This window comes from Homarus americanus, unplaced genomic scaffold (genome assembly GCF_018991925.1).
Source record: "Homarus americanus isolate GMGI-L3 unplaced genomic scaffold, GMGI_Hamer_2.0 scaffold25013, whole genome shotgun sequence".
Taxonomy (NCBI): Eukaryota; Metazoa; Arthropoda; class Malacostraca; order Decapoda; family Nephropidae; genus Homarus; species Homarus americanus.
This window is the reverse complement of record NW_024722158.1, coordinates 4,320,721-4,392,809: the sequence shown is the minus strand read 5'-3', so window position 1 is coordinate 4,392,809 and position 72,089 is coordinate 4,320,721. Positions and strand designations below refer to the sequence as shown.

General features: G+C 44.1%; 1 protein-coding gene across 1 annotated transcript; it reads left to right on the top strand.

The window, feature by feature from the left end:
• Positions 1-19,703: 19,703 nt before the first annotated feature.
• LOC121862121 (protein roadkill-like) lies at positions 19,704-69,359 on the top strand. The gene is made up of 10 exons (XM_042360115.1): positions 19,704-20,627; positions 52,544-53,137; positions 53,866-54,014; positions 55,677-55,798; positions 59,803-59,954; positions 60,614-60,741; positions 62,538-62,715; positions 63,896-64,074; positions 65,194-65,336; positions 67,398-69,359. The coding sequence occupies exons 3-10, from the start codon at positions 53,937-53,939 to the stop codon at positions 67,543-67,545; spliced, it is 1,128 nt and encodes a 375-aa protein (XP_042216049.1). The 5' UTR covers positions 19,704-20,627; positions 52,544-53,137; positions 53,866-53,936; the 3' UTR covers positions 67,546-69,359.
• Positions 69,360-72,089: the final 2,730 nt, after the last annotated feature.

Genomic DNA, 72,089 nt, shown 5'->3' with positions numbered 1-72,089 from the left:
CCTCCTCTCACTCACCCCTTCACCTCCTCTCCCTCCCCACTCTCACTCTCACCTCACCTCCCTCCCCACTCTCCACTCACCTCACTCTCCCTCCCACGCTGGTAGGAGGGACACTTTGCTTGGCCAACTAATGGTAGTGGTATGTGGTGGTGTGGTGGTGTCTTATGTATGGTGGGGTAGTTGTTGTGTGTGTGTGTGGGGTGGGTGGAGGTGTTGGAGGGGAGGTGTGTGGGAGGGTGAGTGTGTGTTGGAGTGGGGGAGGTGGGGTGGTGGAGGTGTTGGAGGGGGGAGGGGAGTGGGGGGGTGGGTGGGAGGGGAGTGTGTGTGTGGGGTGGGTGTGTGTGTTGGAGTGTGTGTGTGGGGGTGGTGGAGTGTGTTGAGTGGGGAGTGTGTGGGGGTAGGGGAGAGAGAGAGAGAGAGGAGAGGAAAGATGGAAGAGGAGGAGGAGGAGGAAGAGACATGACTGTGAGTATATATAATTAACCTCACCCAAGCAAGGGGGTGGGGGCGGGGTGAGGCAATGGGCGTGGGGGGCAGTGTGGGTGGGTGAGGCATGTGGGCGTGGGTGAGGCAATGTGGGCGTGGGTGAGGCAGTGGGCGTGGGGAGGCAATGTGGGCGGGGTGAGGCAGTGTGGGCGTGGGTGAGGCAATGTGGGCGTGGGTAAGACAGTGGGGGTGGGTGGAGGCAGTGGGCGTAGGTGTGGGCGAGACAATAAGGCCATGGGTAAGACTACTGAATGGTTGTGGGTGGATAAAGGACACATAACACACGGGATCACACAAGGAGGACGGCCACTGCACTCTCTATGGGATTATCGAACTTCCTGTCGCTGTCCACGTCATAACTTGGGAACAGAAAGTGCTATACCGTTTGGACTTGACATTTACACTCATCAGGTCACAATCCTCAGTGCTCATTTGTTTTTAGAGGTCATCAGGTCTGGGTCAATGTAGGTCAGTGTAGCTCAGTGTAGGTCAATGTAGGTCAGTGTTGGTCAATGTTACAGTTATGTTTCTATTGCCGTATAACTCATGAATGGACCGTGTTACGGTGTTTAGAACTGACAGGTATATTGACCACAGTAAAAGAACTACAGTGAATTTGAGGTCAGGTCAAAGGTCAAGGTCATAAATTTGGAACAAGGATCTATATCACTCAGCGACTGTACACACACACACAACACACACACACACACACACACACACACACACACATATTTACCTTCATGCGCTCTCACCCTTCTATTAATCCGAGTGTTTGTCTGTCTGTCTGAACATTCTCTTGTGTGTCTGTCTGTCAATCTCTGTCAAGTAGCTACACTATTACAAAAGACTTGGTTCGTGTGTGTGTGTGTGTGTCCAGGCGTATACAGTGCTGTGTGGTTTTTGGTTATGTATGTACTTCATGGTGTGTACACAGGTGGCTTGTGTACGTGTAGTGTGTTGTACATATGTATGCATGTGCGGATGTGTTGACACAGAGGATATCGTGGATGATGTATATTGCACATGTGTACACGTCCGTGTGAATGATGGGTGAAGGGCAGTGTGTGTGTGTGTGGTGTGTGTGTGTGTGTGTGTGTGTGTGTGTGTGTGTGTGTGTGTGTGTGTGTGTGTGTGTGTGTGTGTGTGTGTGTGTGTGTGTGTGTGTGTGTGTGTGTGTACATGGATGGGAGGACATCGACCCGTACGTGAAAATGAAGTAAATTGAGAAGCGCAACACTTGTCTCTCCTCACCTCCTCTCACCCCCCCACCTCTCACTCCCCACCTCTCCCCCCTCCCCCCTCACCCCTCTCCGTCCCCCACCTCTCCTCCCCACCTCCCTCTCACCCCCCATCTCTCACTCCCCACCTCTCCCCCTCCCTCACCCTCCCCCTCTCACCCCCACCTCTCACCTCCTCTCACCCCCACCCTCACCCCCCACCTCCTCACCCCCACCTCCCTCCCCCACCTCCCTCCTCACTCCCCCACCTCCCCCTCCCCCACCTCTCCCTCTCCCCCATTCTCCCTCCCCACCTCTCCCTCTCACCCCCCCCACCTCCTCACTCCCCCCACCTCTCCCTCCCCTCACCTCTCCCCTCTCTCACTCCCCTCTCCCTCCCCTCCCCTCTCCCCTCTCCCCCCCCCCACCTCTCCCTCTCACTCCCCACTTCCTCCTCCCCCCACCTCTCCCTCTCCTCCCCACTTCTCTCCCCTCACCCTCTCCCTCTCACCCCCCCACCTCCTCACTCCCCTCTCCTCCCCCCACCTCTCCCTCTCCTCCCCCACTCTCCCCTCCCCCACCTCCTCCCTCTCCTCCCCCCCACTTCTCCCTCCCCCTCCCCTCTCCCTCCCCTCACCCCCACCTCCTCCCCACCCCTCTCCCTCCCCTCCCCCTCTCCCCTCTCCTCCCCCCACCCCTCTCCCTCACCTCCCTCTCCCCCCCCCCACCTCTCCCTCTCACCCCCCCCCACCTCTCCTCTACACCCCCACCTCTCCCTCCCCTCCCCCTCTCCCCTCTCCCACCCCTCTTTATTATATTACACTCCCCTCCTTCCTACTCCTTTATGTCCACCTCCTCTCCAGCTTCCTTTGAGTCACTCACTCCAGACCACCACACCACCACCACACACCACACCACACACCACACCACAGCTCTTCCTCACCACCTTCGTCGTCACTTCGTCAGGTAGCCCCAGCGTTGTTATCTTATCTCGAAGGTCACCGAGTAGAGTTTGTGATGATTTTCTGGGGTTGTTATTGGTTGATTTCCTTTGACTGTTTACCTATTGTTTACCTGTATTGTTTGTTTACATTGTTTGTATATATAACACCTGTATATATATCACAACATCTGTTTATATATCAAAACTGGGTCCATATATACTAAACTAGAAGTGAAGAGAGAGAGAGAGACTTCTCTGTAATTATATGACCGTACTTGTCCAGCTATTTCTGAAATCATAAAGTGCAATTATATAGATCCTGGTTTGCTCTCCCCCCTCACCCTCTCCCCCGTCACCCCCCTCCTTCACCCCCTCACCTGACCACCCCCTTACCTTCTCCCCCTTTACCTCCTCCCCACCCTCCTCCCTCACCCCCTCCCTCTCCCCGTCTCCTATTTTACTGTTATGATGCTGGCGTGTTAGTTCACTCTCTCTCTCTCTCTCTCTCTCTCTCTCTCTCTCTCTCTCTCTCTCTCTCCCCTCTCTCTCTCTCTCTCTAATGACATGACAGTGACATAACGCATCTAACTGCCTCCACTAACGACAGAGCGTACACCAGGAACTCCACCTTAACTCTGTACCGTAACATATAATGGAAATGAGTTAATATCATACATTAACTCATAAATGTAATGGAAAAATGGTCCTAACTGCCGCCATTTATAAGCAACAGGCGAAAGATGGAGACTTAAAATGGCGGAAAAGTTGCCTGAGACTCTACCGTAACTGGAGTGTGTGTGTGTGTGTGTGTGTGTGTGTGTGTGTGTGTGTGTGTGTGTGTGTGTGTGTGTGTGTGTGTGTGTGTGTGTGTGTGTGTAGGGCCGTTATAGTGCCGGCGTGTCTGTGTGTTTGTCGCGTCCCGTTTCGTGTAATTGTCATCGTCATTGTAGTGTGATACCTGTGAGTGCCAATGGGTGACACACACACACACACACACACACACACACACACACACACTCCTCACTGGTTGGGAGGGGGGGGATGCTGAGGAAAATAGGGAGAGAGAGAGAGAGGAGGAGGATGATGAGATGTCGCCCCCCCTTGCCTGCCTGCCTGCCTCACTGTGCCACCTGTCACCACCTACACCACCACCTACACCACCACCCACCACCCACACCACACCTACACAACACCTACACCACCTACACCACCCCTACACCACTGCACCACACCTACACCACACCACCCCACTACACCTACACCACCACCTACACCACACCCCTACACCCACACCTACACCACCACCTACACCACATCTACACCACACCCTACACCACACCTACACCCACACCTACACCACACCCTACACCACACCTACTTCTCCGATTAGTTTGAATGCATCGTGTTGTTCACAGTCCAGTGGGATAAAAATTGGTCATTCTTTTTGTGAGAGAGAGAGAGAGAGAGGTTAGGTTAGGTTAAGATGAGTCAGGTTAGTTTAAGTTAAGGTAGTTTAGGTTAGCGTAAACAGAAGGTCAGGTTATGGTTCGTTACAGTTATACGTTAGGTTTGATTAAGTTAAAGTTAGGTTAGGGTAGGTCACGTCAGGTCAGGTTAAGTTTCATTTGGTCAAAGTTAGGTCAGGTTAGGTTAAGATTAGGTTAGGTAAGGTTAGTTTAGGTTAGGTTAGGTTAAGATTAGGTTAGGTTAGGTAAGGTTAGTTTAGGTTAGGTTAGGTTAGGTTAGGTTAGGTTAGGTTAAGTTAGGTTAGGTTAAGTTAGGTTAGGTGAGGCAGTGAGGTGGGTGTAGGAGGCGGCCTTGTAGCAGCTGGTTGGCGGTCACTCCCACTCACCTTTAAGCTTGGCCTGGTACACTAACCTCCCAGATACGACTAGACGGTCACTGAGCAGAACAAGATGCTCAGAGTGCCATAATTCCCCCCTCTCTCAGTTTCCTTGTTTTGTGTGTGATAGTATTAGTTGTTGTAGTAGTAGTAGTAGTGCCATTAACCTTGTGGATAGTGTTATATATTTTGGGTTACAGTAGTTCATTGTGTTTTAATTCAGGTACAGTTACAGGCAATAGTACACAATTACACTAGGATATTGTACACTATTACGTTCATCTTGTCCACAAACATAAACGGGATTTATTATACACTCTGACGTCACATATATACAGTACATACACCCACACTACACAGAATACAATGTACTCTCACACGTCACATATGTATACATTGATGTCATAGTATCGCGTACACAGAGACTAAAACGTACATGATATAGGGCAGGATGACTAAACTAAGTACATTACTAGGTTATGTAAACACACACACACACACACACACACACACACATATCATGACCTTTTGTATCTTCACTACTTCCGGTGTTAAGAGTGGATTCGGGTCAGGAGTTGTCTGTTTATTTCACCTGTAGATTAGACACCCTAGCTTATTTCACCTGTAGATTAGACACTGCTTATTTCACCTGTAGATTAGACACCTAGCTTACACCAGATTAGACACCAGCTTATTTCACCTGTAGATTAGACACCTAGCTTATTTCTGTAGATTAGACACCTTAGCTTATTTCACCTGTGATTAGACACCTAGCTTATTTCACCGTAGATTAGACACCTTAGCTTATTTCTGTAGATTAGACACCTAGCTTATTTCACCTGTAGATTAGACACCTAGCTTATTTCACCTGTAGATTAGACACCTTAGCTTATTTCACCTGTAGATTAGACACCTTAGCTTATTTCACCTGAGTTAGACACTTAGCTTATTTCACCTGTAGATTAGACACCTAGCTTATTTCACCTGTAGATTAGACACCCTAGCTTATTTCACCTGTAGATTAGACACCCTAGCTTATTTCACCTGTAGATTAGACACCCTAGCTTATTTCACCTGTAGATTAGACACCCTAGCAGAATGTCTGAGAATCTGTTTTTGTATCGTATTTTGAGGAACCATTTACGATAGCTGTAACGATCCCCAATTAAGAAGGAAATTTGACTTTGGAATTTCTGAGAATCCATCTTTTGTGTGTGTGTGTGTGTGTGTGTGTGTGTGTGTGTGTGTGTGTGTTAAAGCTCTTCTGGGAACGACAGATACGAAATTATTGACCATACGATTTTTCTGAGAATTGAGACCAAAGCGGTAGGCTGATGAGGAGAGGGAGGGGGCAGTGAGGAAGATGAATGCGTAAAGTTAAGTGAGTCAGTTAGAAACATTGTTAATGAAACTTACGGTCGATTGAGAATGGTGGTGACGTGTTTGTGTTTATATGATTGGGTATATAAACTTGCCACACACACACACACACACACACACACACACACACACCACTATTCAACGGCAATGGGGGTCGACCATGCCCTGAGAAGAGAGAGAGAGAGAGAGCACCCAACTGCCACATTAACACCATCGCCATTAACTCTCACTAATTCAACTTCAAATAGTTTTTTAAATTTAATTATGATGTTAAATGAACAGGTTGATAAATGCGGGAGACAGTTGAACATAATAACTGACTCGTTTGTTTATTACGAGTTTGTTAAACACTTCCATGTGTGTGTGTGACCCTCCCGTCTGGTGAACCATGAGACGTTCAACCCGTCCGGTCGCCTCCTCCTCCTCCTCCGCCTCTCTCCTCCATCTCTTTCTGCTCTTTGATTTTTCTGTAGTCTTCTTCTCTCTATCCTCCCTTCCCTCCTTTCCTTCCTGCCCTTCCGTTCCTCCTCCCTCCCCTCCCAGATAGATTCAGTCCTTTCACACACTCATTTCTCTCCCCTGTCTCTACACCCTCTCCCCCCCTCTCCCACGCCCTCTCTCCCCACCACACCTCCTACCCCTCTCCCCTACACCCTCTCCCACACCCTCTCCCACCCTCTCCCACACCCTCTCTCCCACACCCTCTCCCACACCCTCTCTACACCCTCCCACACCTCTCCTACACCCTCCACCCTCTCTCCTACACCCCTTCCCCACCCTCTCCCTACCCTCCACCTCTCCCCTACACCCTCTCCCTACACCCTCTCCCACACCCTCTCCACACCCTCCCCTACACCCTCTCTCTCACACTATCCCCTACCTCTCCCCTACACCCTCTCCCTACACCCTCTCCCTACACCCTCTCCCCTACACCCTCTCCCCACACCCTCTCCCCTACACCCTCCGCCCCCTTCCATATAGTTAGGGGTAATGGGAGAGATATTAATGATTAAAACTGATGGTAGGAGGGAGGCCGAGAGTCTACCTGTGTTGTCGTCATCTAGGTTGATTAAGGCGCCACCATACTGTCACCACAGGGAGGAGGGGTAGGGTGTTGGAGAGGTGGAGGACAGACGGAGGGAGTGGAGGATGGCATATGGTTAAAAGTAGGGGAAGGAGATGAGGAGGGAGGGAGGGAAGGAGGGAGGGAGGGAGGAGGGAGGGAGGAAGGAGGAGATGAGGAGGAGGGAGGGAGGTAAAGGATTAACACATAGCGGGAGGCGTTGAATGTCGGTGACCGCTTATGTACACTCCTCCCTCCCTCCCCTCCCTCCCTCCCTCCCTCCTCCATCCATCCATCCATCCATCCATCCTCTTCCCTTATCTTCCCTTCCTCCCTTCCTTCCCTTTTACCCCTCCCTCCCTCCTCCTCCCTCCTCCCTCCCTCCCTCCCTCCCTCCCTCCTCCTTCCTTCCTTCCTTCCTTCCTTCCTTCCTTCCTTCCTTCCTTCCTTCCTTCCGCCAATTCATTCAACTCATTCAGTGTCTTTCAGTAAGCGCCCCACAGTAAGCTACAGTCACACGGGTTTGTTCATTCACTGTTGTTCAGCTACAGGGAGAGAGTGAATACTGTACCCAGATCTAGTACTTCTGATTAACTCTACAGGTGTGGGTACAGGTAGAGATGTTAATTTAGGAGGTACAGTATAGGTACAGGTGTGGGTATAGGTACAAAGGTGTTAATTTAGGAGATACAGTATAGGTACAGGTACAGAGATGTGTTAATTTAGGAGGTACAGGTAGGGTGGCGGTACATAAAATGGCTGCTGGTCCGTTCTTGATAGATGTGGCAGGGAGGGAGGCAGGCTAGCAGGTAGGCAGAGACAGGCTAGTAGTCAGGCAGAGACAGGCTAGCAGGCAGGCAGAAACAAGCAAGCAGGCAAGCAGAGACAGGCTAGCAGGCAGGCAGGGACAGGCTAGCAGGTAGGCAGAGACAGGCTAGCAGGCAGGCAGAGACAGGCTGAGGCAAGCAGAGACAGGCTAGCAGGCGAGCCAGGAACAGGCTAGCAGGCAGGCAGAGGCAGGTTAGCAGGCAGGCAGGCAGAGGAGGAGGTAGGGAGCGGCAGGACGGTAGCTGCTGAGAGTCGATGAGTCTCACTTTACCAGTCCGACCTTCACGTTAAAGCTGCCCTCTGTGTGTGTGTGTGTGTGTGTGTGTGTGTGTGTGTGTGTAGGTCGATGTGCTAGTGGATTAGGTTAGGTTGATCAAAGGGCGGCGTGTGTCGACCTTTTTTAACCTTCCCTCCCTCCTTCCTTCCCTCCTCCCTTCCTCTTCTACATCACTGTCTCCTGCCTTCCTTCTATACACCAATCTCCCTCCCTCCCTCCCTCCCTCCTTCCCTCCCGTAAAAACAGATAGAATAGACGAATGAATAAATAAACACAGACAGACAGACAGACAGACAGAGACAGACAGACAGACAGACAGACAGACAGACAGACAGGTAAACAGGTAGATACACAAAATATCATCAATATTACTTTATTAATAATCTACATATAAAGGTAATTAAATTGTTGATGTGATATTGGGCAATGATGTATATATGGTCGACTCAGGTAAGGCAGGTGAGAGTCTAATTAAGGTAACCCCATTGGTAGTAATGTTTCGTGTGTGTGTGTGTGTGTGTGTGTGTGTGTGTGTGTGTGTGTGTGTGTGTGTGTATTGGGGATATATATATATGTCTCCAACACACCTGAAAAGGGGGGGGGGGTTAGGGGACGTTAAATTAAGGTCACACCTGTCAATATTTACCTGAACGAGAGATGAGATTAGTCCATGATGCACACTTACCTGAGATTATATTACCTTCCTTCCTTCCTTCCTTCCTTCCTTCCCAGTGGTTAATGGTACTCGGATAGTTAAAGCAGTAAGGGTGAAATACCATTAACTGACAAGGTAAAGTCAGTCTTTAACGCCAAGTGGTCAATGTTGCTTTATACCCAGGTAAACACGGCGGAGTGTACACCTGTTTATATTATTATCCAGACTCGTGGGGGAGAAGGTGGGTGAGGAAGGGAGGGAGAGGGTGTGTGACTGATGTTGCAGGGTGAGGGAGAAGGAACAATGAGGGAGAGGGAGGGGGAAGGGAGAGGAGGGGGTCGACCTTGGGATGGAAGCGAGAGCAGTGGGCCAGGCAGCAGGTACCTCTCCTCCTCCTCCTCTCTCTCTCCTCTCCTCCTCCTCCTCCTCCTCCTCTTCCTGCTCCTCCTCCTCCTCCTCCTCCTCCTCCTCCTCCTCCTCCTCCTTCTGCTCCTCACTTCCTCCCTCCTCCTCCTTCTCCTCTACGCCTCCTCCTCCTCCTCCTCCTGCTCTACTTCCTCCTCCTCCTCCCTCCCTCCTTCTGCTCTACTTCCTCCTCCTCCTCCCTCCTTCCTGCTCTCGCCTCCTCCCCTCCTCCTCCCTCCTCCTTCTGCTCTACTTCCTCCTCCTCCTCCTCCCTCCTCCTCCTCCTCCTCCCTACTCCTCTCTTCCCCACTCCTCCTCCTCCTCCCTCCTCCTCCTCCTCCTCCTCCTCCTCCTGCCTCCTCCTCCTCCTCCTCCTGCCCACCACCACCGCCTCAACAACATTATAGCGTTGTTGATCCAATACCACTGACGTCACCGCAGTAAGATTGGACCCACTTTCAGACTATAGGGCCCTGTGGGATAAGGCCCTTCACACTGGGGCCTATTAGTACTGGGCCCTTTTGGGACAGGGCCACCCTCCTAGGACCGGGTAACCTGCACTTGGGCATATTAGGACAGGGTCTGTGGGGAATATCTCTGTTTGGAATGTGAGAGCGAGTGTGTGTGTGTGTGTGTGTGTGTGTGTGTGTGTGTGTGTGTGTGTGTGTGTAATACAGTAAGATGCACAACTTAATATCTCTCTCTCTCTCTCTCTCTCTTACAGGTAACGAGTCTTGTCTCTCAGTCTCTTGAACACGTCGGCGAGGCTGTGAAGGTGAGTAACGTCTAGGTAGTTACTGTCACTCACGTGTTACTGTCACCATATGTTACTGTCACTCGTGTGTTACTGTCACTGAGTGTTACTGTCTCGTGTGTATTGCCACTGATGTGTTACTGTCTCCATGTGTTACCGTCGCTCATGTGTTACCGTCCCTCACGAGTTACCGTCCCTCCTGAGTTACCGTCACAACAAACAATACAAAGCCAAGTAACTATATGAATGATAATAATAATAATTAGTGAAGGTAATTAACTATCTCTTGAATGTAAATTAATTAGGCGATTATAATGACCTTTTAATTCAAACCTTAATTAATACACAATGCTCAGAGGTCAAAGGTCAACCCCCGTGACCCCCCTGACCTCTGAGGGTGGGCTGAAGGAGATGATTCTTAAATATTCTTACGGTAAATATTCTTCCTGGCTTAATTTTACGTCCCAAAGTGAATATCCAACCTTCTAATCAGATAATATCCAACCTTCTAATCAGTGAATATCCAACCTTCTAATCAGTGAATATCCAACCTTCCAATCAGTGAATATCCAATGTCCGAATCTTTGCAAATACCCAACATACGAACTGCTGCGAATACTCAACATACCACATACTCTGAATACTCCCCATGGAGGTAAATATTCCCGTGTTCCAGGTAATGTTGGTGGGTGTTGGATCCCGTGAGCTGTGTCCTTAGGGATAACCACATCCTTCCTGTGTTGTAAATAAATCCTAAGAACAGCTGATGGGATTCCCTTATATAACCAAGTATTCCATGGACGGTGGTGTGTGTGTGTGTGTGTGTGTGTGTGTGTGTGTGTGTGTGTGTGTGTGTGTGTGTGTGTGTGTGTGTGTGTGTGTGTGTGTGTGTGTGTGTGTTGGATAGGGCACACGTGTACTTGTGCCGGTAAGGTGAGAGGGAGGGAGGGAGGGGGAGAATGGGTAGGAGAGAAGGTGAGAGGGAAGGGGGGGAGGGAGGTGACCTTGTGTACACCTGAGATTCATTAATACCCTCAGGTAAATCCCTTCTCCTTTGTGTTCAGCCACTTAGTACAATCTTGAGTACACCCCGATTAGTACACCCACTCCTTGAGTACACCTACACCCACCTGTCTACACCTACACCCACATAGCCTTATTAACGTCATACAGGTTATAGCCAATTCTACCCTTCATTATACAGTGATCTGACTGTACCTGTATGTATACCTGTGTTACTGTACCTGTATGTATACCTGTGTTACTGTACCTGTATGTATACCTGTGTTACTGTACCTGTATGTATACCTGTGTTACTGTACCTGTATGTATACCTGTGTTACTGTACCTGTATGTATACCTGTGTTACTGTACCTGTATGTATACCTGTGTTACTGTACCTGTACGTATACCTGTGTTACTGTACCTGTATGTATACCTGTGTTACTGTACCTGTATGTATACCTGTGTTGTTAACTTGTACCTGTATGTATACCTGTGTTAACTTGTACCTGTATGTATACCTGTGTTAACTTGTACATGTTATAAACTACCTGTACCTTTGTTAATAACTGTACCTATATTATCATTTTATCTGTACAGGTACTCTTTTGTACTTGTACTAACATAAGTACTTATACCTGTACTTTTTTCTTAATAACATTAAATAAAATTACTTTTTACTTACACTTTATTCAAGAGTAGAAGGGAAATTATGAGTTGATGTGTTAAGTAGATATGTTAAGTAGAGGTGTTAAGTAGGGGTGTTAAGAGAGGTGTTAAGAGAGGTGTTAAGAGAGGTGTTAAGAGAGGTGTTAAGTAGAGGTGTTAAGAGAGGTGTTAAGAGAGGTGGTAAAATGTGGCAGAGTCTTAGATGTAAGTATAGTTGTGTAAGACGGGCAGCCACGTGTGTGTGTCTGTGTGTGTGTGTGTGTGTGTGTGTGTGTGTCTGTGTGTGTGTGTGTGAGGCCTCAAGGCCCGTATGGAGGCTGGCGGGGAGGGAAGGAAGTAGGGGGAGGTGAAGGACACGAGTCTAGTATTGTATAGGGGAGGGACGTAGGAGGGAAGGAGGTGAAGGAGGGAGTGTGCAGGGGGGAAGGAGGGAGGAAGAAAGAAAGAGGGGGAGAAGAGGGAGGGAGGGAGCAGAAGGGAAAGGGGTAGGGCGTAGGAAATGAGAGAGGGAGGGAGGGACGTTCCAGAAAGGGAGGTGCATGACGGAGGGTGCTGGAGGGAGGTAGAGGCAGTGTGGGAGGAGAGGGAAGGAGGTAGACGGGATAAAGAAGGCATATGGAGGAACACAGAGGGTGGGAGGAGGGTGAAGGACATGTGGAGGGAGTGTGAAGGACAGACAGGGAGGGAGGTCAGACTGCCCTGGAGCTAGAAAGTTCTGCCATTGAGGTAAGGCCATGGACCACCTCCTTTCCTCCCTTCTTTTCTCTCCCTTCCTCCCTCTTTCCCTCCTTTCCTCCCTCCTTTTCTCGCCCGCCCTCCCTCCCTCTTTCCTTCCTTTCCTCCCTTCTTTTTTCTCTCCCTACCTCCCTTTTTCCCCCCTTCCCTCCCTCCTTTCCCCTCTCCCTCCCTCTTTCCTTCTTTCCTTCCCACACCCCCCCCCCCACATGTCCTTCACCAACCTCCCCCCCTTCCTCCCTAAGTTCCCCCCCACCCCATGTGTGTTCCTCCATTTGCCTTTAGTCCGTCTTCTCCCACACTGTCTAGCCCCTCACCACTCTACAACAAAGGGACTGATTCTCAAAAGTTTTACTATTTAAATAGTTTTCGTAACTTAAGAAAAAAATAATCTATACTTCACTTAAGCGTTGGACAAAAAGACACACACACACACACACACACACACACACACACACACACACACACACACTAACACTATTTCTACAACTACTTCTCTGTCACTCGGAATCGAGTATGACGATCATCTAGCTATGATACAATGATATGAGTTATTAGAGATGTCACCTAGGTTGGTGAGTTCTGAGTTGACTAAAGAGGCCGATACGGGACCGGCAGGGTCGTCCACATTCGTTGTACATGTGGAGGGTTGCATCTAATGCGGGAGGGGCGGTGGCAACGTCCTTCCGGCGTTAGCGCTTGTCTGCCTCGGTTTACAGTCGGGCTAACTCGAAAATATCGACACCTTCTCGTGTGGTGCTCCTCCAAGCGTTATGGTGTGGGGTAATCGTCTCCCAGGTAAGGGGGTCGATTTGGCACTTTTTCCAGGTTTGTCTTAAGACTATCCTTATGTCTTTTCAGTTGCCCGCCAGCGTTACGTTTACCATTCGTTAGGTGACTGTAAAGTAGCTGCTTTGGCAGTCTACTGTCGTCCATGCGGGTAACATGGCCAGTCCAGCGTAGCCGTTCATGGATAATGGTAGCCCCGATGCTCCTACAGTTAGTGTCAGCGAGAATACTGGCATTTGTTCTCTTGTCTTCCCAGCGAACTCGGAGGATGGAACGTAGACTACGTTGGTGAAAGTTTTCGAGTGCCTTGAGGTCACTCCTGTATGTGACCCATGTCTCGCTGCCATATAGTAGGGTGGGGAGGACCACACACACACACACACACACACACACACACACACACACACACACACACGCGAGAGAGAAAGACCGATACGGGACCAGCAGGGCAATCCACAGATGTTGCACATGTGGAGGACTACATCTAGTGCGGGAGGGGCGGCGGCAGCGTCTTTCCGGCGGTGCTGGCGCCTCTCTCTCTCTCTCTCTCTCTCTCTCTCTCTCTCTCTCCTGTTTCATGTCTCAGTATTTAATCTTTCTCACACCTCCATTTATCTCCTACCTGTCTCCTTACTATCTCTCACCTGTCTCATCTCGCCCGTGTCTCATTATCTCTTACCTGTCTCTTGGGTATCTCTCACTTCTCCATTTATCTCTCACTTCTCCATTTATCTCTCACTTCTCCATTTATCTCTCACTTCTCCATTTACCTCACCTCTATCTCTCCATTATCTCTCACTTCTCTCACCATTATCTCTCACTTAGTATTTCTCACACCGCTCTACTCCTAGCCTGACATTTTACTCTCAGTCATTATTTACAGGTCGTGTTACATGCATAATTCCGGTTCATGTAACTTGCATGACTATTTCCGGATCCTGCAGCTTCCTGGTCTAGTAATTTGGGTTCGTATCTTCGGGTTGTGTACCAGATATTTTAATTTCTCGGTGTATAATATCGGATCTTATTTCTGGGTCATATACTGGATTTTTCTGAAACTAATTTCCAGGTTATGTAACCTTGATTCTTATATCTGGGTCATAAACTGGTTTTTTTTTTAATTTAGAGCCGGTTATGTAACTGATTTTGTATTTTCTATTAAACTTCTGAATTATCCGGATCGTGTACCGTAGATTTTGGTTAAATTCCGGGTTATGTTCAGGAGAAATTTTAACTTGCTGGTCCTGTAACTTTGCACCACTTTTCCGGGTCGTGTACCGGTGTTTTTATTACTTCCGGTTCGTGTATTTGTTCCGCATTACGTTCGTGTTTTGTTTCGTTATTGCAGAGTTTATTTTGGATTTCGAGTTTTGTAATAAATTTCTTTGCTCTCCCTCTCTTCCCTCACCCTCACCTTCCCTCTCCCCTCCCCTCCCCTCTCCCCTCTCCCCTCTCACCTTCCCCCTCTCATTATCTTCCCATCATCATTTTGTCATTACTTGTAACATTGTCTTTCCTCTCCTTACCTGTGGCTTGACGGAGAGAGAGAGAGAGAGAGAGCTTTCATCTTGTATTCAGAAAGTGTTAAGAGTCACGTGATAACAGCAAGAACTTTCACCACTGTTATAGTTGTTCACTGTTATATTGTTATGGTTGTTCACTGTTATATTGTTATGGTTGTTCACTGTTATATTTTTAGCCCTTCGGTGTTCTTAAGTTATCGTACTCAATAGATTTAGTTATTGTACTCAAGGGGTTAAGTCATCGTACTCAAGGGGTTAAGGTATCGTACTCAAAAAGTTATCTTTGTACTCAAGACCCCGAACCAGTGCCAAGGTATTGTACTCAGCATTTAAGAACCATAGAAATACGAGTTTGTTTACATTTTTGGCTGAGTACAGAGAGATAGTAGGTTGAGTACATAGAGACAGTAGGTTGAGTACAGATAGACAGTAGGTTGAGTACATAGAGACAGTAAGTTGAGTACAGAAACAGCAGGTTGAACACAGAGAGACAGTACAGATAGACAGCAGGTTGAGTACAGACAGAGTACAGATAGACAGTAGGTTGAGTACAGAGAGACACAGTACAGATAGACAGTAGGTTGAGTACAGAGACAGCAGGTTGAGTACAGATAGGCAGCAGGTGACGGTAAACACGACAGCGGACAGAAGGTGGAAAGCTCTCTCCTGTCGTGCTCAGCTAGACAGTTGAAGAGAAATTGACAGCAAACGTTTGGAAAGTTGGAGGAGGGTGTTGGTGGAGGGTGTTGGAGGAGGGTGTTGGTGGAGGGTGTTGGAGGAGGGTGTTGGTGGAGGGTGTTGGAGGAGGGTGTTGGAGTATGGAGTGTAATGTACTGTCTTTGTGTTGTACAGTACACTTGTTGATGTACACACACACACACACACACACACACACACATACACGCAAGGTGGTGTAGGGTGTTTAACCATCAGGTGACATAAACTGGGGGGCTAATCTTCAGGTAAAACAACTCATGGTAGTTTGTCATGTTATTGTTATTACTCTCAAAGGTACAGGGAAAGTCTGTAATTACTGGTGTCATTTTGTAGTAAATTGTAACACCTTGTAGTAGTAGTAGTGGTTATGTTACAGCCTGGATGAGATGTCGACTGTCCTTCTCTCTCCTTAGGTTTGCTTTGCGGCTCAACACAGCTATAGTTAACGACTTTTGTATTAGGATATATATATTAAGGTGGTAGTAGTGATAGTGGTAGTAATAGTGGTAGTAGTGGTAGTGGTATTAATAGTGGTAGTAGTGGTAGTGGTAGTAGTGGTAGTGGTAGTAATAGTGGTAGTAGTGGTAGTGGTAGTAATAGTGGTAGTATTGGTAATAGCAGTTGTAGTAGAAATTGTGGTAGAAATTGTTGAAGTACACCTCCTCTTCTTCCCCCTCCTCTTTTCCCTCTTCCTCCTCCTCTTCTGCCTCCCCTCCTGCCCCTTCTCTTCCTCCTCTTCTCCCTCTTCCTCCTCCTCCTCCGGCGATGCGAACGAGGCTGGAGAAAACGGGGGAAACGACTCCAGCTATTGTAGAAATCAGGTCACTTACCTCTCTCTCAGTGAAAAGTAGTTCAAAAGTATAAATTTGACGACAGAAAGTATTTTGAAAGTATAGGAAAGTAAGGACAGTCACAGGTGAAACTTTGGGGTACTCTAGTTTGTTAAAGAAAGTATTAATAATTTGATGACAGAAACTTAAGTGAAAGCCTAGGATTGGAAGACAATGATTTAAGTGAAAGTCAAAGAAAGTAGAAAGTTACGGGTCGGAGGTTGACCTAAGTGAAGAACGACCTTGGTTTGGTTCATGTTGAATTGGTTATGTTAATGTGTTAGTTTGGTTGTTATTGTGAACCCAACCTAACCCCTTCCCCCCCCAAATAGTGTTAGGGTGGCTAATCTTCAGGTGATTCAAGGTCAGTTAACGCTTGTTAATTTATCCGTTTGACCTCTAAAGCATCTTGGGGGGGGGGGGGCCTGGTCGGGGTCAGAACGCTTAGTTGGGATAAGTGAACCTTGACCCATCCATGAAGGTCACGGTCGAGGTCATTTGGTCAAACACCAATAGAGAGAGGAGTACCCGGATAGTGTGACCTTGACCCCTGACCTCTTTTATAAGGTCACCAGGTCACGAATGGGCAAAGAACGATAATTTATTTACCTAACCTAACATACCTCACGTGATCGAGCTTGACCTGACCTGACCTAACTTAACCAATTAACCCGGGAACAATTACTGTACACAATACAATTAGTACATTTGTGTACGTATTTAATGGACGACAAGTTATCACACGACCATCAATGTACTCATAACACAGTACAGTTTAGTACATAGTGTAAGACTAGATTAACGTACACACTAGCCCCCTGTACACCTCAGCTAGGACAGAGGGACTACTTGTTTGTGATGACCTAACAAGGGGATTTACTATTTATTATGAACTTAAAGCACCAAAGGTCAAGTTCAGAGTCACAGATCAACACCCCCTCCCCTCTATCAAACCTCTTCCTCCCCTCTACCAAACCCCTCCCACCCTCTATCAAACCCTTCCTCCCTCCCCTCCTCCCCCACCTGGTACGTGACTACCTTGCTGCCGTGACTCAACCACCGCTGCCTGCCGTACAATGAGCGCTTGATTCCCTTCCTGCAGTGCGCCTCTTGAGAAAACCTGCTGATACGAGTCGATTCCCCCTCCCCCTTGCTTCTCCTCTGGACATTTCCCTCGAGTCTTGATGCTCTACCGACGCCATATTGGTTGGGATTTTAATTTTTTTTTGTATTTTAAACCATGATTTTTTTTTATAGATTTTTGTGTTTGTTTTTTGTTTAATGACTTAACCTTTTAAATATGATGATTTAACCCCTTGAGTATGATGATTTAACCCCTTTAGTATGATGATTTAACCCCTTGAGTATGATGATTTAACCCCTTGAGTATGATGACTTAACCCCTTGAGTATGATGACTTAACCCCTTGAGTATGATGATTTAACCCCTTAAGTATGATGATTTAACCCCTTGAGTATGATGATTTTACCCCTTTAATATGATGATTCAACCCCTTGAGTACTTTACCCCTTTAGTACTATGGATTAACACCTTGAGTACGATGACTAACACCGTGAGTACTATGACTATCCCTTGAGTACGATTAATTAACTTGTAACTATTGTAGGTCGATAATTACCCTTTAACTACTCTGAATCCAAAATTAATTACATTTAACTGCTGTAAGTCCATAATTAAATGCCCTTTAATTCCAATATAAATTACTTATAATTTATTACCAAAAATAATTAAATATTCGAGTGTTTGTAATGTCTTATATAATTTTTTTTATAAACTCGTATAAAATGGTCTTAAATATACTATTCACTTTCTTTTAATTAACCTCGTAAGTCAGGTTTGATTTATCTGAAGGTAAAAAAAAATTCGCGTAAGATCGTTTAAGAATCGGCCATCTTGAGGTATGTTTTTGTGGTTATTAAATACGGTTTATTTTAGGGTAAATTAACCTGGATTTAAGGACTTAATTTCTCGTCCGTATTTCCTTGAGTTTAGGTTTATTTGGGGATTTTAAGGGGTTTTATTTGATAAGGTTTGTGGGGGGGGGGTTAAGGTGATGTTTTAACTCTTTGGGAGACGATGGTTTAACCCTTTGATGGCAACGTTTTAACCCTTTGATGATCTTTTAACCTGTTGATGGCGACGTTTTAACCCTTTGATGATGACGTTTGGACCCTTTGATGCCAATTATTTTTTAACCCTTTGAGGACGATGTTTTAACCCTTTGATGGAGATGATTTAACCCTTTGAGGACGATGTTAAGTGTACATATTATAAGGTAACTAATGCAGTAAAGTACATTTAAGTAATAACAAGGGGATAGTTAAGTACATCTGGGTAGTTACATACAAAAAGTGTACAGTACATCGGTAAAGTACATTATGTAACACCGAGGGAACAGGTAAAGTACACAGGTGATATAGGAAATTTACATATTACATCAGTACAGATAATCAGCACACCGCGAGAGGCCGAAGGTTATGTACATATGTAATATAATTCTACCCAGGAAATGTACACGTCATTTGGGTAATGCATTCTTGAGATAAACAGCGGCAAGTGTACAGTATTATCTGGTTAGGGAGAGGGGGGGGGGAGGGAGGGGGGGACGACGATAAACAACACATTTGATAGTTCCTTAACACCTAAAAGGGTCATTCGCTCTCCTACGTGTTATTATATCCGGTTTATATAATCGTGATGGCCGGTTACCTCGTCTCGATAACAAATACCGGAAGAAGGATTTAATACCAAGTTCGGTTAAGGTAGTATTAATTTTCCCCATTGAAAAGGGTAAGAGATGGAGAGGTAATAAGCCGAGGTTGGTGTGGGTAACCTTGGCGATAACCTAGGCCCAATTATACACACCTTGCTGCTCCTCTGTCTCACTTTATAATGTCATTTGCCGTTACTAAGTTCAGGAGGAATTTGTTCAGTGGAGGGAGGGAAGAGGGAAAGAACCCGTGATATTAGTAGTATGATTGGGTGGAGGACAGTGACGTGTGTGTAAGACTGGGAGGTATGTATGTATGTGTGTGTGTGTGTATCCTTGGTTCCTCAGCGCTGGCTCCAATCCCCCCCCCGTTCCCATTCGCGATAGGCCATGGCATAGAACACATTTTCGACCAGGGCAAACCGTTTCCTTTTGTTATTTCTCGTCTCTCGTTAGTGTTGTCTGGTAAGTAATAGAGACAGTAACACCGGTTGGGTTTTGTGTATTGATGACTAGTATTACTATTTACGGGTCGTCAAGGTAATAGAGTATAGCGTTGGTTTATACTGGTGTTGTGTAGCTTAGAGTCTTGAGGTACGTGGCATCGTGGCCCCTGTCGAAGGCTGGGGTCGCTCGTTCGCTCCTGTTGCCACATTAACCTCAAAAGACAGATTTCGTTATGTACACTCCATACTGCTCACAGATCTTATATTTTTTATCAAGTTTATATCACACATGATTGAAAAATATACAAATGTAGTTGAAAAGCGAAGAATTGTGGATAATAAGGGTGGTAACGTGTTAACTGGCAACTGACTCAGCCTCCAGCAACTCATTTCGAGTGTAGGTTAGGTTTGCCTTGCAGTTCACACGTGACGGTGTTGGGAGGAGGACGTCACACTACCGCCTCTCTCACCACAAGGCTCTATACACCCAATTGGATACACATGAAGCTTAAAATTTGCCTAAACGTGTGATATTTACGGCGTCGTGTAGAGCTTGAGAAGTAGCATGAAACAACATACTTCACAGTGAACGGTTAAATCACCACAAATCTACAGCGTTTGATAGAATTTCGACCCTGTGTGGTTGGTGGCGTTTCGGCGTGTATTGAATTTCACTGTGACCTGCGTTGAAGGTTAGTGCACTTGAGGTGTTGAAATTAATTTGGAAACAGTGAAAACGTGGCGGTGGTGTGTGTCTCTCTTTCTCCCCACCAAGAGCTCATGAAAGAGTACCCTCGATGTGCGACACTTACTCAGGATCACAGTACACAGCTCACGACAGCACCTTACCTCTCTGGAGTTAACGTTAAGTTTGTGTGTTAATCACTTAAGTGTTTGAGGAGGAGGAGGTCAGAATATAAAGAAAAGTTCCTTCGCCGATGTGTTTTGAAATGACAGCCAAAGATGCTCCGGGAGCGTGAAACCTACAGCTCCACGGGGAAATTGTGTGTTATAGCTGTGAAGGTTCTCCTACAGCAGTAAAGGTGGAGCCCAGTGGACCCGCTGAGGAGAACTTGAAAAAGATTATCAGAAAAGCCTTGCTGGGCACACGTTTACCTGCCAGCACACCCTGTAGGAAATTTGAGTGCGCCCGCGGGTGTGTATTTGAGTGCATGAGTGCTTCACCCATCGTAGAGGAAATAGATATTAGTGGTTCAGGTGTCTACATCTCCTCCAAGATCGTGGAGTCCAGCTTGAGAAAGTTGTTGGGGCGCGCGTCTGGCCGCACTCCGCCCTCGCGCGACCTGGCTACCAACACGGCCGACACACGCAAGGTCAGTACTCCCCCGCCTGCTGCACTAAAGGTCATGTCTTTTGTATGGTAGAATTCCCAGCTTCCTAGGACCACCAGGCTACCACAGTCACCCTGGGCGACCGCTGGTGACCCCTTAGAAGTGGTACTTAACTCAATTGTTGTTTGATGTAGGCGGTGTGGTAGCGGCAAGGTCAATACTCCCGCCGCTGGGGGTCATAACACAGGCTCTTGAGGTCACTAAGAGCCTCCTTGCGGTAGTCACGTCCAGGCTGTGATAATTTAGATAACACTTGAGATACTTCTTACCTGCTAATACTGAACAAGGTCATTACTCCCTCTTGAGGTCAGTAGCAGTCACCTGTCTTTAGAAATTCTCGGATTACCATAATAATTTCCTAACTTTAGTCAAGAACAAATGATGACAACTGTTTATCCAAGGTTAGCTGTGTCATATTTGGTTTTAGGAATGAGTCCAGGAGGATTGTACCCCAATTTACAGGTAATAAGTAAGTTTCTAAATGCACATCGTCACTTTTTTGTACAATTCTTCCTTCATACAAGACAATAATTTAAAACATACAATATAATATTTTTTTAAAACATTGTGAGGTGTCGATTCTTGGGCTGTGTTGAACATAGTGGAATTTTAACATGGTGTTCTTGACCTTAGGAGTGTGAAGAATGAACGGCCGGGGGAGGGAGGGGGGCAATAGATCACACTGAGGAGGTTAGGTTAAATTAGCATGTTTAGTATGTAGGCTACAGAGGAGACCAACACTTCTCTCGGTATCTTGTTTACATAATGTGACACTTAGTATTTATCCAGGAAATTATATTGTTGTGTGCATTGTAGGGGGTGTTGGTGAGGAGGTGTGTTGTAGGGGGTGTGTTGTTGGGGGTGTGTTGTTGGGGGTGTTGTGGAGTGTGAGGAGGTGTGTAGTGAGGTGTGTTGTGGGGGAATGAGGTGCATTGGTTTGTTGAGGAAAGTAGGTGAAGTGTGTTACAGCGGGCGTGGGGGGGGGGGAGGTGTGTTGCAGCGGTGGTGGTGCCTCGTGTTGCAAGGTCAGTAGGGTAAGCGCCGCTTGGGTCAAGAGGTCAACAGTGTCCACCTCCTGACGCGGCCGCAGACAAAACAGGAGTCGCGCGCTACTGAGTCATTAGGACTGATTGGATCTCTTATTTCTTCCTTATTCTCGTATTATTTAGCTTATTTCTTCCTTGTTATCGTATTATTTATCTTATTTCATCCGTATTCTCGTAATAGTTGGAGTTTAATGGACGAAGCGACTGTGTATACATGCATTAAAGACCGTAGTTGTTGTTGTTGTAGTTACGAGTGTTTAATATAACTCTAATCACCATTGTCGAATCTGTTGTTTACAGTAATGCTTAACTACTCTGTCGCCTTGTTGATTCTCGTGGCGGGCAAGAGCTTGATATTTTAAATTTTATAATAAAACTTAATCATTGGTGAACATAATCATTATGACATGATATTTAGCGTAACGTGAACGTATTATGAACTTTTGTTGTTCAGCGTTAACTTAGAACATTTTAACTAACTGTTCGTGGTTGTGCATAGTAAGGTAAATGTCTCGTTAGGTTAGGTTAGTAATATTCGCTTCAGTGATCCATCGTCAGCGTTTCACTAGGTCGAGGTTTTAACCAACACATTGTAGTGGTTTCCTATATTAACTTTCATATTGCTGTTAAGGTCGTCACACACACTCGTGCTACTTGTCTCTCAATTCTTACATTGGTTTTTAAATTAAGTAACTCAGGTCGGCGTCAACCACTCTAGATGGACTGAGTGTACGGTGCCCAGTGGTGAAACACGCTCAAGGGTCACTCTAGAGTCCATTTTACCATCAGGTGAAATCCATTCTAGAGTTTTCACTATAGTAGAGTGCATCTCACCTGGTGGTACAATGAACTGTAATGTAAAATTCAAAACTTATTCTCATTTCTGAATATTAAAGTTTTATTTAGGCATAATGGATATAATAATTGTGAATGTAAAAACAAAAAATATCGTGAATTAATATTTTATGGGCACTTAAACTTGAGACATTATGAAAGTTTATTTAGAAAAGGAAAATGCCGTAGGTGTGAATTAAGCCTCCATAATGCTCTTGCCTCACATCAAGTCACGTCACGTCCGGTGCAGATTATTCTAGAGTGTGTTTCACCACCAGGCATCGTGCACTCTAGAGCTTACCCCACCTAGAGTGATTGACGACCCCTACACCGGCGAGGCCACACCCAGGGGCCACATAGCTACAGATTACCGAGCCAGCAATTATCCCCAGCGTTGCATTGTGGCCACGCATGCGTAGTCCAATGTTTTCGTCCAGTCCTAAATATTGTGGCCGATTTACTTGTAGCAATTAGTGACTTAGAATTAATTACGTGTTAATGACAATAGATATGATTTATTTTACTGTTCCGCCCAGTTACTATATTTTGCACCTAGTTGCTGACGATACTTTAATCACCCACCAAAAGACACGTTAACAACCCAATTCAGATGCCTTTTGACCTTACCATCACAAGTAGAGGTATTTTCGCCTCGTTTGATGTATCGCGCGGTACCGGGAGTTTATTAAATGCTCATGAAACGTTGATCTGTGATTAGTTGATTCCATTTCAGCACTAAGGTGATTACTGCGTGTGATTTAACCTTCACAAATGTTTATAAATAACATCAAGTGGTTTATGAGTGGATGTTTTGTGTGTTTGTGTTTATTTAGTAATGTTTTGTGAAGGAATCGTGGGTCTTTAAATTCACCAAAGGATTATATAACAGATCTTTTCGACGGAGATGAAACACGTCACACTAACTACCGTAACTATCTGAAATACAAAACTACGTAAACTATCAAACTACTGAACCTACCTAGACTAAATACACACCGTCATGACACCAATTAGGAGATTAAATTAACGCATTGAAAATTTATACAATGATCCCCGACCTTACACTACCGTTGTGAAGTGAGCCAATGTTATGTTGTATTCCTGCTGTATTTTGTATCACTGCTGTATTTTGAAATTTATCCCAAGTTTATTGTAACAGGAAACGTGAGAGTGTAGGTTGATCTTGACACATTTCATGAAGGTAGACTCTGTGTGTGTATGTGTGTAAGTAACTTTTCATTATAGTGTTGTGAAAGAAAGAAAGGATTTGACCCAGTATTTTGATAAAGGGTGAAATGTATGACCCGGTATTAGGTCGGAAGATAGAATGTGACCCGGTATTAATTAAGGAGGAAAATGCATTGACCCAGTATCAGGGAAGGTAGAATGTATTGACCCAGTATTAATTAGGACGATATAATGTATTTCCCCGGTAAATGGATTCTCATTAGTTAACCCCCCCCCCCCCAAACTGGTAAGTGATCGTCCCGGTATTTACATAAACCCATTTCATGTACCGGAAAATTATTTTAAAGTTTATTTTAATTCCAATGCCATTTTTTACGTAATTGTTGTTTTAAAGAAGAAATCAATCAATTCGTTGTGTTCGTAGACGCCTCCAGTTACCAGGAAATTTCAGCTTACGAACCGTTGTAGAATTTATATTAATCTCACGTTCTCTCGCTCTCATCTAACCAAACCGCAACGATACATCATCTCTCTCTCTCTCTCTCTCTCTCTCTCTCTCTCTCTCTCTGTCACTTATTTATAGCGGAATCGACGACAATATTTCCTACCCTGCATGATTAAGGTGTGTGTACGTGCGCGTGTATTCTAAACCATATAATTAGAGATAATATTCAAACCTAATTAAACCCTAGATACTGATTGAAGAATGATTAGCCAGTTAAGATCGATAATTATGCACTGATTGGAGGTGATTGGCCAGTTATGTGACGAGACTTATTGCGGGCGAGTGTCAATCTGGCTCTCAGTATTCTGGGTTATTGGTCCACGGCGGCCAGCTGGGGGATAGAGGTCACACTTTATAATGTGTTTATGTAACTTGCCCCTCCATGTATTTGTGTTACAGTGGGTTTTGTGTTACAGTAATTTATGTGTGTTACAGTGGGGTTATGTAACTTACCCCTTGATGTATGTGTGTTACTGTGTGTTTGTGTTTGTGTTACAGTGGGGTTATGTAACTTACCCCTTATGATATTGGTGTTACAATGAATGCAGCTATGTATTGTAATGTAACGTTTGGAGTACATACACACACACACATGTTACAATTAGATTATATTAACATCAAAATTACAGTCAATATAACAAATACTAATTAGATTCTTGACCTTGACTAATTAAACGAAATTAATTACTTATATGTAAGAGGGGATACGTGCTGATTTGACCTGACCTATCCTGACCCCGACCTTGACCTGAGATATGACGTCATGTGTCTTAAAATAAAATTGACAAAACCTTGAAAGGAATTAATGAGGATAGAAATAAATTTTAGGTCACAATGATGGCCAGGTGTGTGTCAGAACGTTTATCAGGACAGGTGAACGTTTATGAATGGGTATCTTTTTAGGCGTAATGAAGAACGTTAATCCTCCTCTGGTGGGGTAGGGATAAGTGTACGTTCATTTAACATGCTATAGCGCGTGTTGACTTGACTGCGGGTGATGTGTTTGGTATATCTGGAATTGGTCTTGAGAAAAGGTTAATTTTGATTGTCGAGGTGAACGTGGGTAGGTGTGTGGGTACGTTAACTGGGTGTGGGTACGTTAACTGGGTGTAGGTGTGGTTACGTTAACTGGGTGTAGGTGTGGGTACGTTAACTGGGTGTAGGTTTAGGTACGTTAACTGGGTGTAGGTGTGGGTACGTTAACTGGGTGTAGGTGTGGGTACGTTAACTGGGTATAGGTGTGGGTACGTTAACTGGGTGTGGGGTGTGGTTACGTTAACTGGGTGGAAATTATTGGGTATGTTAACTGGGTGTGTAGGTGTGGGTACGTTAACTGGGTGTGAAGTGTGGGTATGTTAACTGGGTGTGGGGTGTGGGTACGTTAACTGGGTATGGTGTGTGGGTACGTTAACTGGGTGTAGGTGTGGTTACGTTAACTGGGTGTAGGTGTGGGTACGTTAACTGGGTGTAGGTGTGGGTACGTTAACTGGGTGTAGGTGTGGTTACGTTAACTGGGTGTAGGTGTGGTTACGTTAACTGGGTGTAGGTGTGGGTGTGTTAACTGGGTGTAGCTGTGCGTGTTTTAGCAGTGGGTTTAAGCATGTTTTAACAGGGTGTAGGTGTGCGTGTGTTGACCTGAGTGTGGAGACTAAATATAACCCTGTGTCGTGGGTGTGTGTAAAGGGGGCACCGCGTGACGACCAGGCAGCACATGATGTAAACAAGCCTCCCTTCCCTCCCTCCCTCCCTCTCCTCCTCCTCCCTTCTCCCTCCCTCCCTCCCTCCCTCCCTCCCTTTGCTTGTGTGGGAGCTGCGCGCGCATGTCTACCTGTTGCCCTGCCCACACACCCACCTACTCCTTATCAGTAATGTTTGCACAGATCTCCAGTCGTCCTTTCTCTTATCAGTGCAATATTTCCCTTTAGTTATTTGTGTCGCTGTTGTGTTTCTCAGTTAATTATATTGATTTTTTTTTATCAATTGGGGGTTCCTCAAGCTTGTTTTTTCCCACTTAATTCCTCTCAGGTGACCTTGTCAGCGTATGGGAAAGACTTGGGTTAGGTGAAGTAGTATTTAATTCTATTCCTCTTGAAACGTCATCTATATTATGTAAGTATTAAGTAGCTATGTTAAATTCAGTCATATATAAATAACTTCATCTGGTTTAACTAATTTCATAATATTCGATCCTTTAAAAAGTTTGTACCAGGGAAAAATATTACGGTTGGCGCAATTTTTACCGTCCAATACGACAGTCTTTTTTTTTTCCTCGGTCATTTACGGTGTTACTCGGTCGTTTAGGCGGTGATGGCGGGAACAAAGGCTGTTTTCTTTATCGAGCAGCACCAGATGACCGCCAATTTTTCCGCCCAGTTTGTGACCACTTCCGGGGGGAGGGGCGGCTCTTTGGGCGTGTCTGGTTGGGAGGAAGTTTGGTATATTGGATATCTGATGCTTGCAGTAAGGCGACGGCAGCTGGCAGAGAGAGAGAGAGAGAGGGAGGGAGGGAAGGGGCGAAACAAGGTCTCTAGCGCGGGAAAATGTACTAAGGTTGTATAAGAGCCTGAGGTAATACTTGAGGGTTTTCTGTACTAACTGATGTTTGGAGTAGCACCTTAACCTTATCCTTGAAGTACCATATATGCGATTCTCGACCTTTGCCCTCCCCCCCCCAAACCCCCGACTCCCAAAAAATCGATAGTCGAAAAAAGGGGTATTTTTTATGGATGCACAGGGAGTTAATTTATGGAGTCGGGGAGATGCCAGACAAAATCCTATATGGTTGCACCTAAGTGGCGTATCGTGTACCGGCAAAGTGTACTCTTATGTAAAGTTTCACCACAGGTTCAATACCACCCTAAGTAAATTATCAGTACGTATGGGGAAGTGTCAATGATGAACATAGAAAACACCAAAAAACAATAATGCGGTATAATGAACCCCAACTTGGGGGGTGGGGGGGTGGTAGGATGTGCAACTTTAGCCTTCATCATCACTAACTTGCAGATCCTCCCACCACATTCATACCACACAGGGTGTTTCCCCAATCACAATCAGTTCTAATTTCTTTCTGATAATTTTTTATTTATGTATTGGTGTCTGGGATACCTTAGGTGGCGGCCTTCAGCCTGTGTGGGGGGCAGGAATAGAAGCATATTGTGTGTGTGTGGGAAGCTGTCTCAACTCACAGGTGCTTTAGGCTTGTAGTCCCCAGATAATAGTATGGGACAAACGTTCATAGATGGCGCGGGTTATCGAAGGAGTGTAGTGTAGACATAGGAGCGTGGAATCCTAAGGGTGTGTGGGGCTAGGATGTGTACTCAGCATTATCCTCCTCGTTTACACTGCACACCTCTACAGCACATTCCCCCTGCCATTATTTACTGTCGGTCACTGAAGATTCCCCTGACGAGTGAAACAGTTACAGACTATATACCAATAGATGGATCACAACACCGCTATGTAATTGTTCATTTGCATCGCCATGGTGGGAGTCTTGTATAGCAGTACGGCTTGTTGCGCTGGTTTATTTTGAGTGATACATCATCATGCAAACATCATGCAGGACTGACCACTCTTTATCATGCACATAACACAGTAAACCTTTTGTTCAACAGGCCGCATGGTTGAAAATCTTGATTCAGATGCACCACTATGCATATTTTTTTAATCAGTTTGAGGCCACTCCTAACCTGACGAGCGGCTCTTGAAGCTCTCAGAAGTGTGAGAGTTGTGTACACAATGGTGGGCGAATGCAAGTGGAGGGAGGGTGAGTGAGGGAGGGAGAGCGGCGGATACGACTAGGTGGCGGTCGTTCCTCCCCCAGCAGCTGTGCTAGAGGTGACCCTTCTCTGACCCCCACTCAACGCGGTAGTGTCCTCATGTACCTGTAACCATTAACGTTTCTGGCATAAATTAATGTCAATATCTACTCTACCATCTATGAAGGAGCAGTTACCGGCCCACCAGACGGGAATTAAAAGTCAAATATCTTCACTACAATACCTTCTTAAGACTGGAGTTGGGTGGACATGCTCCCCCTCAGTGGTCAGCAGGTCTGGCGGGTGGCTGGCGGGCCCGGGTGTTCGTCCACTCTAGGTTTGGTTTGATAACACACCTGGCTGTAGACTGATACCACACCTGTCTACCCCGGTCCCTCCCTCCCTCCCTCATACCCTTCCACTCCCCCTCTCTTCGTCACACCCCTCTTCCATTTCTCTCTTTCTCCTTTTACCCCTTTCACCCCCTCCCCTCTTACCCCTTTCACCCTCTCCCCTCTACACACCCTTCCTTCCCCCCCTACTTGATCAGCAGCTGTCACCCTCTTATCTCACCCTTCTACCTAAGCGGCGTTCTTTATGTACGCCCCCTTAACACACAAGGAACGAGCTGAACGTGACAATATTAACCATTGCTTTGTCTTCCTCCTCTGTTCTTATTAATTACCTGTTATTTATCCGTGATTTACCGGAGTTATTTATTTTTTTATACTTTTAATTTACTTCTATATAATGATAGAAAGTATATTGGATTTTCTTAAAGGTTTATTGTGTTATTTTATGCGTTTTATTCTTGTTTTTTTGGTTTGTGGTTTGTTTTAGTAATTTTATAGTTTTTAAGAGGTGGGGGGGGATAGGGTGTTTGTTTCGTTATTGCACACCTGGAGACTGTAATTGCATTGTTATTGTACACCTGGAACTTTTATTACTACGTTATTGAATACTTGGGGACTGTTATTGCATCGTTATTGCACATCTGGAGACTGTTATTTTACTGTACTTGTCATTGTAACGTTATGTCTAGCTCACGAATACAGTTCTGTCATTTTTTGTAGCTGCTTCTGTCTAATCCCGTCTCTCTTACTGTCTCATCTAACAAGAGTCCCAAAGCGTAATTCTATTGTTGACTTAAATATTAAAACATTTAAACCGATTCATATCTATAATTAAACCCAAATCAACTTCAGGTTTAAGATTCGAGAAATTTATTAAACCATTCTGTATCTGGTTTGGCTTAGGTACTGTGTGTGTGTGTGTGTGTGTGTGTGTGTGTGTGTGTGTGTGTGTGTGTGTGTGTGTGTGTTCCCACCTCTCACGCCTTATCTTGACTTATAGTTCCTCTTGCTTATTTATCAAGTAATTTATCGGTTTATTCCTGTTTATTTAGCGAAGATAAAACTGTTTGAGGTTTATGTTTATCATTGTGGGAGTGGTTTAGGCAGCTCGTAAATATAGGCACTCGTTTGAGAGGGATAAGTTGACACACACACACACACACACACACACACACACTCTCTCTCTCTCTCTCTCTCTCTCTCTCTCTCATCCTAAAACAGTATATAAAAACTTCAGTTAAAATTATATTAATCCTTATCTATCTATCTATCTGGAGGTGGAGGGTGAGGATCTTTCAAGGCCGAGGTGGTAGGAGACTCAAGGTACAAACAACTCCTCATCAAGGCCACGCAGGACTCAGTTGTCTACCTCCCTCACCCTTGGTCTCTCACTTTGTTTACAGTGTCTACCTCCCTCACCCTTGGTCTCTCACTTTGTTTACCTTCCACATTGTTTACTTGTCTACTTCCCTCACTTTTTATCTCACTTTGTTTACCTCCCACGTTGTTTACAGTCGTTAGTGGTGTCCAGTCGTTACATTCTTAGTGGAGTGTTTGTATGTTATGATCCTGTATACGTGTAAACAGAGAGAGAGAGAGAGTGAGAGAGAGAGAGAGAGAGTGACCCTGAGCTTGGCTGTACAGGATACTGGGAGTTGAGTATCCTGGATGGTGCGGATGCTGACCAAGGTTTCTCCACAGCTCCTGACCACACACACACACACACACACACACACACACACACACACACACACACACACACCAGGGATATACCTAGTGTTGCTCTTGCCCGTCAGTAAATAGAGACTTGGCAAATCGCAATGGAATGTTGTGTGCAGCTTCTTATCTCTACTCTCTAGACGGAGGTAGTGTCTTATTGGTATTGATCAGAGTTGTGACCGCTCTCATAATGCTAAATATTATGGGGTGCGGTGGCAGAGTGGATAGCAGCGTTCGTCTCCTCCCCTAAGAGTCGGTAGTTCGATCCCACGGTAGTCAGTTCATGCTGCTGGGAATTATACCCGGGACAATTTTACGATGTGCGGTGATCACACGAAGATTAGGACCCCCGCTTATTTAACCTGATGCTAACCTAACTAGACTTAACCTAACCCTCACAAGGGCTCAGGGTGTTTAATAGTCAGGTGAAATAAACTGGTGTTCCCAATCTTCACGAAATCCTTAAAATCATGCCATTTTTTTACCGACCGCCAGGTTAGGTTAGGTGAGCAGCATACCTGAAGGCCCTTGTATAGTACAGAGTTATATCGGGCTCCTGCTAGTGCGCACGTTTCTCACGGACGAGTTTATCGACACCCCGATAACCGATGTGATTAGTCTACTGGGATTGAACACCTTGTATAGTGTGGTAGGAAAAGGAAGCGGGGGAGGAGAAGGAACAGTAGCAGGAGGAAGAGTAGAAACGGGGGGAGGAGGAGGAGAAACAGCAGCAGAGGAAGCAGAAGGAGGAGGAGGAACAGGTGATAAGTTGTTCTTTAGCCTGGGAGGGACAAGGTCACTGAAGGTCGACGTGTCAGGTACAGGTGTGGTGGTGTTGGGGGGAGTGGTGGTGTTGGGGAGTGGTGGTGTTAGAGTGGTGGTGTTGGGTAGAGGTATGTTGGTGTGGGTTTGTGGTGGTGGTAATGGCGGGGACTGACTGGTGCAGGGTTGTGGTTTTGTGGTGGGGAGGTGTGAGGAGGTGGTGGTGGTGGTGTGAGGGAGGTAGGAAGCATTTTAAAAGAGAGAGAGAGGAAGTGAATCACGTAATATGTCTGGATCACACACACACACACACACACACACACCTTGATATTCCCACGATACAAAACAATGTTACCACCACCACCACCTGTCCTCCTCTCTCACAGACACACACAGTTCAAGGTTTTTTCCCTGGTAATAGTGACTACAAGGTGATAACAGGCGACAAAGTAGAAGTTTTTGGCAATAACTAACGGCGGTGTGTGTGTGTGTGTGTGTGTGTGTGTGTCTAACAAGGATAGGAGTATAATGCGTATTATATTTAGCATGATGTTCGTGGTGACTCTACATATACGAACAAGGACATGCGTAACGTACAAAACAAGGACATGGTTAACGTACAAAACAAGGACATGCATAACATCAAGGACAAGGGGAAAACAAGGACATGCATAACGAACAGTGTGCGTTTGGTGGTGGGGGAGGGGAATCAAGGACGAATACGAACAGCTTACACAACACAAAGATAAGAGAAACGAACAACGTACACAGGACACAGGAAATCCGCAATAATGTCTTGATGCAAATACTGTAGCTACATGGCTGGTAAATATTGCTCAAAGTATAATATTCCTCTACCTGTAATACTCCTCTACCTGTAATATTCCTTTACCTGTAATACTCCTCTACCTGTAATATTCATCTGCCTGTAATACTCCTCTACCTGTAATATTCCTCTACCTGTAATATTCCTCTACCTGTAACATTCCTCTACCTGTAATGTTTATCTACCTATAATATTCATCTACCTGTAATATTCATCTACCTGTAATATTCCTCTACCTGTAATATTCATCTACCTGTAATATTCCTCTACCTGTAATATTCATCTACCTGTAATATTCCTCTACCTGTAATATCCCTCAAAGTATGTGGTGAATATTATAGCTATGTAGTATGCTGTCAAGTATGTTTATGTTGAGACAAAAAGTCCTAATTCATTTTACAGCTTTGGTGTTTAAGCTCAGTCTCAGGTTAAAAATAAGCTGATACTAAGCTCACCCAACCAATATTGTACTAGCCCAGCTTGACTCTGATCAATACTACTACACCCTATTCCTTGAACAGTTTTGCGGACATCTGCTTGAGGGGGTTAGGTTAGGTTAGGTTAAGAAAATATTGTTGTTTATTTTAGTGTATTTTCGTGTTATACCGGTTTTGTGAGTTAAAAATTTGCTGTGATGATTAATGATGACGATTGGCGTTAGTGACGTGTGGAGGTGGTGACGTGTGGAGGTGGTGACGTGTGAAGGTGGTGACGTGTGGAGGTGATGACGTGTGGAGGTGATGACGTGTGGAGGTGATGACGTGTGGAGGTGGTGACGTGTGGAGGTGGTGACGTGTGGAGGTGGTGACGTGTGGAGGTGGTGACGTGTGAAGGTGGTGACGTGTGGAGGTGATGACGTGTGGAGGTGATGACGTGTGGAGGTGATGACGTGTGGAGGTGGTGACGTGTGGAGGTGATGACGTGTGGAGGTGGTGACGTGTGGAGGTGATGACGTGTGGAGGTGATGACGTGTGGAGGTGGTGACGTGTGGAGGTGGTGACGTAGGTAGTGTAACTAGATGCCATATATTGTTATAAGTGTTTTATGTAAGTAATTTTGACCGGAATTAGAGATTATGCCATATCCTCTTGTGTGTGTGTGTGTGTGTTTCTGTGTATGTTTGCTTGTATACGTATGTGTGAATGTGTGTTCGTCACTTCAAGGGCACAAGAAGGTGAAGTACATACATACATACATACATACATACATACATACATACATAATGGAAGCCCCTCGAAATCGAGGATGGCTGGCCCAGGGGCCTCCTAGGCGTGAATTTGTTAAGGTGTAGAAGCTGTCGCCAACACAACAACCACACCCTGAGTTAACGAGCTGCATGACCCAGTGTCACGGAATAGTCCGAGAAGACCGGACAGCTCGCCAACTGCACTGGCTAACCATTACCCCAGAATACAATCCGCAAATCGATTAACATCCAGGTCCCCAATTACTGCTGGGTAGACATACAAGGTTAAATGCATTCTTTTCTCGTTACCATTACACCATCTGTATTCTTATCAGTTAAACACACACACACGCGCACACACACACACACACACACACACACACACACACACACACACACACCGTTAATATTATACCGAGTCGAGCGAACATATACTTCTGGCTTTACTTCCTTGTATGTATCATTGCAATGTGGAGAGAAATGCCAGGCGTTGTTGAGTGCCCGTGCTGGCATTTCTTGGGCAACAGGAAAGACTCGTTATTTACTTGTTTGGTGTTTTTATTGTTTTTTTTTGCCCCCTTGTATTTTCTTCTTCGTCTTCTTCTTATTCTTCATTCCCTTTTATTTTATTATTTTCTCGCCATTTTTCTTCCTCTCCCTTTCCTCCTCTCTCCCATCTTCTTTCTTCCTCTCCCCTTCCTCTCTCTCTCTCTCTCTCTCTCTCTCTCTTACATAAAATCATAACTACAGATCACATCCATACTAGTAGAGTCTCTGTCTAAGTTTTCCGCCATCTTGGGGAATCATTGAGGTCAAATAGGTTCTCCAGTGGCTAAATAGGGAGAGAAAACAAATGTAACTTCCTTTGAGAATCCAATTTTATGTCGTAGTTTCACGTGGCCAATTAGAACGAAATTGGATCACATGGAGATAAATCACCCCGACCCCAATTTATCTCACCTGATGATTAAAAACACCTTTATGCTACCTGGGAGGAGGGGTTAGGTTAGGTTGGTGGTGGTAGTGGTCATGCCAAGGTCCTTTCAACCAGTTTGGCTTGCCTTTGGCCCCGGTGCTCTTGGCTGTCTTGCTTTGGGTGGTGGTAGTTGTGGTAGTACAGTATTTTTGCTGGTTGATGGTAGTAGTTGTGGTAGGAGTCTTATGTGCGGTTGGGGTATGAGGGGGGGGGGTGGATAATGGATAGGGTACATTGAGTGGTGGTAGGTTGGGGGTGATTGTGGTGGTGGGGGTGTAGTGGTGGAGTAGGAATGATTCGTGGTATTGGGTAGTGGAGGGAGGGAGTGGGAGGGGGGGGGATCAGGGAGGGGGAGGTAGGCAACAAGGGCGTTGCTGTGTAAAGTGGTGGGCAGCAGCAGAGTCACACACCGGGTCCTCCTCCTCATAATGAAGCTCACAACAATGTCTCCCTCTCTCATTACTGAAACAACTGTACACACACACACACACTAGTACAGGTAGCTACAGGTACATAAACAGGTAGGTCAAGGATACAGGTCTAAATACAGAAATGAATACAGGTACAGAAAGCAGGTGGTCTTTTTAACTGAGAATATAACTTGATTGTGTGAGTTTTACCTACATTCTGTATGTTGTTGGCCCCACCTGTATGTTGTTGGCCCCACCTGTATGATGTTGGCCCCACCTGTATGATGTTGGCCCCACCTGTATGATGTTGGCCCCCACCTGTATGTTGTTGGCCCCACCTGTATGATCTTGGCCCCCACCTGTATGTTGGCCCCACTCTGTATGATGTTGGCCCATGTGATCTTGGCCCACCTGTGTTGTTGGCCCCACCTATGACCATGGCCCTACCTGTATGATGTTGGCCCTACCTGTATGATGTTGGCCCCCACCTGTATGTTGTTGGCCCCACCTGTATGATGTTGGCCCCACCTGTATGATGTTGGCCCCTGCGATGTTCACTGTGATGTTACCTGTGTGTTGTTGGCCCCACCATGGTGCCCCCATGATGTTGCACCTGTGATGTTGGCTACCTGTATGATGTTGGTCCCACCTGTGTGATGTTGGCCCCACCTGTATGATGTTGGCACCACCTGTATGATGTTGACCCCCCCACCTGTATGATGTTGGCACCACCTGTATGTTGTTGGTCCACCTGTATGTTGTTGGCCCCCACCTGTATGTTGCTGGCCCCACCTGTATGTTGCTGGCCCCACCTGTATGTTGTTGGCCCCACCTGTATGTTGTTGGCCCCTGTATGATGTTGGCACCACCTGTATGTTGTTGGCCCCACCTGTGTGTTGTTGGCCCCACCTGTATGTTGTTGGTCCCACCTGTATGATGTTGGCACCACCTGTATGATGTTGGCCCCACCTGTATGATGTTGGCCCCACCTGTATGATGTTGGCACCACCAGTATGATGTTGGCCCCACCTGTATATTGCCACCACCTGGGAATTATTACACCTGTATTATAATTATCTAGGTTAAGGCACCACGGGAATTATTGTACACCTGTACTATCATATATAGGTGAAGGGCGGCAGGGGGAGAGTTGAATGGGTGGGTGGCACATGTTGGGCGGCAGGTGGGGGGTGTTGAATGGGTGGATGACATATATTGGGAGGGGGGGGGGTTGAGTTGTGTGGGCGGTGGAAGTATGTGAAATGAGCGGGTGGCAAATATTGGGCGGCCGGGGGGAGTGCTGAGTGTGTGGGTGGGTGTCACATACTGGGCGGCTGGAGGGGAGTGTTGGGTGGGTAGGTGTGGGTGGGCGGCCAGGGGTTTAAGTTCGTCCTTGGGGAGACTCGATGGTGTCCCTGACCGTGGGAGGGGCGGCCTCCCGCTCCCCCTCCCTCCCGCTCCCTCTCTTCCTCCCCTCCCTCCCGCTCCCTCTCTTCCTCCCCTCCCGCTCCCTCTCCCACACCACTCCTCCGTCCTCCCTCACCTCTCTCTCCACTCCTACACCACTCCTTCGTCCTCTTCCCCACTCGCCTGTCCTTCCCTCTCCTCCCCACTTCCCCCTATCGCTATTCTTCTCCTTCCCTCCACTCCCCTTCCTCTCTCCACCCCTTCCCCCAGTGTACCTCTTATGATGTTGACACTATGGGCCTCTACCTGCCTGTAGATCCTAATGTGACCAGTACCTCTCTCTCTCTCTCTCTCTCTCTCTCTCTCTCTCTCTCTCTCTCTCTCTCTCTGTTTTTACTCCCCGCTACATAATATACTAGGAGTGTGGGCAGAGGTGTATAATGTTAGTCGTGTCTGTCTGTATGTGTGGTTAGGTTAGGTTTTAGCGAGACAAACCTCACCTCATCTAATGTATTTACTAGTAGTTACTGTATTGGCTGTATTTCATTGTATTTTGTATTTTTTTTTACTGGATCCATCTGGTCTAGTGTGGTGCAGAGGAGGGTGTGGTTGAGTGCAGTGGTGTGGTGCAGGAGTGGGTGTGGTTGAGTGCAGTGGTGTGGTTTGATGCAATGGTGTGGTGCAGGAGTGGGTGTGGTTGAGTGTGGTGGAGTGCAGTAGTGTGGTGCAGGGACGGTGGTGGTGGTGGTGGTGGTATTAACACACACACACACACACACAATTTCATTCAATAAAATAAATAAAAAATAAAATAAACATCTGACGTATATAATGTATAAATAAATTACCTGTTTATATATTAAGAAGATGGTAATAAATTTTTACTCTTAACATAATACATATTTATGGAAGTGGTAAATGGATGGTTTGGGGTCACGGTGTAGTTAGAAGATAGTGAATAAAAACAGGTTTGGAACGAGTTTAAAATATCTGCATTAATTTCTAGATCAACTGATGTCAAAGGGTTTAATTTATGAATGGTGGAGTTATGCCACCACGAGCAGAAGACTGGCGATGGTTCGTCTGGCGCCGCTTCCTTTAATGTGTCTTCAGAGTGGGGGTGTAGGTTAATGTTTGGCGGTGTGTGAGATGTAGGTTAATGCCTGGCGAAGAGTAGGGGGGTGTAGGTTAATGCCTGGCGAAGAGTAGGGGGTGTAGGTTAATGCCTGGCGAAGAGTAGGGGGTGTAGGTTAATGCCTGGCGAAGAGTAGGGGTGTGGTTAATGCCTGGCGTAGGCAGTAGGGGATGTAGGTTAATGCCTGGCGAAGGGTAGGGGATGTAGGTTAATGCCTGGCGAAGGGTAGGGGATGTAGGTTAATGCCTGGCGAAGAGTAGGGGATGTAGGTTAATGCCTGGCGAAGTTTTGAACGGTAAAGAACCCGAGACCTGACATTGTTGCACGCTTCGCCAGGCCGGACGAAGGGAAAGGCAGCCAGCAACTACTCCTCTAGTTTTTACCGACATAATTACATTTTACCGAACAGTTCCGTCCGTCCGTCCGGTTGGTTGGAGAAATATCTGGGATGATGAAAGTTGGGGTGCGGGTGTAGTGGTGGAGCTTCCGTGTGTGTGTGTGTGTGGCGTTAATCGAGGCTGTACCCTATATATGAATAGTGTTATCTCAGTACATTATCACTGATAGAGCAGCTGCCTGTTGTGGTGATGCTGTGATGGTGCTCTGGCAGGAGGAAAACACACACACACACACACTCTATTTTTACTCCCGATATGACTTTTTTATTATTTTTTACGCAACTCAGGTAAAGAACCAAGTTGCTGCCTATCGACCTTTAGTTGTAAGTGAATACCAAGGCTGGGCTGACCACAGTTTACATACAGCATTGTGTTGCTTATATACCCGGAAAATAACTTGCTAGATTATATATATATCCCAACAATGTTCATTACTTTAAATATCTTAGGTTAGGGTAGGTTAGGGAAGGGTGGGGTTGTGTTATAGGTTAGGTTAAGGAATGTTACTGTAGGTTAGGTTAGGGTATGTTACTTTAGGTTAGGGTAGGTTGGGTTAGGTTAGGGCAGGTTGGGTTAGGTTAGGGCAGGCTATGCGTGTGTAAGAAATGTTTGGCGCGCGTTTAATTATACGTAAACTGACCTCTTGTGTACGATAATCTCAGGTGACTGGTTTAACCGCATACTTGTACCCCTCTCAGTGGTTCCTCCTCGTCTATAGTATATATATATCAGTTAAATTAGTTTGTTCACCCAGTTAGTCTGTTTGTCCGATTGAGTTACCGATTTTAATGATTAGATTGGATTAGGTCTGATTTTTGTCCCTATTAAAGATTAGACCTAAAGCCAATGTGATTAGAACCTGTTAGGATTAGAGGTCACTATAGTTAGGTAGGATTAGTAGCGTGAGACTCGAATTGAACTTGTGTTTTATAGACATGATTAGAGATGATTCAGTTACTTGCTGAGGTGTATTACAAGCTCGACGCCCGGTTCACAATGCCCAACCAACCCTCAGTAGGCCAAGGTCACCTGTGTGTGTGTGTGTGTGTGATGATTACATGTTGTGGGGTTGTGATGGTATTGTCCCTCTCTTCCCCCCCCCCTTCTCTCTCTCCCCCTTCTCCCTCCCTCTCTCCCCCTTCTCCCTCCCTCCCATCCCTCTCCCCCCTCTCAGTGTGTTGGTGCCAGCTGTCTTATAGGTCCTCTCACTAACGCCATTAACTTACACCATCATGCACCTTCCCTTGTTCGTTGTGGGTGTTCATGTTTGGAGCAAGTGAACCTCCCCACCCCCCCACTACTACCTCTTCCTTCCTTCCTTCCTTCCTTCCTTCCTTCCTTCCTTCCTTCCTTCCTTCCTTCCTTCCTTCCTTCCCCTCTCCTCCCCTTCCCCTTCTTCCTCCTCATGGTGGTGTGTAACAGTAATAGCGTGGTGTTGTGGAGGTACTAACTGGTCTGGGTTGTGACGTGTTTTTGTGCCGCCGCTTGGAGAGTTGCTGTGGTGGTAGTGGTGGTGGAAGGTTGGGCTGAGCTGGGCTGTGTTGGGCTGAGCTGTGTTGTGTTGGGCTGAGCTGTGTTGCGCTGGGCTACACAATATTGTCCTCTATACCTGCCTGACATTCTACCCAAGTGTTGCTGATGTTAAAATACCTATTAAGATGATGTTAATATGTTTGTAGGTAAATTAACTCACACTATGTTAAATTAAGACCCTGTACAACTAACTCACTCACTCACTATACTTGGCTAATAACCAATCTTCTTGTACCTTACACACGCACATACACACACACATTCAATGCTTGCCAAAAGGAAAAGTAGATTGTAGGTTAAACACAGTCGTTCATGACCATTCACGCTCTGGGGGTATTTTTAAGTCATTCATAATTTTATACATAAATTTTTCTCCTTTTTTGGCGTTATGTGGGGATGATGATTGTGTGTGTGTGTAAGGTAGAGGGGTGTAAGGCAGGGTTGGCTATAAGGTAGAGGGGTGTAAGGCAGGGTTGGCTATAAGGTAGAGGGGTGTAAGGCAGGGTTGGCTATAAGGTAGAGGGGTGTAAGGCAGGGTTGGCTATAAGGTGAGGTGTAAGGCAGGGTTATTATAGGTAGGGGTGTAAGGCAGGGTTGGCTATAAGGTAGAGGGGTGTAAGGCAGGGTTGGCTATAAGGTAGGGGTGTAGGCAGGGTTGGCTATAAGGTAGAGGGTGTAGGCAGGGTTGGGTATAAGGTAGGGTGTAAGGAGGTTGGGGTAGGGGTGTAAAGCAGGGTTGGCTATAAGGTAGAGGGGTGTAAGGCAGGGGGTTGGCTATAAGGTAGAGGGTGTAAGGCAGGGTTGGCTATAGGGGGGGTGTAAGGCAGGGTTGGCTAAGGTAGAGGGTGTAAGGCAGGGTTGGCTGGGTAGAGGTGTAAGGCAGTTGGCTATGGTATGGGTAGAGGGGTAAGGCAGGGTTGGCTATAAGGTAGAGGGGTGTAAGGCAGGGTTGGCTTTAAGGTAGAGGGGTGTAAGGCAGGGTTGGCTATAAGGTAGAGGGGTGTAAGGCAGGGTTGGCTATAAGGTAGAGGGGTGTAAGGCAGGGTTGGCTTTAAGGTAGAGGGGTGTAAGGCAGGGTTGGGTGTAAGTGTAGTGCCTCCCCCCCCAGAGGTCGGTGTAGTGTATAGCCTGACCTCAATGTTTGTGGGTCCGAGAGTTTTTGAGGTGACGCAGCACACGAGCCTGGGTGAGTGAGTTACCCCGCTGCAGGTGTTGTTCACTCCCTTACCCCCCTTCCTTTCCTCCCCTTTCCATTCTTTCGTTTTCCTTCTCTTCCTTCCTTCTTCCTTCGTTTCTTTCCTCCCTCCCTCCCTCCTCCCCCCTCCATCCCTCCTCCCTCCCCTCCCTCCCTCCCTTACCCTCCACCCCCTCTCCCCCACTCCCCCCTCCCTCTCCTCCCCCTCCCCTTTCCCCTCCACCCCTCCTCTCACCTCCCTCCCTCCTTCTCTCCCTCCTCTCTCCACCCTCCCTCCACCTCCTCTCCTCCACTCCCTCTCCCTCCCTCTCCCTCCCTCCCCATCCCTCCCCTCTATCCTCCACACCTCCCTCTCCCCTCCCTCCATCCTTCCCTCCCTCCCCTCCCCTCCCTCCCTCCCTCCTCCCTCCCTCTCCCTCCACTCCCCTCAGTTCTCGTGAAACTTGGATGAAAAATAAAGTTCATCAGATAACTTTTTAAGACTTCGTTATGGCGTTAAGGAAAACTCGCTTCTTTTATTTCTCCCTTCTTTCTTCTTTCTTATTTCATCTCTTCCTTCTATCACCTCTCCTTTCTGTCACCTCTTCCCTTCTTTCACCTCTCCACCTTTCACCTCTTCATTCAATCATTCCTTCTTTCCTCTAACATATACAGGAATCAGACAAGAATCACACTAGACGTTATTGATCTGTCTGTTATATACGTATTGCGTTATGGTTCTGTTTACATTATACAGTGAAGTGTTTTGATTATTGAGAGAGAAACAAATGAGCATCAAGAAACAGGTCACATTATGGCGCGAATCTACCTTATCTGACACCGTACACCTGTTTGAAATCAACCCAGTTAATTAATCTACCTGTGGCACGTGTGTTAGGTAATTTAGTTTATTGTACACCTGTTGAAGTGATGGGGTTTATTAATTAGTCTTTATACACCTGTTGATATCTTTTTCATAACACTGGTTTAACACTAAATTTGTGTGTGGTTTTTTTTGGGGGGGTCTTGTAATGAGGAATTGGTTTTAAGATTTTAACACGTAAAAAATAAACCCAAACCATTTTTTCTATAAGTTGTTGATACAGTTTTGTTTGTAGGTAATGTTAATCCAGTGTTGTATTTGTTGTTGTTGTGAGTTGTATCGGGATTGTAAACTGATGTTGTTGGTGTTGTTAAAAAAAAGTCAGTTGGTTTTAATTGGTGTGGGTTTTATTTCGCCGAGTTGTTTTTGGTATTGTTGTTTTATTTGTTTAAAACACGTACACACACGCACACACACACACACACGCACACACACACACACACACACACACACACACACACACACACACACTGGTGGACTTTGTAAAGAAACTGTCACGTATTTATAAACTAAATTGATATGAGCAAGTGTGTGTGGGTTGAGGGGGTGAGGAGGGGGAGAAGGAGTGTGGAGGGAGGAGGGTGGAGGGAGGAAGGGATGATGGAGGGAGGGGAAGGGGTGATGGAGGGAGGGAAGGGGTGATGGAGGGAAGGAGTGTTGGGGGGAGGGAAGGGGTGATGGAGGGAGGGAAGGGGTGATGGAGGGAGGGAAGGAGTGTTGGGGGGAGGGGTGAGAGAGGGCGGTCTTATACACCCTGAACCACGCGACCGCCAGTGCTGGTAGAAGGTGAGAGAACGTTCGCCAGGCGTTGTTACAGACGCATATTTCCTGGTGGTCTGAAGGTTTAATTGGTCTATCATGATAAAGTCTATGATGCTTAAACCCGGGTGAACGTTCGCCAGGCGTTGCCCTTATCGTCTGGCGTGGTTATTGCGTTAGGTTGGGTTAAGTAATACAGGCTATACTGATCTGTGTGATGGATGTATAACACCCGTGAGGGAGTTATTCACTTGTATGTGTGAAGGAATAATTATTAGCTTATTTACCTGTTAATTGGCACCAGGTAAGAGACATAATTAACACGGGGAATCATTGTTAAATATTATATACGTTAATTTAAGTCTTTTAGTGGTGAACGCATCTAGTTAAGGTAGAGTGTTAATGATGGAGTTACTGCTGTGTCTGGTGATAAGTGACCGTCACTCACTGTCACTCACATGTGTCGTTACAACTACACACTAGACTTGATACAGTGAGTGGGCGGGTTACAGAGAGTGTAGGCGTGATACAGTAAGAGTGGGCGTGATACAGACAAGCGCGTACAGTAGTGGGTGGTCGTAGATACAGAGAAGGCGTAGATGAGATCTCACCGTGTCACCGTGTGGTGTGTGTGTGTGTGCTACTGACCCTCATAGTTAAAGACACATCCCTGCCTCACACACACACACATGCAGCAATTTCTAGTCACACCAATTACTGTCTCACCATATTCTGTCTCACCATTACCACCATACCTTGCTGTCACACCATGCTACACTACTGCCACACCATTACTGCCACACTATCACACCACACCACCTGACACTACTAACAGACACCACGGCATATTTCACCTGATGACTAAACACTAACCTAATCCCCCAGGTAGCATTTGGGTGTTTTAATCAGGTGAAAATAAGCTGGGGGGGGGGTAGGGGTGGGTTGCCTAGTCTTCACCTGATCCGCATTCCCATCATATTATAAAAGACATGTTTGGTGTGAGCTTTCGACACGACACAGGTTAAGGTCGCGACTGATGGTGTTAAGACTCGCTAGGTCAGGTCTAGTCATCTGTCGTGTGTGTGTGTGTGTGTACCTCAGTCAGCACCATCACAGCCTCTCACTTTCTCCCAGTAGGTCGGGGAGGAAAATCTGGGTTAGTGATCACCCACCTCCCCTCCCTCCCTCCTCCCTCTACTAGCCCATATAATAAACCACGAGCGCGCACACACACATACACACACACACAGAGGTACACACGAAGCCACATGACACTCAAACTCAAATGTGTATGACAGTGTGTGTAAGTTACATCACTTTCATCATGTGTGCGTTCTGATGTTTACTTATGTACACACTGTCAGTCCCCCCCTGAACACACACACACACATGTACACACGAAGCCATTGTACTCCAACTAATCCCTCAAAATCGGCAAAATCGGACTCGTGGCAAAAATCTAAGTCAATGATATTTGTACCCCTGCGCGATTCAATGACCCAAGCGATCGTTCGCCCGCCTCTTGCTTACAGTGGCGTTCGTGGCACTGGGTTACATAAGCGGTTGTTTGGTGCCAGATCATCAGACCAACACACGCACACACACACAAACACGCACGCACACACACACACACACGCATGCACAGGTCCCAATCATGGTGTCTTGTAAACGATGGATTTTAGTCGATGCAAAATGCGTATTATGAGTTACAAATAGAAACACCTTTATCACTACTAGTTTTTGTTACCTGTGTCGTTACCTGTCTTATTATGTTACTTGTTACCTAATTACGTTACCTGCCTTATGACCAGTCCTTTGTTACTTTACCTAGCTTGTTACGTTACCTATAATGTTACATAACTATTTACGTTACAGGACTTCCCCTAAACGCTACCTGTATTATACTTGCCTTATGACTTATGCTGCTACTAACTGTTACCTGTCCCGTTAATTACCTCATTAGCTATATCGATACCTGTTACTTTAAGGTGTTTCCATAGTTAATCCACGTTGCGTATAGCAGGTACAAATATGTGTTAAGGTGGTAAGCTGTTTACTAAATGACCTCAATCTTGTTGACAAATGCAGAGCCTCGCCCGGACGGCATTCTGGCTCCTTTCCAGGGCCAAGCTGTACAGTTCATGGGGTTTAACGTAAGGTGTCAGCAACGTTTTTAGGGGATTAACGTGAGGTGTCAGCAGCAACGTTTTTAGGGATTAACGTAAGGTGTCAGCAATGTTTTTAGGGGATTAACGTGAGGTGTCAGCAGCAACGTTTTTAGGGATTAACGTAAGGTGTCAGCAATGTTTTTAGGGGATTAACGTGAGGTGTCAGCAGCAACGTTTGTCGATGATTAACGTGTCAGAATTGAGATTTTTTTTTCTCTGAATATCAAATGAGAGAGACAATTAAATTTTTTGACGAACCTTGAGACGACAAGTGTTCCTGTAGCTTCCGTGAGTGAGGCATTTCTCTCACCATCGTCTGAGAGTCCTCCTACCCCCTCCCCCTCCTTCCCCTCTCCTCCTTCACTCTCCTCCTCACCTCCTCCACTCTCCACCTCACCTCCTCCACTCTCCTCACCTCTCCTTACCCCCTCCCCGCCCTCTTCCACCTCCTCACCGTCCTTCCTCTCTTCACCCCTCCCACCCCCTCCCCCCTCCGGCCTGGGGTTCGTCTTGGCGGAGGTATTTAGAGATCAGAAGAGAAATTTGTGTCTATTTACAACCTCCACCTGTTATAGATAGATAGATGGATAGATAGATAGAGGAGGGAGGTGGGGAGAGATGTGGTGGGAAGGAGTGAGAGGTAGAGGAAGGGATGAAGAGGAGAGGGGTGGGGATTGAGAGGGAGGGAGGGGGGAGGTAGGTAGGGGAGGGGGGAGGTAGGTAGGGGGTGGGGAGGAGGTAGGGGATGGGTGTATGTTTCTTTAGTGGCGTCAAGGGAGTATTTCCTGGTGTTGAGGATTTGACATTCATTTCCGGCCATGGTGGGTGGGGGGTGGGGAAGGGCGATGGGGGAGGGTAGGAGGAGGAGGTAGGGAGAGATGGAGGGAAAGACAGAGAGTGTGACAGTGAGAAGGAGGAAAAGAGGGAGAAACAGCGAGAAAATAAGGAGGGAGAGAAAGAGTGAGAGAAACAGGGGGAGAGGGAGGGAGAGAAACAGAGTGAGAGACAGGGGGAGGGAGAGAGAGGGAGATAGGGAGATAGATGTTCCCAGACTCATTGTTATCAGGGCGAGAAAGCTGCCAGAACCACTACCACCTCAGGCGCCTCAGGAACACGGTCGAGACCTACTGACTGATGTCCACACTCACTCGACCTCAAACTGACGTACACACATACTCGACTTCGACCAGGTGATTTAGCCCGTGTTTTGACAAGGTATAGTAACTGTGTTTAGGTAGTTTAAACCCTTTGACGTGTGGCCGCTGTTAGGTGTAAACAACAAGACTGATGTACACAGTAGCGAACGTGATAGATGCATGGACATAAACAGTGCAGGTAAACAATGTATATAAACAGTGGCGTCAAATCTTCAGGTGAAATAAGCTGTGGCGTCAAATCTTCAGGTGAAATAAGCTTGGCCGTCAAATCTTCAGGTGAAATAAGCTGGGGCGTCAAATCTTCAGGTGAAATAAGCTGGGGCGTCAAATCTTCAGGTGAAATAAGCTGGGGCGTCAAATCTTCAGGTGAAATAAGCTGTGGCGTCAAATCTTCAGGTGAAATAAGCTTGGCCGTCAAATCTTCAGGTGAAATAAGCTGTGGCGTCAAATCTTCAGGTGAAATAAGCTTGGCCGTCAAATCTTCAGGTGAAATAAGCTGTGGCCGTCAAATCTTCAGGTGAAATAAGCTTGGCCGTCAAATCTTCAGGTGAAATAAGCTGGGGCGTCAAATCTTCAGGTGAAATAAGCTGGGGCGTCTAATCTTCAGGTGATCCGACATATTTAAGCGTGAGAGCCTCTAATAATTCACCCCTGTCATGGCTCAGTGTTCTGTTTACGGTGAGAAAAAAAGTGAGCTTGTGATACCTTGGCGGTGGATCTGGGCCGGTGAGTCTCCAGGTAAGTGTTGGGGGGAGAGACCAGGTGTTAATGAGGGGAGGAGACCAGGTGATAGTGTGGGGGGGAGACCAGGTGATAGTGTGGAGGGAGGAGACCAGGTGATAGTGTGAGGGAGACCAGGTGTTACTTAGATCAGATGATAGTCTGTGGTGGGAGGAGACCAGGTGTTTATTTAGTGGTGGTGGGCGTAGCAAAGCAATCTGGAAACATTAAAAGATCTGCCGTGGCCATGAGAGAAGCGATAGTCACGAGGGGGCAGAAACACTCTAAAAAAATAGGTTACTTGGAATACTGTGTTAAGCGTTAAATACAGGTATCTACATGTACCCTTATAAAGTGTTCTGTAATCTGAAATGTGTTTTTTGTGCGTCGCTGTTTCCTGAATCTTTATTTCTAAGTGTGTAAACATGCCAAGGTTGTTAACGAGGTCCATTCAGTCGGTAGTCAGTCTGGTGTACAGTATTTTATCATTGGTGGGGGTACCCTTAGTAGCTGTGAAAGTTGCAAGGTGCTTAATGAACGCTCGGGACTCCAGTATTTATGGTAATGCACTACAAGGGTCAATATCCCCTGTTGTAGACCACGAGGTTGCAACAAACGGCTTTTTTTTTACCTTGATTAACTTTACCTGGGGAGCGCTGTCAACTAAGGCTTTGAGAGTTATATATAGCGAATAATCTGCCCCCGAAGACGTGGGTGTCTCTTCTACGATATCACGTGGGGGAGTGATCTATTGGACGGTGGATGAGGGAAGTGGCAGCGTGTGGCAGCTGACGTCCTCCAGAGTGGGAAGCGCCCAGAGAAGGTTCAACGCTGTTCAACGCTGCAGGGGAAAACGGAAGTAACGACGGGGAGCCAGTGAGATCACAGTGGCGTGGCCTAGAAACTACAGCGCGGGAAGGTTGCTCGACCCACACCACAAACTTCCTTACGGGGGACGGTCTTAGGGCTCAGTAGGGCATGTCCTACACGCTCCCTAACTCACACGTTAAAATAACATCTATTAACGTTAATCATAAGGACGCTTGTGGTGTGGACGGGAGTCGTCGTCGTCGGTGCCTTGGCAGACATAGCGGTGAAAAAGACCGTTGCTAGGAATCGAAGGAACGCTTCAAGGCTCGTGCGGCAGTTTGCGCGGGAAAAAAAACCTGCCACAAAGATAAACACAGATTGGGCGGGAAAAGGGAGATAAAGAGATAAGGCGATGTGCACCATAACGTTATCTAGATGGTGGTGTGTTGTGGTGGTGTAGCACTATACACATGGTGTTTGTGGTAGACTCAGGCCTACTCTACCAATCATTATACAGCAGAGAAATTTGGCATCTTGAGGCTGCCTTGTGGTGAGGTTGCAGACGACGCCTGAGAGCCCGTGGGAGTTTTTCTCCAGGATAGACAAGAACAACACTTCAATATGTCATCTTAACACGACAAAAACATAAATCACGGAACACTTAAACTTAGTATTTGTTTTAGCATTAAAATTGGATTCAATATCACGTAGATAGTGCATGTTTTAGCGATACATGACTGGTGTGGTGAGGTAGCTAGAGTGTTTCCTTGTTCGTACTGGGGAAAGCCAGATACGTGGGATGGCCTCCACAGGGAGTTTCGCTCTTTCACCGGGGTTGTGCTAGTGTGTGTGTCTGTGTAAGTGTTTTTGTGCCTCGGGGAAAGTTGGCTGCAGCCCCTCCCCCCTACTCCCTGACAAGACCTGCACGGTGCCACACATTACATAGAGGCGTCTTGCATGTATAATCGACTTAGTTATTATAATTCGTCTCCAAGCAAAAGCGACAAATCACCATTATAGGTCACTTATAGAATGTCTTTTTTTTCTCTTTTATGTAACCTTGTTCTTTTTTTTCTGAATAAAACCTTGGCTAGTTTTCGGGTGAGTTAACAGTGAGCGGCTTCATTATTTATTGTCGGTTCTCTTCAATATAACACTACAATAACCTAAACTGTCCGATATAGCAGTGATTTTGTCGTTTTTCTTCAATAAAACACTGCAATAAACTAAACTCTCCAATATAGCAGTGATTTTATTTGTTTCTCTTCAATATAACACTGAAATAAAGTTAATATACTAAACACTCTAATGTAACACTTATATAATCATTGCCCCCGTCCCCACACTTAATGATAAACTATACTGTGTAATATTTCGTTGTATTTATTATGAATTTATATGAATACAGGTACACTATGAATACAGTAATTATGAATACAGGAACACTTAACTTAGGGTGTGTGAAGGTAATGTGAGAATGAATAATACAAAGAGAAACGGTGTGTTGTGGGTCATACAAACACCTTGTCTTAGTTGCTGTAGTACTGTACCTTGTTCTTACTAGTGAAGGTTACAGCACTGTATTCTTTATCTTAGGTGGTGTACACGGTGTATGTTAGTTGGTGTACACGGTGTATGTTAGTTGGCGTACACGGTGCATGTTAGTTGGTGTACACGGTGTATGTTAGTTGGTGTACACGGTGTTCTATTATAGTTGGTGTACACGGTGTATGTTAGTTGGTGTACACGGTGTTCTATTATAGTTGGTGTACACGGTGTATGTTAGTTGGTGTACACGGTGTATGTTAGTTGGTGTACACCGTGTTCTATTATAGTTGGTGTACACGGTGTAGACTCAAACCATCGCTTTTACACTTTCAACTACGTCTCGTGGTTACTCTACTATAAAGGTTTTTCGTTGGATCGAGAAATTGGGTCACGTGGTTAGGTTAGGGTTGATTCAGGTGGTTGGGTGAAATGCGTATTTTGCTTAGGTTAGGTCAGGTCAGGTCTTTAAATTCGTATTTTTGGTTAAGTAAATAAACAAGTAAACATCCAGGGTCACTTAACATTTAACTTACAAACATTTAACTAAATTTTACCAACTTACAAATATACCTTAGCTGTATAAGTACAAATATAACATTGTAAGTAAATAATTTGACACTTATAAACACACAAATGTAAGTTACTGAAGTGTTTTGTTGTTTTAAAATAATTGCAAAAAAATGGACTTGTTTGCCGTGTCCGCTGCTCGTTAGTCTAATGTGAGAACTGTGTGTGTGTGTGTGTGTGTGTGTGTGTGTGTGTGTGTGTGTGTGTGAAATGTTTTATCGTCCGGTTTATTGTTGGTTTAGATAAAGTGTTTTAATGTTAGAGTGACGTTTTAACAACTTGAGAAATTATTTTATTATTGTTTATTATTATTATTATTATTATTATTCATCTTACTATATTTATTCCATCTCTCTTATATTATCCATTTTATCCATCATATATCACAATTATGTATCAGCTGTTGTCCTTACCACACAACACACACACACGTCTGCCATTAGGTTACCTTGAACTAAGCAATGCAGTTTCATCCTGTTTTACAATCTTAAAAGAGGGTAATGGTGTGGATGGTTGGGTGATGTGGATGTGGTGTGGATGGTTGGAGGGTGTGGATAGATGGTCGGGTGGTGTGGTATTACAGACGGGGTACTTGTGGATGGATGGTCGGGTGATGTGGAAGTGGTGTGGATAGTTGGAGGGTGTGGATATGGTATTACAGGCGGGGTACTTGTGTAGGAATGGCCGGATGAAGTGGGTTATGTGGATATTCAGAATAAAGCGGATGTGGTGTGGATTGCTCGATAAATACATTAACTTATATACACAAATTTACGTAGACTCAATAATAATTAATTAGAAATAATATAATATTTTTGCATCACTAATATAGATTGACAAACATTCAATAAAAATAAGTTGATAAAATAATTAGTGTATTATTATTTTACAAATACACTTAATAAAGATAATAAGATAATTTGTTGGTAATAAAGAAATAGTTGAATGTTGAGGTAAATTTATGTAAGGATGTTTTGATGACAAGGGTAAATGTTTTTGTTGACCTTAAATGGCGGAGGTAATGTTTATGCTAATATCTCAATACGTATCGTGAATTTATAAACATTACTCTGGCGTTCGGGGAATGTTTATATTATTAATACTAGTTTCTGTTTACATCCATATATATTATTTGTCTTTTAATTGGTTGTTTGTTACATAACACTGGTGAGTCATTGGCATCAAATATTGTGAATTTATCTTTAATGTAACTCGTATTTAGTTTATTATGTAGAGGTTATTGTAGAAACTGGCTTATGAATATAGGCATCGTAGATAGTGGCGATATAGTACATTATATATTAAGCCTACAGTATACAATATAACTTATAATAAAACTATGTTGCACTTAATACACATATAGGACTGAGATAATATATACTGTACACACACACACACACACACACACACACACACACGTTACAAAAAGAAAACCTCAATGGGATTTAAATTTTTATGACGGAAAATTTTTTTTTTTTTTGTCCCTGGCTGTTAAGTACCGTTTAGTGGGTGCGGTGGTGGTGTGGATATTTATACCCGCTTGTCGTCCGCAAAGATCGTTGATTCGCACCCCGGGGCAACCACTAGCTGTAAATAGGAGTTACTAGTTTTACAGTTTAGGAAATGAAGGATGTCGAGTGTAGTGTTGGGTCGTGGTGTGCTGCTGTCTCTCCATACCTACTGAAGATTAGTTGGAGTGGGTTAGGGTGGGTTAGGTAGGTAGGTGAGGGTGGGTTAGGTAGGTAGGTAAGTGAGGGTGGGTTAGGTAGGTAGGTGAGGGTGGGTTAGGTAGGTAGGTGAGGGTGGGTTAGGTTAGGTTAGGCTACAACAGAGATAAAACACGTTAAAACATCGTGTTTGTCGTCCGCCGTTATGTCATATTTTTTGCTGAATGACCGCGATGGTTGAGGTGTGTGTGTGTGTGTGTGTGTGTGTGTGTGTGTGTGTGTGTGGTTGGTTCCTCCTTACCTGAGCTTGGAAGACTCGCCTTATTTGCGTTATTAATTAAGAAACAGGAACAGGTATAGATGGCGTTTGACGCTTATAGATGGGTGTTACCCTTATGACGTCACATTACATCATCAAGACGTCACGTTACATCACGACGTCACATTACATCATCAAGTCGTCACGTTACATCACGACGTCACATTACATCATCAAGTCGTCACGTTACATCACGACGTCACGTTACATCATCAAGACGTCACGTTACATCATCAAGACGTCATGATCCACAAACTTCCTCCACTCATTTGTTTACGCTTGAAGCTGTTTCCATCTTACTGACGTTAATAAATAAGGACAAGTATTTGAATTATGGTGGTATTTTAGGGAGAGGTGAGAGAAGAGGGAGGAGAGACGGGGGGGTGGAGAGAGAGATAGAGGGGTGGGAGAGAGAGAGAGAGACAAACAGGGGGGGTAATCCGGAAATATAGTACCTTTTTAATAATGTTTTCTACTAAATGTTGTTGTGTTGCTTATGTTTTTATTTTTATTTTTGGGGGTTTGGTTTGTTTTTGTCCTTCAGAACTTTGCTGTTAGGTAAATATTGTTCCCTATTTCCTGTTTACGTTATTGTGTTATATCTCTCAGTGTGTGTGTGTGTGTGTGTGTGTGTGTGTGTGTGTGTGTGTGTGTGTGTGCGTGTGCGTGCGTGTGTGTGTGTGCGCGTGTGTGTGTGTGTGTGTGTGTGTGTGTGTGTGTGTGCGCGTGCGTGTGTGTGTGTGTGTGTGTACAGATGGTTGGGGGTGGTCTACATAGACACCTACCAGCAGACGTAAGTACGGTATGTGATGATAATGGGGTGCAACTGTATCGTGTAGGGGGAGGGGTGAGGGCGGGAGGGGGGCGTATGAGGTGGGGGTGAGGGTCGAACCCGGTAAGTCCGTCCATGATCCCGTTCCTCCCTGAGACTGTGTGTGTGTGTGTGTGTGTGTGTGTGGGACGACCATGAAGATACACACATATTCTCTCTCTCTCACACACATTGTCAAGGGGTGAGGGTCAACACCCCCCCACTGCCAGACGCGTGACATATTATTCAACCCAAACTATCGTACAGTGATAAGTGCCACCTCTTGAGTCTACCTGTAGTTAAGCAGAGCAACACAATAACCTAACGTAACCAGATATTACATTATGTATTATATAATTTCACAGTAATGGTACACAAATAAACACAATTTAGTCACTGTTAAAAATAAAGATAAGAATTTTAATGAACATAAAACGGAAGAAAAACGCTATTCCGGGTTATGTAAATTAAAGTCGTACATCAAGTTTTCGTTTTATGGTTTGTAAAAAAAGAAAGAAAGCTTCGTGTTTGTTTTACAGGAATAGAAACTGTAAATAGAGTCTTAAATTATGCGTCAGGGTTTCTTTTCCTTCTTAGCTTGCGGCGGTTAGGTTAGGTTAGTTTAGGTCAGGTCAGGTCAGCTTGAGGCCAGGACACTGTAAACACAAACATTGAGGAATAGAATGTTAAATATGTTAGTGTTTGTTAAAATTAGTAGATAAATCAAAGGGAAGAAAATATATGACTTTATAGACACAGGAGAAGAAGGAGGAGGAGGAGGAGGAGAAGAAGGGAGGAGGAGGAGGAGAAGAAGAAGGAGGAGGGGGAGAAGGAGAAGAAGGAGGGAGGAGGAGGAGAAGAAGGAGGGAGGAGGAGGAGGATGGGAAGGAGGAAATGACTGTATATAACTGTAGCGGTGGGCGAGTGAACGGTATGCTCAAACTTGCATATAGGGTAACAGTGACCGCACGGCGAGGTATATTCTGTCAGTATACTCCGCTATATGAGACAGGTATGTGTATATCTTGTCAGTGTATACCGCTACCTTAACTTGTAATGATGGGTGTGTGACTGATTATTATGGTAGGTGTGTTATTGGCCGTTACTGAGAAAGGTATGTTCATAGCAGGTGTGTAGGTTTGTTAATTGATGTTATTGACTTTGTTACTGATGCAGGTGTGTATTGGTGTTAATTGTTCTGTTGATTATGTTATTGATGCAGGTGTGTAGTATTGTTTTATTAACTGTGTTACTGACAGAGTTTTGTTGTTTACAGGTGTGTAGAGTGTGGGGCGGGTCGGGGTCGGGGTTGTGTTGGGCCTCGTCAGCCGCCACGGTGGAGTCACGCGGCGGGAACTCCGGCGGCGTGTCGGGGGCCCTGCCGCCACAGCAGCCCCTCTCCAACAACCCCCCCCCCCCCCCCCGCCACAACACCCCCCGCCACAACCGCCACAACAACCCCACCAGCAGCAGCAGCCACAGCCTCACCAACAACAACAACCTCAACCAGCGCAGCCGCAACCAGCCATTGCAGCTGCCGCACTCCCAGCTGCTGCGAACAACGGGCAGCCGCAGCACGGCCAGGCACAGCCACAGCCAGCACCTAACGCTGCCAACGCCCACCCACCTCATCTTCCACAGCAACAACAACAGCAGCAACAACAGCAGCATCAACAGCAGCAGCAGGCGGCAGCGGCAGTAGCGGTTGTAGCGGCAGCGGCAGGAGCTGCACAGCCTCACCAAGGACCTCCACCTCTTGCTGCAGCAGCGGCACACGTCGCAGCACCTGCAGCACCTCACGCCGCTGCACAGCAGCACCCAGCCGTGCCTCACCAGGCTCACACCCCCCCTGCCCACCACCCAGCACTGGGTAAGTGTACACACACACACACATACTATAATAATTCTCACTTCATTAATGGATGTCTGGCATTAATTTTTCGTATACATGAGAGCTGACAGGTCCAATAAACTGACCTTAACCTCACCTACACTACCCCAGCTATTAAGGTAATTAAAGTATAATTTAGACTTGTGTTACAAACGGTCACGTGTTGAGTGCCGCTGGTCGTGTTAATGGGGACACATACAGGTGACCTGCCGCCACATAAATGCTTCAGTAACATCAAAAGTATTATAGCTGCAACACGCTGGTTTTATTATACTTAGTGACCTGGTTATAAGTTTTATTTCCTCGCTTCTCAAGTATAATAAAACCAGCAAGTTCTATAATGCCTTTGAAGTTATTGAGTCTTATAATGAGGTCATGTCATTACTAGGTCACCATGTACAGTATTATTTCAAGGGATTGTTTAAGGCTAATAATGGTAAGTTTAATTATATTAGTCTTTAGATAATTAATAATGATACTTTGAATGAAAAAGAATTTGTACTAATCTACTACTACAGATTATTATTTTTTTTTATTAAATTATATCATTCTCTTTACAATATAGACTAATTAATGAACAACCAGGTGTGTTATGATGCTCTAAACGCTCCCCCCCCCCCAGATGTTTATTTACTGTCAGTCATAACCATAGTGTGACCCACCTTGACCATAGTGTGACCCTGTTATAACGTGTGTTGTGTTTACAGTGGGTCACGCTCACTCAGTACACGGAGGAGGCGGAGGAGGTGGTGGTCACGTGTCGTCAGGAGGCGTCAGCATGTCCGTATCTCGGGTACCGTCGCCCCTGCCACCGGAGAATAATATGCCAGTCGCCGAGAACTGGTGCTATACTCAGGTAGGTTTGTGTCCAGGTGTAGTGGAGGTGGTGTGTGGGTCACTACTCTCTCTCTCTCTCTCTCTCTCTTTAACTCTCATTTTTCTCTTTCACTACTTCCTGTTATTACCTCCTCCCTCCCTCCCTCCCCCCTGCATAATCCCTTCCTCCCTCCTCCTTTTTCTTTCCTCTTTCTCCCTCCCTCCTAGGATCCTTCACCACCTGACCCACACTACCTTCTTCCCTCCCTCTCTTTCTCCTTTTCTCTCCCTATCCTCTCCCTCTCTCTCTATCACTCCTCTCCCTCTCTCTATCACTCCTCTCTCTCTCTATCACTCCTCCCTCTCTCTATCACTCCTCTCCCTCTCTCTCTATGACTCCTCTCCCTCTCTCTCTCTATGACTCCTCTCCCTCTCTCTCTCTATCACTCCTTCCTTCCTTCCTCAGCACCATCTGAGGGTGTCTGTGAGTGTGTAGATTCGGGAGACTGAGAAGGCCCGTTGCCATGGGGACAGGTGGTGTTCGACCATCTGAGTTAGCCATCTGGCCCGGAATCACCACCTGTCACCACCACCTACCACCACCACCACTACTATCACCACCACCCTCTCCAACACCACCACCTCCATCATCCACCACCACTACTATCACCACCACCACTACTATCACCACCACCCTCTCCAACACCACCACCACTACTATCACCACCACCCTCTCCAACACCACCACCTCCATCATCCACCACCACTACTATCACCACCACCCTCTCCAACACCACCACCTCCATCATCCACCACCACTACTATCACCACCACCCTCTCCAACACCACCTTCTCCACCACCACCAGGGAAGGAGATACAATGCACCTTAATATTATAGAAATTAACCATAAAACAATGTAAACAAAAGTCTATAAAATGTAACAATGTAAGAAAAAAGCGTAAAAAATGTGTTAGTTGGGATAATTTACATAATTTACAACCTGACCAACGGACGAGTGTTTAGAGGTTAATAGCACCTTTTTTTACATAGTGATTGAAGGGTAAGTAAACAGTGGAGAGTTAATCTCATTTACATATTTTACTATTAACAAACGAGGGATTAATCGGTTCTTTTTAACATTGTGATTCAAGGTTAGAATTAACATGTGGAGTAGGTGTCATTTACATATTGTTTTACACAGGTATTAAATGTAAATGAAATAGATTATCATAAGGGGTTAATTTTATTTACATATAATACCTGTAAATGTCACACAGGTAAGACATAAAATTATTAACACATAATGTTAAAAGGGAATGTTAAGGAAATTTTATGAACTATGAGATAAGATTTGAGAAGCACTGAATCAATGTTAACTACAGTTGATTATATATTAATTTTCATGGATTAGTTTAGCTGGAAGAAAAGATTAATTATGGTCATTGGTAATATATTTTCAGTGATAATTAATGGAAGTTCAGTAATAACTATTGTAAGTTCAATAATTAATTTTCATTTTTAATTATTTTTTAGTCATAATTTTCAGTTTAATTAATTTTAAATTTTAATTAATATTAAGTTGTAATTAATTTTAAGTTACAATTAATTGTTCCTTTATAATTAATTTTAAGTTATAATTAATTTTAAGTTATATTTAATTACAAACTGATTAATTACATTTTCCTGATGTTCCTGTACAGGTGAAAGTGATTAAGTTCAGTTATATGTGGACCATTAATAACTTTAGCTTCTGTCGAGAGGAGATGGGTGAAGTACTCAAGTCCTCGACCTTCTCTGCGGGTGCCAACGACAAGCTAAAATGGTGAGTTATAATTCTCTCTCTCTCTCACCAAGCTGTTATTGTTTACATTCTTCTTGTCACCCTCCTTACCCATTGACCACATTGCTGAGAGAATTGGGAGGGAGTTTGTTTTTGCACCGCTGACGAGGTGATTGTTGAAATGGGCCCCAGTCCTAATAGACCCCTAGTCGACATATCAGACCCCAAACTTTATTAATCATTCGCTCGGTTTACACAGTACGTCTCCACACTCGGTATATATGAGTATGCACATCTCTTTGTTTAGTAATATACAGTACAGTATGTCTCCGCGCTTGGTATAACTGTCTCCGCGCTCATTATATGCATTATGTCTCCACGGTAGTCTATGCTTCAGGAGAGTGAGAGAGAGAGAGAGAACACATGTGAAATTTTTTTGAGGACACCAAAACACCTGGTAATGAGTTTAATGAGTCGTTAGGAATGATTAATACTGAAGGCCATACGAGAGAACAAACACCTGTTGTATCTATCTCCCCACCCACCCATCTACCTCATGTGGCACTGAGGCACAGGTAGTCATCATGGCACCAGGGTCAGGAGAAAGGTTGGCACTTGTCTCTCCTCTTGAGGTATTTTTAGTGACGTGTAGAGGTGTAATGCCGAGTTAGATGTTGTTGTTACTTTTGTATTCAATATTGTTTTTGTCTTACTGCTGTTATTATTATTTTTATTTACTACTATTACTATTTCTACTATAACTATTTATTTTTTTATTTTTTTTTATAACGTGGCCTCCACCCTCCCCTAATAGCCACACCTTCGCCGCCGTTTATTACCTTAATATAAAATATCCTAATACATGAGTAGCTATCCTATCCGTGTTGAATTAGTTAAGCCGCAGATCTATGCGGCATTCAGTGACTGTAGCCTCATAGTCAATATCTGCAGCTGTTGTCGTCATTGGGGCAGAAGCTCTCGTTCCCCTGAGGCAGAGCAAAGCCGACCGAAGGAGAGAGAAGTACAGTCGACATCTCATCCAGGCTGTAACATAACTTCTGGGCTGCTGCTTCTGTTCGGAGATCACCTCCGCGAGTCTGGCGTAGAAACATCTTGCACTTGGTCCCATCCTACCAGAGGTTGTGAACACTAGAGGAGTGAAGCTGCCTTGATCAACGTTTTGAATTTTCTCCCCATATGCCCTTATCTTGTCGTTCTCGTTCCTCCTGTGTGCAGCATCGAGAGCTAGGTTACGGTGACATGCGGCCATGGGATAAAAAATTCTGATGTCGAAGAAGGCTCGCTGTCCCCGCGTCCAGAATCCTCGAGCACTGACGTCAATACGGGCTTCGTTAGATGTGTTTGAAGTCCTATGTTGGAAGATCTCACTACTCACTACTTCTATCCCGGTACTACTATTGTTTCTATTACTACAACAACAAGAACAACAACAACAATTATGGTTATTATTGTAGTAAGGTCTCACGGTGTCACAATCTGGTCAATGAATGGAGGATGCCAGTGATGACATCATGGCACCTTGCTCTACGAGGCCACAAATCAAAGTGACCTGCCATCACCACCGTCACTACCACCACCACTATCACCGACACATTCTCTCATTCATTAATTTCTCTCTATTTACACATTCTGGGTGTGATTTAAAGACTGTTAATTGAAGTTTGTTATACATATGGTAGTTATGATAGGTAGTTATATGTGGGATGTTTACCTCGGGAGTCCTGTGGTGGAAGGGAGTTGGTTGTGTGCCAGTGTGTGGGAGGGAAGGAAGGAGAGGGCAGGAGGGAGAGTAGAGGGGAGAGAAAGGGGGGTGATGTGACGTGGATGTAAGGGGAGAGAGTGGGGGAGGAGGTAAGTGGAATTCAGAGTGAGGGGGAAGATGGACGGGTGGAAGGGACTTTGGAGTGAGGGAGGGAGGGTAGGGGGTGGTGTGAGAGGGGAGGTGGGGAGGGTAGAGCTTCAGAAGTGCAGCGAGGGGAAACGGAGGGGTAGAAGAATGGGGTCGAGGGGATTAGGTGAGGGTAGGTTGAAGGGGAGGGAGGGTAGGAAGTAAGAGTGGGGGAGGAGGAGAAGGAATGGTGGAGGGAATAAAAGGAGAGGAGGGAGGGAAGAAAGGAATGGAGAGGAGAGAGGGAGAAAGATAATGTTGGGGTGGGTGAGGAAGGGAGGGAGGAAGAGAAAATGTGCGAGGGGGAGAGAAGAAGGAAGGAAGGAAGGAAGGAAGGAAGGGAGGGAGGGAGGGAGGGAAAGAAAGAAAGAAAGAGGAAAGGGGAGGAGGGACTTACCAAGGTAACTAGAAACTGTTTTTGTTCAAGTATACTGTGAGGAATTAGGTTGAGGAAGGGCGGAGTTATTTAGGTGTGTGTGTGTGCGTGCGCGCGTGTGTGCGCGCATAACATATAGTTAATGCACAAGAAGGAACTACATCATAACAAACACCAATAATAATACGTAGTTAATTATTATTATTATTATTATTATTATTGTTGTTGTATTAAGGTAAACAATGTGATAGTGTAAACAAACCAAGTGTAAACAGTGTCACAGCTCCGTAAGACAGGTCACACGTATGCTTGGTGTTGGTGACAGACGCTCGCTAGTAGGTCACGGCTTATGGTAATCACTGGCATTATGTGGATGGCTGGCTGGCGTCTTGCTGTATTGTACTGTACTGTTATTTCATTCACAAGGACCACACTTCCACTGTCACACGTAAAATGGTTTTGGACATTTACCTCACCGTGAGTTATATAATGGATGGGTGATACTATCTCGTTTTGTGCAAAGGGAAAGGGGGTGGGGAGTGGGTTGATGGGAAGGAGGGAGGGAGTTGATGAGGGGGAGACAAGGGGGAGGGGGGTCGGAAGGAGAGGGAGCATGTGTTTGTTTGAATACCTGCACTGCCTATGTCTTTTATTTTCACTCATCACTCCACCTTTAATCTTTCATTTCCACTCACCACTCCACCTATAAGCCTTTATTTCCACTCACCACTCCACCTATAAGCCTTCATTTCCACTCACCACTCCACCTATAAGTCTTCATTTCCACTCATCACTCCACCTATAAGCCTTCATTTCCACTCACCACTCCACCTATAAGTCTTCATTTCGACTCACCACTCCACCTATAAGCCTTCATTTCCACTCACCACTCCACCTATAAGCCTTCATTTCTCCTTTGGTGTGAGGGGGCAGGTTAGTGGCTGTGTGATTGTGTGTCAAGTGCAGGTGATGAGTGAGCAAGATAATGTACATGTAGCCCCACTCACACTGACTACACACACACACATCTCTGATATATCTCTCAATAAATCTGTATTAATGGTTTATGTAGTAAATGTTTTAGAATCTACAAATGAGGAATATTTTAGGTGAGGAATGTGTATAACTGTAGATAAAGTAAGTGATTCACGCAAAGTAAACCTAACATCCACCTCACAACTGGTGTTAACGTGGATGACACTACACACCTGAACATTTCTCAGATAATCGCTAATAAACCTGTACTACTAATTAATGTCTGTGTTAAAAATAGAACGAGGATTGTGCTAGGTGAGCAGTGTGTTGAGGGGAGGGAGGGACTGTTGGAACCTAGCCAGCACACTGCAGTAGGTTGGTAGACGTATCTTGAACACCATTCACAGTCTTTTACCAGCATGTCTTGTCCCGTATATTAGATGATACAGTGTAACTCTTATTGTGAATATTTACTGGTGAACGATTATCTATTATTAGTTATTTGTATATGACGATTTATATCTGTTTTTACAATTACTGTATTGTATTCGCATTGCATTGTCATTTGTTTGTGGAATTCAGAATATATAGTGTACTGTACCTAGATGTGATATTATTATAAATTGTAAATGTACTTTCCCTCCCTCACTTACAGCTTCATTCAATTCAAGACAAAACTTACAGGATACATAATCTTGATACAGTAGATACAGTACATTAAATAACCGACATTACTCTGTATTTTGTATTTGAAGCGTTACCTAATGACTCGTTCGCTATTTCCAGGTGTTTACGTGTCAACCCCAAGGGCCTCGATGAAGAGAGCAAGGACTACCTCTCCCTGTATCTACTGCTGGTCTCTTCCAACAAGTCAGAAGTTCGGGCTAAGTTTAAGTTCTCCATCCTCAATGCCAAGAGAGAGGAAACGAAAGCCATGGGTAAGTGGATTGAATATTTTTTCTCGTTTAATCTTCATTCCTGGTATGGGCCTCAGGTGAATGGCGTTGTTTTAGGGGAGGATGGGTTATAATGTTGGCTGGGTAGAGGAAGATGCTTTCTTCTGCTATTCATTCATCCATTTACAATTTAATGGCAGGGTCTCTACTCGAAATTTCAATGGGGGTAAAATTTTGAAGAGTCTCCAGTCAAAATTGTTCAGCTAAGTTGAGGCGTGAGTGTTACAAATATTTTTCCGTTATAATTCAAAGGTCAAAATATTTTAGAGAAAAAATAAGAAGTAAAATAGGTAAATTTGTAAGATACTGAGGAATAAGTTAGTAATGGTGATAGGTATTTTCTCTTATTCTTCATACTAAAGTACTAAGTCATGTAGCAAGGTTGTGTTATGTTATGGCAGTTACTGTAGTACAGGTAGTTAGTTAACCCTGCATATATGTGTGTGTGTGTGTGTGTCAGTTGATTAAAGGGGCCATAATATATAACATAATGATTGTTATCATAATGAGAAAAATGCTAATTCAATTCACCTTTGATAATAAATTTTAACCCCCTTAGACAACCCCACAGTGAAGGGGTTAAAGCTCAGATTGAAATGGTCACTTATTAACTTTTCTAACATAGATCTTCCTGTCCATAGAGAGCCAACGAGCATATAGGTTTGTCCAAGGAAAAGACTGGGGCTTCAAGAAGTTCATCAGAAGAGATTTCCTCCTGGACGAAGCCAATGGGTTGTTACCGGACGATAAACTGACCTTGTACTGTGAGGTACGTTGACTCGTGTTTATGTGTACAGTACAGCATGACGGCTGCCTCCCCCTCCATAAGCTTGTCTTCTTTGTCAAGGTTTTCCGTAACAGTGTGTTGATTAGCCCTCTCCCCTCCTCCTGTAGGACATATACTCTCAAGCTTATTTTACCGTAAGATTAACCAACATAATGTAAATCTCTCTCTCTCTGAAAATGTTTAGAAATTGGCAATATCAGAATAAAATGGAAACTTTTCTTGAGACCTTTGATGAGAACATGAAACTTGAATGGTGAAAAAACATATATGGATGTAGTGCATGTGTCTGTAGCTCCAGGAAAACCTTGATTGATCATAATTAACATTCCCAGATATGACAAGATATTAATTGAAAATATCGCCACCGTAGAGCACCAACTTATCTAATTTTTTTCACGTTATCCCAATTACGAACGGTTTGAAATTTGGTTAGTTGTCGAATTTTATCCATTTAGTCGGGTGGAGTGATAATCCAATAGTTGTCTGGTGTCTTTGGAGTTACTTGAGTTTAGTTTAGAAAAAATCCAGTCTGGTTTTCTGGTGGTGAAGATGCCATCAAGTCCTTGGATTAAAAAGAATTATTGGAACACCTGAAGATTAGTCTCTTCAGTTTATTTCTGTTAATGATTAGATACCCTTACATTAAATAGGAAGGGGGTTAGGTTAGGTTAGCATGAGGGTGTTTAATCATGAGGTGAAATAAGCAAGTGGTGGGTTGGTACTAGTAGGTGGAGAGATAGAAGTGATAGACAGTTATGGAAAGTGACATGAGCAGAATAACAATGTAAATCTGTGACCTTTATAATCAAACTTGACCTTTATACTGTTTATTTGTGTTAGAAAGTCACACCAGCCGGTTATGAATACATTACCCCTCGTGGTCCTTCCTGTAGAACTAGAGAAACAAAACAGAAATATGTGGTTAAATGAGATTATTTTATTGTTGCTTTTAACATTCTGTCAATAGAATGTTTTTATGATCAGGGAAGTGATTGTAGCATAGAGAAGACATTCAACTTCATTGTCATTGTCAACATTTTGTGGGGATTTTTGGTAAACTGCCTAAAAGCGGGGTTTGGTAAGAGTGTCTAAATAAGAGACAGATAAAAGATGACTTATGTGTTTTTGATGAGGGACAACTAGGAACCCATAGAAGTTGGTTTGGGACACACCGGGATGTAGTGAGGGAGGGTATGTGATAGACAGGTCGCCCACAAAGCTTCTATGTAGTGTTACCAGACTCCACTGTCTAAAACACCATTGGCTTAACGCAGACTATAACCAAGTTGCTCACTGTTGGTGGTCTACTGTAGCGATAAACTATACGGTATGTGCAGAACATGTAGTAAATCAGGTGGCACAGTTTTTCACAAATACCCTTCTAATTTTTAAGTGAATCATCGAAGTAAGAATCAGCCAAAGAATAGTAAAAGCATAACTAGAATACAGAATGTCTCAAAAAAAAAAAAAGCTACACGACCTTACAGATTTTTGTGACGATTAAGTGATTGTTTATATAGTATTATAACAGCAAGATTGTCCTTACTTGTTGATGTGGGAGGCAACCCCAGAATGTTGTCAAATTCCTCACACACCCGTCAACAAGTTAGGAAAATGTTGTTGGTATAATAAAAGCATTCATAAGATCGGTACAAAAATATGTTAAGGCATTGTGTATTAAATTTTCTTGAGATGTTGTGTATTTGATTAGAGTAAATGAAACAAGTCATGGTAATGGCTCCCTCTGTGCATCCTCCCTGAAGATCCAATGTGCGCAGGTCTCGGTGGTTGCAGACAGCGTTAACATCTCCGGGCAGAGCAACGCCATCCACTTCAAGGTCCCAGACTGCCGCCTCTCCGACGATCTTGGTAGCCTCTTCGAGTCTCAGCGGTTTTCAGACGTGACGCTTTCAGTATCTGGCAGGGAGTTTCAGGCACACAAAGCTATTCTTGCAGGTGAGTTACTGTCAATTGTGTAATAATGATTGTAAATATGGTCCAGTAATGGTGAATGGTTATGAATATGATGCACAGTACATCTTATTGTTAGTGACTTAAGATAGTTTAATTATTACTTGAAAACATTTGGGAATTGATAACTTAGCATTTACCATTTTGAGTAACTTTAATACGAAGATTGGGCAGAACAAACAGAAGTATTGAGAATTTATAGAATAATAAAAATTAGATACTTTGACTGTAAAATTCGGGAAGAGGAGATAATTTTAGGGATATGAATGAGTAAAATTAAGGGAAGGAGGGCCAGCGGTAGGTAGAGATTTGGATGGATGGATCAAATTAAAAGCTGTGGTTACCCAAGCGATACAATAACATGGTGGGATTCGTAAAGACAATCCACAAATATCTACAATGGAAGGCAAGTAGACGCCAGCACTCGGACTGTAGGATCGCACCTTGATTGATTAATACATACTGTAACAACGATAATAAGTACGCTGCATGTTATTTTAAGTTAGTTTTTAAGGCATAACAGCCCAGTCACTGTAAGAGTCTCTAGTTTGATCTCCTGACTGACTATAGGTTCAGCAAGTTTTAGTTCAGGGCGGCATGTTAAGACATAGTACAAGACTTATCTTATCTGTGGTGATGAGTGAACTAAAGAGGAAGTGGAAGGTGACTCAGCTTGATAACTCTGACCTAAAGATCTCAATTTAGTTTGGATGTTCTGTTGTGGGTACAGTGTTATTACAGAAGGTAACCCGGGTCAGTACAGGGTTAGTACAGGAGGCAACCCGGGTCAGTACAGGACAGTGTTATTACAGAAGGCAACCCAGGTCAGTACGGTGTTATTACAGGAGGCAACACCGTGATGTAATTCTTGCTTTTGTGGTGAAAATAGATTTGTCAGTTCAAAACATTTTCCTCTTTTAGCTTTCCACATACAGTACAGTACACTATTTACCTGTTCTACCGATAATATAGTTGAGGTTATTAAGTTTTAAAATGAGTCAGGTAATTTATGGACACCTAAACTGTTCTAAGCTTAAAGGTACATAGACTGACCAATGCCAAGTCATGTTGAAGATTTCATTTGATTTATATTCATATATTATGAACTTATGTCATGTAAAACTGTTGTAAAACTTTATTAAAAAATTATCATTTGTATTTACAGCACGGTCTCCAGTTTTTGCTGCAATGTTCGCACACGAGATGGAGGAACGGAAACACAATCGCGTGGAGATACAAGATGTCGACCACGAAGTCTTACGGGAGATGTTACGGTTCATATACACGGGAAAAGCGACTAATTTAGAAAAAATGGCGGACGATCTTTTAGCTGCAGCAGATAAAGTGAGTTGAGGGGTTTTGATTTTTTCCTCTTAATTTATCTAAATCAGAATTACCTCGTCCCAATTTAACCTAACGACTCTTCTTATCCTAACTTGGAGAAACAAAACACACGCCACATGCTGTAGAGCCGTGGTCATACAGAGACTGCCATAAAGGCCTTTGAACACTGTAACGAGGCAATGAGAAAAATCGTTAGGGGTTGGACGAGATAGTTTCAGTCCAGTACACAACCAATGCCTCATGAGCAATAATTTTTTTCATTAGCACTGCACAGTACTCTTAGTAACCCTTTAAGCGTATAATGTACAGTACTACACTTTTTCCCTATAAAGCTGTAAGGAATTCTACAGGGTGGCTGAGATTATGTCCTATTTGAAACTTGCTACGGTAATTTAAGGGGTAATGGTAGATATATTAATGGATAAAGTAGGGTAGAGGGATAATGGTAGAGGTATTTTTGGTTAAAAGTATGGGTATGGGGATAATAATAAGAGATGTTAATGGGTAAAATTGAGTCTTAGGAGGCCAGGGTAAGCTAGACACTGGGATGGATGCTAGACAATTCACTTTGTAGTTTTTCAATACTAATTTCAAAATTTTCTCACAAATTTCAGGTTTCTTTGCAGATTTTTGCTGTTAAAGCAATTATCTTTGTAGCTTTCATGAGTTTTAACATTTCTTAAAACTTTTTTAGCTGTTTTATATTAGTTTTAGCACTTTAGTACAAATTTGCATTTTTCATGTTAATATTAGGTTTTATTAGTTGTATTATCATTTACAAACTTATAACACGCATGAGGGGGGAGGTGGGTAAGTGGAAACAGCATTTGCCTCCTGGTTTATGGGTCACTGGTCTAATCCTGGGGTGCACTCTGTCCACCCAACTGTGAATGGGTATTACTCAAAGTTGGGGAAGTGAAGATTGAGTGCACAGTTTAATAACCTGCTTCCTTGCCCTACTGAAGATTTAATTTTACAGTTTGTTGGATTTACTCCTTTGGGACTCACTTTCAACATTCGCAAACAGATGCAGTGTGTATTTTTGTGTTTTATTTCCCTTTTAATGTTGTAAGCATCCCTAATGTTTATTTATTTATTATTTTTTTGTGCACTTCTCAGTATGCATTGGAGCGACTGAAAGTAATGTGCGAAGAAGCCTTGTGTACAAACCTCAGCACGGAGAATGCAGCAGACGTTCTCATACTCGCCGACCTCCATTCTGCAGATCAACTCAAAGCGCAAGCCATCGAGTTTATCAATACGTGAGTTCTGATTTTTGAGTCAGTGATCAAGTCTGGGGTGTAGGGCATGGTGATGGGTTGGTCTGATGTCTTTCATGCTATCTGGTTCTCCTCTAGATAGATAGATAGTTGGGTGGATAAATAGATATACTATACTGTATACTTAAGTCACATAAATAAAATAGATAGGTAGACACATAGATAGATGGACAGACAGATAGATAGATAGATGGATGGATGAATACATAGATAGATAAATGGATAAATAAATAACTATACACTAAAATAGATTAGATTAATAGACATTCAGTAAGATAGATATTTATATATTCAGTAAAATTGCCAGACAAGTATACACATAGACAGTGTAAATACAGTTGGGTCTCACATTACGCGGTTAATGTAACCCGGAGGGTACCGCGGAAAGTGAGGAACGCGTAAAGTGAACAACATAACATATGGGATTAATTGAAATGGAGTCCAGGCCGATCCCCAAACTCCACTTTTTGACGACACACAACTATGTTGTAGTAAAAATATTATCTTAACTTTATGATGGCATGCACACACAATTAATAATTAAGAGAAATATCAATAATATTAGGTTTTTTAACACTTACATTAGTAGAAAAGATGGCTGGGCAGAGGGCAGATTATTGGCCCTCACTGGTATCAATTGTATCACTATCCACCACAGAGGCTTGCAGGGCCTCTTTGTTAAACCCCTCAAAGTCCATATAAGTCCATATCCTCACTATAATTATCACTATCACTGACTTGGGCCGGTTGTGGTGGGTGGCGGGTAAAGAACTCGGTAATGTTTTGATGACTGGGCGACCTTGTGCGCACCATTTTCGCGCCTCTTACACAACATGGCGGGAGGTTTGGATCCAAAAATGGCGCGGCTTGCCAGCCGCTCTCCGCGTAATGGGGTTCACGACCGCGGAATGTGAGCATGTTAGGTTCTGGCAAGGCACCGCGTTAACGGTGAAACGCGGAATGCCGGACCGCGTAATGTGAGGATTGACTGTATAAAAATAATTAAAAAACATTGCAAACATTAAGGAGTTTAGTGATAGGCCAAGAGAGTTGTGAGAGATTTATATCTACTGGGCAGTGATGTCGTCAGCTTGAAGTTGTGAGGTGATGTCCCTGTTGGTCCCTGGCACTGTCTCTTGAGGTGTTTCATGGCATTAAGAAGTAACTATTTTTACCTTCGAATGATACTGTACATTGTCAGCTCAGTTCCCTTGCCAGTATGAGGGGATTGGTACACAGTCGTCTCGGTGTTTGACGATGGAATATTTACTTATGCTCTTAATTGTTTAAACAGGAGGTCATTAATGGTCTGTATATGTCCTCTATGCTTCAGATATCCTCTCACTAAAGTTTGTTTGAAGTATTCAGCAAAGATTATCTAATGGAGATCTGTGAAGCTATTTAAGACTTCTTTGTGTCAGCTACTTCATCTTAAGAATATCACAATGTTTGGTTTTATTTATTTATTTATTAATAATTTTCCACATTTCTCGTGTCAAAATTTTTAGCAGGATTAAAAGAAATATGTACAGTATAAACATTAACATTATGCATTGGGTATGCTATAACGAACGGATCCTACTACGAATAGTCCTATAACGAACGGTTTTACCTATAAAATTGAGAATGCTATAACGAACGAAACTCCTACAACGAACATTATTTAAAAAAAAAATTTTTTTTTTTTTACTAATTTTTTTTTTATTACAAGTATTAATGATACTCTTTATTTCAGGGGTTTAGATGCATATTTATGCTTTTTTTTTTTAATTTTTATAATTTTATATTATATTTTTCAGTGTTAAGTGGTTGTATTTGGGGGCCCTGGAATGGATTAATCCTATAACGAACGAATGCTATAACGAACAAGGTTCTAGAGCCAATTAGATTCGTTATAGCATACCCCACTGTGTTTTGTTAATTTCTCTGTTCATAACTATTGATGACAGATTGTTTTCAAGTGATAGTCATTTGTTTAAAAGGATTTTTTTTAGGAATGTGTTGTATAATAATGCCTCTAATATGTTGTGCTTCATTCTACAGACATGCCACAGATGTTATGGAAACTCAAGGATGGAAATCTATGATACAGTCACATCCACATCTTATTGCTGAAGCTTTTAGGGCATTGGCCACCCAGCAAATACCACCCATAGGGCCTCCACGCAAGAGGATAAAAGCCAGTCCTTGAGTCTGGCCGGTCAACCTCCCAGACTCCCAAGAGCAGGCTTGGCCATCACCCCCGGAACCCCTGGCCTCCTCACCCGGCCACACTCGCACACTTGGTCTGAAATTTTTTTACTGTAGATCAGCATTTGGAAGCAGTTTACTGCTGTAGCGAGTGAGCAGTGTGTAGGGTCGTGTGTTCCAGGCCACGAGAAGACAGTGTGTGACGGTAGGGCCTGGCAGGGGGGACCAGGCCTCTCACCCCACCAGTCAACAGAGTACAATCAGGGGACGACGAGTCCCTGCCCACTCAGGTCGGTAGGGCTGCAGTCCCTTCCTCTACTGCGCCCAGCTCCTTCTGCCCCGCGAAAAGTCCACCAAATGATCTCAATGGGGCCTGACCTGCACACACGACCCCTTTAAAGCCACAGACGGTCTCCAGTGTGCAGGTACCAGACTCGGCAGTGCATGTGTGTCTTTGTGTAGATATATCTGTGATGTAGCAAGTGACGGCCCAGAACATTGGACTCGCGCTCAAGAGTCCCGGACCTTCCACTCATTACTTTGCTAATTATTGTTGTTGTTGTTATGTGTGGCACTCTCTCGTCTTTCAAGCTAGCAAGCCAGGCTAATATTTGGAAAAAATAATACAGGCCCTTCAGGGAGGAAGAAAAAACAAAAACTTAAAAAAAAATTCAATAAAAACAGGAGCCTCGTGTTTTAGTGACACCAAAGTAGCACCTGTGAGGGTGTAGTGATGTGTGCATTACTCCTTCTGGGTCACTGTGCTGTTGGCTAGTTGAAGCATCCTACTCCGCTCTTATGGATGATTTTAATTCCTTAATATTTTTTATCGTATTTAACAGGAGGAACAATATGGATAACTTGAAAGCATCTTTTTCTATGAAAAATCATCTGCAATGTACAACTTTAAATTAGAATGAGCTTTCGTAGGTAGATGCAGTAGACAAAATGTACTCTTGATTCTGAGAAATTGTTAAGAGAAAGACAAGTACATAGTGTACAGTTACTGTAAAGGATACTGTCTGATTCCACCGATTTCAGCTCAGGCTGATTTATATTTACAATATATTGAAATACATCATTAAGCTTCACAGGGTATTCTCAGTCATTAACATGGAGCCTGTTCAAGAAGGTTATGACATACACCGTTCCAGGAAGTTCAGACGACTTATTAGAAAGTGAAATTCTCTATGAGTGTTTATACATTGTGATTGAAAAGGGAATCTAAAGTGGAAAAGTACCAGTGAAAATTTAAAGATCATTTGTAGGAAGATTTTGTAATTTCATGTTTTGTTGTGAGTCATGAGGATGTGTGAGCTCCTATGTTAATAATCTGTGAAGAGCAGGCAGTGAACAATATGTGCCATGCTGTACCTTATGAGAACAACCCACCCAGACCAGCTACAGCCTAAAACAATGTCTGTCACTTCACATATTTTCTGTTTTTCGAAAGTACCTGCGTAATTCAATGCATAAACTAATACTTGGAACTTTAAACGCGAAAGTCAACTTTGATTAAGTAAGCCACTATACAGTATATATATTTACTGTATACCAATCTTAGTCACTCCGAGTTAAGAATCCCGTTTGATTCGTCTGCCACCCTGTCATGTTACCCACCCACCCACATCATCATCATACATCAACACATTCATATCTTTAAACTTTAGTCAGGTGTACCTCTTACCACCAGGAGTCCAGAGCCTAGATTCAGAGTCTTGTACACTGAATTGTCGTCCTAACCAGAGATGAAAGAATGTACCTAACTAGCCAACTTGATTAACCCAATTGGAGGAAAAAAAAAACTACCAAAATGACTTAAAAATTACCTTCAAGACTGTACCTTGATGAAATACATTCGCTCAGCATCAGTTAAGGGATAATATCAGTGTACAGTCTTCATCAGTCTGGGCCCAGTGTTATGGTAACATAACACTGCTTCTCCTGGTTTGCTCATTCTGAGGTTTTCCTCTCCAAGACTAGTTGCTTTATGCTGAAGTTTTGTGGTCAACGTCATTGGTGTTGTCAACATAGCTGCGGTCTAGTGCAGCGTTTAGTTATTGGGCATCACTGGTGAGACAAGACCAATCAGGTTGACCGCTGAATTACAGCCGTAGTCACTCCACAATCATTCCTGTTGTAGTAAATCAAACTCTTAAACAAACTACAAGTTTGGTAACAATAGTCATGCAACAGTTCAAATATATGTTAATTTATGTATTTTCCAGTACAAAGTGAATGTCTTCTCATCTTCAGTTTCCTTTTACTCATCTCGATAACTTGTGGATTCAGAAACACATGGACGCAAGATACAGCATTTGTTGTATTATTATTTATCTGATAATTATTTAAACAAAAATCTTCTCTGAGAATTATAAAAAGTTACAGATTTGAAGTGATTAAATATTAATGCTTTTTATTGGGTCAAGGCAGTAAGTCATGTTTGCCCGAGGCTAGTTAATGGGAAGCCAGGTAGCTGGTTCCTGTTAGGGGTAGCTACTGTGTGTGTATGCACATTAGTTATCAGATCAGAAAACAGGTGTTAACAATAATAGAAAGATATTAGGAACCTTTATCATATTGGGTATCAGCTCTTCTCTTGTCTAAAACTAGTAAAAAAATGGTTTAACCTGGATAATGAAGGAATTGTTGATAAATATTGTTTTTTTCTATAAATGGCTTAATGTTCAACATCAGTATATTGGATTGGAATACTGTACTGTACATCTTATCTCTCGGGTGTACGGCACTGGCGACGACCTACTCGGCATGCATTACAAACATACCGTATATACTCGTGTATAGTTTGAGTTTTTAAGACCAAATTTTTAAGCAAAAAATTGGGGGTCGTCCTATACATGCGTAATAGTTTTGTTAGGTTGAACCCGTGCATGAATGGAAGGGCGAGGAGCAACTTTTAGCTTCAGACATGAAAAATATTTACCATTTACTGCGAGTAAACAATGGAAACGTAAAATATGTACCAATTAGTAATGAAAAGTTGTGCAGTTCCTTCAGCAAATGAAGCTCACCAACTTACAATAGGCTAAGTTACCTTACAACGTGCTTTCAGTAGTCTATGTTGAAGTTCTTAGCACAGGCTAACTTATCATATCATATATACAGTATCACAGTTCTTATTGATCTACAAAAAATACCGGTAATAAAAACCTTTTCGATATTTCACACTTAATATAATACCCGGTAATCTACTTCAACCTCCTATTGTTTACAACGACGCATGACACATCACGCACCACCAGCTGTTGAGTATCGGCTAGGCGGTACACGTGTTTTTCGAATCGTTTTCGGTTAAAAACTGTTACATCACATGTATATTTTACCTAAACTGCGCCTGAATGAATATATTCTCGGAACTAAATAGTAGTTTTGCTGAAACGTGATGTATTTTAATGTAAAATAGGATAAAATACATGATGAAAACAAAAGATTTTACCTAACCTTCCGATGATCTTGAGATGTTACTCGTTTTTTTAATAATTTTCGGTTAAAATTCTGTTATATTACAATGATATTCTATTCATACTGTGCTTGATATAATGCATTCACGGAAATGTAATATTTTTGATGAAATTACGTACGTATTACAGTGGAAAGTGGGATAAAATCGTGACGAAAACAATTACTTTTGCTTTCTTTCGTTCAAAAGATGTTACCGTAATCGCTTTTCAAATGGTTTAGTTAAAAAACTGTTGTATTACAATAATATTCCTTCCTAATTGACTTGAATAAATACTTGAATGGAATATACAATATTTTTGTTGAAACTACCCGCGTTTCAGTGTAAAGTGTCGTAATAATAAATGGTAAACAATTTGCCTTCGGCACTCGGTGTTTCAGGCACGGCGAGCCTCCGTTTAAAGGATGTAGAGCATTTTTACTGAAGGTTTTGTTGTTCTATTACCCTAAAAAATGTGGGTCGAACTATAAACGAGGAATATCATAAATTAACGATTTCTTGGTCAAAAAATCAGGGTCGACCTATAAATGAGGGGGTTTTATAGACGAATATATACGGTATTTATTTTAATAATTATTATATTTTTTCCAAACTATCGTTGTTATGTGTTATACAGTATATACAGTAGTTATAATATCTCCATTACGAAGTAATTTTGTGTAGTGCAGTGAGAAATTTTTTAAAGAATTTAATGTTTTTTTGCTTATTTTTTATTAAAATACAGTACAGTACTGTATACAGTACTTGTAGTTATATATTGTGGTTTTTAAACCTCTAGGAGGCAAAGATTCTTCTTAATCTAAATAAAATGGTCTGTTATTAACCGGTATAAAAACCTAAGTGAGACACTGCCCTTCACGGGATTAGAGTATTTTCTCATGATAATGAATAATAAGAATTACAGTACAGTATGTAACACCTGTACAGCCTTCAGTTCTTAAAATCCTCTCAGTTCACATGATATACAAAATACAAATGATGCAAAAGTGGATTTTTGGTTAAGGTTTAGTTTGTCATCAGACCGTGAGCACAAGTATTCTCGACGACTCGCCCGTGTATCATTG

Bases quoted from the DNA above. Each gene is read 5' to 3' on its own strand.
- LOC121862121 (XM_042360115.1), top strand. From the start codon at position 53,937: ATGTCCGTATCTCGGGTACCGTCGCCCCTGCCACCGGAGAATAATATG. The intron at 59,955-60,613 runs GTAAGTGGATTG...TCCTGTCCATAG, and splicing joins AGAGGAAACGAAAGCCATGG to AGAGCCAACGAGCATATAGG. The intron at 60,742-62,537 runs GTACGTTGACTC...CAATGTGCGCAG, and splicing joins AACTGACCTTGTACTGTGAG to GTCTCGGTGGTTGCAGACAG.